The sequence below is a fragment of the Zalophus californianus genome, chromosome 11 (assembly GCF_009762305.2).
Source record: "Zalophus californianus isolate mZalCal1 chromosome 11, mZalCal1.pri.v2, whole genome shotgun sequence".
Classification (NCBI taxonomy): domain Eukaryota; kingdom Metazoa; phylum Chordata; class Mammalia; order Carnivora; family Otariidae; genus Zalophus; species Zalophus californianus.
The window spans coordinates 26,646,197-26,718,285 of NC_045605.1; positions in this window are offsets into that span (position 1 = coordinate 26,646,197).

The window sequence follows — 72,089 nt, forward strand, 5'->3', positions numbered from 1 at the left end:
CAGCTTTGTGGCTGGCCTCCCATCTGGTTGACAGGAGTGTGACGGCTCTGAGTTGGTGCTCCTGGAGGGGAAGCGACTTCAGGGGGAAGGAGAGGGAGAACAGTAGCTCTGGTCACCCAAGGCCTGGGCCTGGACTTGCTCCAACGGGCTTAGAGAAGTAGCATGTCACCGCCAGGGGTGCGGGAAATGTGCAGAAAGCTCCAAAGAAATACAATCAGAGATCCTCGGAAGTGGGGGATTTTGCTAATGGGGCTATCTTTTGGCAGATGTTCCCTATTTCTGGAGGTCGGAGGGATGTTGGCAGCAGGGGATTGCATCCTGGGCTAGAAGCAGCTGGTGAAATGTGATTCTCCTACTGTGGCAGGGATTCCCAGGCCCCGTGCTTTTTGCTGGGACCAACAGTATTTGCTGAATGAAATGGATCCTTAGCTGCTCACCACAGTTTGCACAGTGTTTTCAGGGCCTGCAGCCCAGTGTGGTTGGGAGACACCTCACCTTTCCTTTTCCCCCTTTGCTGGGTGATCAGCGTAAGTGTTCCAGCAGGTGACTCCTGCACGCAGACCTGTGCTAGGGAGCCATTCTTCAGAAGGATGGCTTCGGGGGCCACGGGCCACTCTTTCTTTGGCCCTTTGTGCCTTAGTTTCCTGACTTGCAAAATGGGAAGAAAAATATTGGCTGTACACCATCTTCAGGTACTAAAGGCAGTGAGTGAGTGAGGAGCTGAGATTTGAGATCTCAAGGTCTGTCTGCATCCTCTAGTTTACCCAGATGGAAACGGCCACAGCCCAGGTCTTCCCGTTTCTAGGGAAATTGAGAAGGGTAAAAATGAGGAAAACAGAAAGGAGCCCTTCCCCACAATAATTTAGGGATATAATTGAAAATACGATCTTTTTCTGTATAAGACAGTTTTGAAATTTTATGAGCTGGGGATAAAAATAAAGAGTGGGAATAGAGACGCAGGTTATCCTATTTTACATCCAGGCAAAGATGAGTAGGTATTAGTTCCGGGCACATCCCCAATCCTGGTTAGCAGGCAGCTAACACACTTTTTAGTCTCCAGGGGAACACCTCACATGAGTGCAGGTGCTGACCAGCCTTGGGGAAAAATCTGGATTCTACGCTGACATGCTCTACAGGAAAGCCGAGTGTTACAGTCACCAAACCAGGAGTTAAGCCCTGAGCCCTAGCTTCTTTGGAGCACCGCACTAAGGCTTTGGCATAAGTCAGACTACATTCCCCGCCTTACTATACTCACGTGTTGCTCTAAAAAATTCCTGGGCTTTTCAGCATTTTTAAGATTTCATAGGGCAGGATAGCAAGGAGGGAGAAGTTTGGGCTCAGAGAATATTTTCCAATTTCAAATCCTGATTCCCCACTAATGAATCGTGGGACCGTAAGTTAACTCTCCTCTCTGAGCCTCACTATCTTACCTGAAGGCGGGGATAATAATCCTCACCTACCAGTGTGGTGGGAGGGGTGAGAAAGCCACTGCATGTACTTGCTCAGCACATACCAGGCGCTGAATTAATTGTTTCCTGCGCTCCGTCGCCCTCAGCAGTAATCATCAGATGTCACTGCTTCTGCTAAAGGAGAGAGTGAAAGAAATCAGCAACATAAGCTATTATCTTGTGTTTATTTTGTGTGGGGAGATGGCTGTTTTTAGCCCTACCACCTCCAGTTTGAACCCAAGATAGTGTGTTTGCTGAAAAAGCAAAGAGAGTACATTCGACCTACAAGGTACCCTGGGGTTGGATGGATATTCATGCAAATGGAAATTAACAAAGAATTGGAAGAATCTTCCAGGAGCCGGGAGTCATCCGATATGAAGTCCAGTATAAAAATTATATAAATCAGAAAATTATGTTTGAGTCATTTAACAATATTTTGAAGATTCCCATTGAGATTTTACCTAGGTGAATATATACGATATCTTACCATTTATGTAAAATAAGGGGGAGAGAAAGCATATATGTGTATATATGTATATCTGCTTATATATGATAGACTATTTCTGGAACAATAAATAAGAAATCAGTAACTTGGTGACACTAGGGAGAGGAACCTGTGTGTGGTATGCATCAGGAATTAAAGGAGATGATATCACTAGGTGCCCTGTGTATCTTTAGAATTTTGAACTGTGTTGGGGCTCCTGGGTGGCTCAGTCAGTTAAGCATCTGCCTTCAGCTCAGGTCATGATCCCAGAGTCCTGGGATCGAGCACCATGTCGGGTTCTCTCTGCTCATCAGGGAGCCTGTTTCTCCCTCTCCCCATGCCCCCTATCAAATAAATAAATAAAATCTTAAAAAAAAGAATTTTGAACTATGTGAATGTATTGATTAGCTATTTGAAGTTAAAAAAAAAGCTAAAATACACACTCTATCTAGTGAAAGTCAAAGGGGTTTCTGTTAATTTCTAAGCAATTACTTAAATATTTGTAAAATCATGCCATGGCAAATGTCCTTCAAAAATAAAATGTGGATTTTGGTGAATACCCAGAGAATATCACATTAGTTTAGATCTGTTACTATCTCACCAAAAATTAACTCCCAGAAGTGGATATTACCCATGTTAATTACCGTGTTGTGTGTCTGTAGGCAGTAAGTTCATCTGGTTAAGGCTCAGCCCCCAATGAAGCTGAGGTCTTGTGTTTGACCCACAGATTGCCAATTAACCCATGTATATATTATATATGTTATATATATATATAATATGTGTATATATATAACATATATATAACCCATGTGTGTGTATATATATATATATATATATATATATATATATACACACATATTTTAGAGAGAGGACAGAGGGAGAGAGAGACTTTCGAGCAGATTCCCTGCTGGGCATGGACCCTGAAAGGGGGTTCACTCTCACAACCCTGAGATCACAACCTGAGCCGAAATCAAGAGTTGGACGCTTAACTGACTGAGCCACCCAGGTGCCCCAATTCCACTATATTCTGAGGGCACAGATTATGCCTCTCACCTTGATTAGCTGTTTGTGTATGTGGCCATTGGCCTGACAGTGACAACCCTGCATGAAGTTCTGAAGAACCCCACACAAGTTCATCACTGAGTAGAAGGACAGCTGAGGGGCTGGAGGTGCTGCCATGTAGGGTGGAGGTAAACGGAGAGATTGGCAGGGTCAGAGATGAGGAGAACTCAGGAAATCCAGCAGGACACCTGGACACAATATGCCCCTATGGCAGGAATGGGTTTGTTACAGGCTGACCTAGCAGGTTGCATCCAACCACACTCTCCTTCTGTTTCCTGCACACGGCCCTTTCCTGTTCATAACCTTGATTCTTAGACTTCACGGCCAGAGTTGGTGCAAGTAAGTCGGTATGTTGGGATGGGGATATCTGTGTGGCTAAAATACCTTAAAAGCTTTATTGGAAGTTCAAACTGTAGCTAAACACATTTGGGGGAGTCTTCAGACCTTCGGAGCATGAATTCCTCCCCTGCCTTCTGCCCAAGATCAGCACTCATGATATTTTATGCATGAGAAAGTTTTGTGAGAGTGGCTTGCAGGGGTGTGTGTGTGTGTGTGTGTGTGTGTGTGTGTGTGTGTGTGTGTGTGTGTGTAGGGAGAGATTGCAGCATGAAAGGCCTTTACTTCCCTTCTTAGGACTGAAGGTTTCTAGATACCACTAAGGGTGGGCACAGGGTGGAGGAGGATTCTAATCCCTGTCTGACCATATCTGTCTCTCCTACAGTTTCCCATAGAACATCCCAGTTTCCGTAGTGTCGGCCAGCTTGGAATAATAGTTTTAATAACATACACTTGTGAGATTTTAAATTTCTAACCTTGCTCCCATGTTAATTGTTTCATTCACTAGACAGAACAAGCTCATGAAATAGGCTTATCTCCATTTTACAGATTAAAAAACAAAGAAAAAAACTAGGGATAGCCTCAAGTGTCTTGCTCAACGTCCACATAGAGCTCTCCTGATTCCTGAACATAGCTATTTCTCATACAGAAATAAGATGTCTTAGGATATTTGGTATTTATGCTTCCAGGTTTGATTAAAAAGCCAGGAGGGCATGCTGTTGGTAGGGAGCTTGCTCATAAATTAAATTATATTCTTTAAAGTAAGTTTTCGTTAGAGCCTAGAGTTAGACCCGAGTCTGAGCTAGTTCTCATTTCTCCTGAACTTAGTCCTACCAGCTACCTGTCAGTGCTTATTGGTGCTTACCTAGCGGGAAGTTATTGGTAAATATGTGTTTACCCAGTAATTACATACCCATGCACATTACTCACTAATTACCCTCAGCAGGTGCAAAAATCATTAGCACGACACATCCCTGGCACTGGGGGTAAAGGAGACACACCGTTCTGTATTAATTTAATAATTGCATATTATTTACCATATCTAGCGTTATTTCACCAGAGAATGATAGCTGCATGGCTCACTGCTGTCGCCATTTGCCAGTGTGAGTCAAGGGTGGTACGACTGCTCCCTCCTTGTGTGAACTATGGGGCAGTCAGACTGCGAGGTCTCAGGCCGGCCCCAGTGGCCCGAGAGTTGGGCCTTAACAGCTGAGTTGCCGTTACCCAGGTGTGTCTATCCTAAGCAAATTGAAAATCCTAGGCCAGCCTCCCCAATGCCCAGCATGTTCCTGAGCTGCTGTGTGCTCAGGGAATTAAAACCAATTTTAATATTAGCCCTAAGCAAAGCCTAATTAGAAAGATAAATCTTCAGCAACTCTCTCCTACCCAGACCTCTCCACTGCCACCTCCTACCCTCATCCCACCTCCCTGCCATCATGCATTATGAAGCCAAATATAAATGGCTTTGAGACGATCTGTAACAACACTAAACACATTTGTTCAGCTAACTGAAGGCTGGTTCCGATGTCAGGCAGACACCGGTGGTGTGACACCTGTGAGGGTGGGGCAGTCTCTGCCTCTAGATGTTACGAGGAGGGAACAGCTGGGTGTGGCCCTCCCCCAGGATATGCCTTTAACTGAACACCAGCACATCATTCATTCCCGGAGCAGCCACTTGTTTATCGTGGCCGCAAGAACCTATAAAGCCAAAGGTGAGATATTTCTTGCACCAAATGGTGCTATCTTGGACTTCAAATGCCCATCATCCTCTCCAGAAATAACAGTTCGTCTTCTATAGCTTTTGATGGTCACAGAGAGACCCTCCTTGTATGTCCTTGAGGGGCACAGGCAGGTAAGAAGGCAAGTGTCTGGGATTTAAGGAATGGGGGACTATGATGGCAATAGGATTGATTGGCCTCGAAGGCAGACAGTGTGGTCTGTAACGGTGGTCCGGGGGAAGTGGGCTCTGCTGTCTCCCTGCTTCACACCAGCGAGAGCTGAGCCCCGTGTAGACATTAAGGCAGCTGATCTCTCCACTACTGAGAGCAAAGGAGGTCTAGGATTTAGGAAGATCTTGGCATGCGGATTGGATAACTTAGAACTTTCTGCTTCTTCTGGTGAAAATGAACTGGGCTAGTGGTAACAGGCCATCTTCCTTCAGAAGACAAAACCCTTATTTCTCATGCTCGTTTATCCTTCAAGGACCTACTAAACAACCAGCACGATTTGCCTTCTCATTCACGTGTCTCGATGATTTCACTGAAGGCTTACGGAACGCTTCGTCCTTTTAAAGGTGCTAAGTACTTTTCGGACAGCATCCCCACCATCACAGCCTACAGAGTCCATACTGAAGAGAGAGGTGAAGGAGGTAGGCGTGGGGACAGTAACCAGGCAGCCCCAGGAAAGCTGGGGTCAGCCTTGTCCTCCCTGGGGCATGAAAGGACCAGGCCGAAAACTACAGGGGACTCGGGCCCCCCTTCCTGCAGGTCCCCGAGTCCCTGTGCTGCTCTCCCCCAAGCCCCAGGCCCAGCTATTGTGGTTTTCTTGTGGACCCCTCCTGAGTTACTAACAGCAGAGCAGAATTCTGAGCCTTCTGTTCCTCTCATATTTCCCACACCTTTTTTACCCTACAACTGTCATCTTTGGCTTTCTTTTTAAATTTCTGCTCTTTATAATACAAGGTGTTAAAAACGGGTGGGGGAGCAGATCACAGCTCAATCAGAGAACTGTGGAGTCTGCTGGTTCCCTACTGCCAACACCACCCCCCTCACCACCACTCCAGACGCTGCCCCAAGTTCAAGTTCTAAGCCTGGAGGGTCCCACCAACTCGCTTACTCTGCGGTGTATGCCCCCGAACCTTTCCTCACAGGTCTTCCAGTTAGCCTGATTTCATGGCCTGTGAAGACAGTTGAGGGTGACAGAGGTGTGCGTACATCCCTCCACTTCCCTCCTGCTCCCTGAGCTTCAGGTGCTTCTAGGGAACTTGCAAATGTACCACACACGTGGATTCCTCCATGGCTCTTCTCATGATCCTTCCTCTGCAATTTCTTTTTTGTTCTTTCTTCTTTTTTGTGGGGACTCTCATAGTTACCCCTTTTTTTGATGCTTCCCCAATGACCTCTAGTCTCCTCTGATTCCCTGTTGCCTTCAGGCACAGACAGAGCAATCAGCGGGACGATTCTTTCATTTGCAAACTTCTTTATGAGATCTGGGCTCTATCTCATTCATTTTAACCATCCTTGGTGCCAAGGATGCTCTCAAGACACAAAGCAGGCCCTGAATGAGGCCAGAGCAGGCCTAACTCCCAAGGCAAGCAATACTTTCCTGTGGGAGAGGGTCACCTTGACCTTTGCAAGCACTGGGGAATCTAGTGGACATTGGCAGTATAGTGGCGAGTAGGGCTGCCTTCTTCCAAACAGGAATCTTTGTGAAGGGGACCACATCTCTTAGCGCCTACTACGTGCTAAATGCTTTGATAAATCCATTATATCGGTTACTTCATTTAATTCTCAGAATAAATGAAGTAGGTATTTCCATCCCCTTTAACAGACGCAGGAAAGTTTAGAAAGGTTAAGAGCAGATCTCATAAAAATGTCAGATTCCTCTGTAAATTCCTGTCTCTCTGGACTTTCTTCCCCTGTGCAGCTTCCTTGGGGAGCTGAGCAGGAAAAGGAAGTTCTTCCCTCTTTACCAGGAGCACCTGCTTCTGAAAACTCGGCCTTCTTCCCAGCCTCTTGGGGATTTGTCAATCTTCTTTTGCAGAAGTTGTCTGACCCTGCATGAGGGAGGCCAAGTAACATTCAACTTCTTCATGTGTTATGCCTCCTGATTAAGTGTCTGATTTAACTAAGCAATTTCTGACCAAATTTCAAGCTCTCCCTTATGTACTGTTTTCGATTTTCTGACAGCCTCTGCAATTGGATGCACAGGGAAAGTCAGTCTGTCTCTGGAGCGGTGAAATCGTGAATTCACTTTGAATATGGGGAATTCATAATAGCTGCTTGGAAACAATTGACTTTTCCAAACATACTCCCTCCGAGCTGGCCCACTCACCCCCTCTCTTTTGTTAATAGGCCACTTATTGGGCTTTTCAGCCATATAAAGCTTTTATATGATCTATATAAGCTGACTCAATTGCTGCTGTTTATTTATTATGATTGCATTCAAATTGCCACGGAGATCCAATAGTGACTTGGCAAAGGGCACTCAAAGACAATGTTACAATATTGTTTTCAGGAAGGCAGCGGGCCTGCATTACAAAGTGGAGGCAACCGAAGGGAAGGTACGGTCCTGCTGACCAGAGTGGCTGGAGTATAATGGGGAGCCTACACTGAGTTGCTCAGTTAAGTGTCTATTTAGGGTAAGTGCTCCTAGAGGCAAGCAGCTGAGAATCCTCCTGAGTGTTGTATAGCACTTGTAGGATTGACTTAAGGAAAATATGCTGCATTTCCTATACCAAAATAACACTCCCAACCCATACGCGATGTTTTTTCCAGCAATAGTGATGGTTTTGCTGTGATCTAGCTACATACCCTCTCATCCAATCCCCGTTGGGATCAGTGGCCAAGGACCGCGTGAAATAAAAATGAGCCGCATGGCTGTGCACTGGTCAGCCTCACATTCTAAGCAGCCATCTACAAGCAGGGTCCACCTACACCAAAACCCAATGCTCTGTGAAAGGGCTTTGCTAAGAGTATATGAGCTGGGTCATCATAGTTCATTCATTCAGCAAAGATTTATTGAGCTTATAATATATGCCAGTCCTGGGCTAGGTACGCCCCGCCCTGCCCCCATCCTTAGTGACTGGGGATTAGGAGTGGCTGGTAGTAACTGCAAAGAACTGTAGGATCTAGCCGCTGTCTTCATGGAGCTCAGTCTAGTGGAGTGGGTGAGCGGGGACAGACACACAGAACCGCCCGGAGTAACATCACCTGGCAAGTGAGCAGAGTTGACTGCTCGCTCCTCTGCTCTAGCAAGGTATTACTAAATGGGCCACGTTAACATTTTCAGGTGCAGAACCAACATGTCAGCACGTCCCCTGTCCCCAGAGTCATGTCTTTGTCAGGAGGAAGGAAGGAGGACAGTCAGCTATTTGAGGAAGCAAACACTCCGTTCATTGTTTTAGGGGTAGCTAATATCTTTCCATCAGAGAAGGCAAGGCATCCCAGTTCTTCTCTTGGGCTTTTTGGAGGAAAAGATACTGTAGGGAAGAAGTATTTCTGCCCAGGGGGATGAGAGTACCAACAGAGAGGCTCGGGAGGAGAGTGGGCAGCCCCAGCAGGGAGACGGCAGCCTTCGGGGGGTGACGGCACGGGGGAGAGCCAGGGCACAATCTGCTCCATGGAGAAATGCAGGAAGCGGGCCGTCTGTGTGCAGAGTGGCGGGGAGCCAGGCAGGCGCAGGGAATCTTCAAGGGGATAAATACTAAGAGATTTCCATCCCTTTTGGGACGAGTGCCAGGGAAGGAGGGCAGGATTCCAGGGAACACAGCCAGGACAGGGTTATTATAATCCCTAGGAGGATTCATTTGCCAGCTACTAAAGCGAAAGCAAAGCAGCACCCTGAAATGGAGACTAGCTATTTCGGAGCAATTAGCCATTGGTGCCTGCTGCGGTCTTTGGAGAATCTCCAGAAGCCAGCAGGGTAAGAAGGAGGGCAGGAAGCTGTGGCCTGCTGCCGGAGTGATAGCTCCGTCCTTGGCACCTCTTCTACCTGACGGCTCACTGGGAGGGCAACGCCACACCCGACTGTCCCAGGGGCTCCTGCTCCCACAGGGCCCACATCCTGTCCTCAGGACGACCCCAGGCCATCATCTCCTCCATCCACAGGACACTCCCCACTGCCCCAAAGTGTGACATCCAGGAGGTTGGACTGGGCCGGATGCTCTTGCTCACACCAGGTGTTCTTAGCCTGGGACCCAGGGACACTTGAGGAAATTTGAGGGACAGTGAATCACCAGAATTTTTTTATAAAAAACAGAAAGCCTAAAGAGGACGTTACTCCTCCCATGCTGTCATTAATGTGCTATTGAAGTGCACCTCCCAGCATAGTTTCTTTAAGAAGAATCAGCAAGACCTGGACATGCTGGGGGTAAAGGCAGGATGGGAGTACACTTTGCACTTAAAATCATTAGGTCATTGCTCAGTAAAGGAATAGCCTCTGGTTTCTCTCCCTCCCCACATACTGCCTGTTCTGGAAATTTTCCAGACTCTGGTCTTACTGACTTCTATGCCTTGGGGTTTCTTTTTGGCGTCCTGGGGCTTGGAGCTCCTGGTAACAGCTCTAGCCCATTTCCCTTGGTTGATGCCCCTGCATAATCCTGGGGTACGTCTTGTGTCCACTGCCCTGCTTTTCCCAAGGCCTTCTTCTGGGCTGTGGCCACTCCCTGGAAATAAACCCATTGGCGTAGAAAGAGACTAGGTGCCATTACAGTTGAATAAAACAGGAACAAACTTCCAACTTCATGAAACAAGAGAGGTGGTGTGTGTTTTCTTTAGTCTCAGGACAAACTGATCAGGAGGGAAGTGCTCTACGTGACCGTACAGATGGACACCAAGGAGGGCCGAGATGGGATAAACAGGGTACAGCAATGAACTATCATACTGATGCCAAGTGCAAAGGCAGGAGTCCCCGGCAACTCTTGAAGCAAGGTTCTCTTTTGTGCATTGAAAAATAACTTTTGAACTCTTCATTTGGTGCACTGACCATTCTAGGTTCTGGTCATCTTCCCATGCCACTCACTGTCAGCCACCTCCCCAAAAGAGGCCTGACCATAGCGAGGGTCATGCTCCAAGCTAAGAAGAGATATATTTCACACTGTATTTTTCCAGATATTTTTGTGATAGGATCATTGTGGTAGATTAGGGTCTTACCAGCCTGAAGTCGAATTGGAATCACCTTTTGAGGAATCACATCTCTGTGGATGTCTGTCTGCTGAGGTTACTCTGTTACTTGGAGGTAACAGACAAGAAAGACCAGGATCCCAACAATATTCTGCAGGAAGCAGCCCCAGCAAGCTCTGTGCTGGATGCTCAAGTGGGTAAGAGAGAAGAGATCGCAGAATACCACAGAGGAGATTGGCTGGCTAATCCCCAAAAGCCTTCACCATAGGAGTCTTTGCTCCAACTATTCAAGATGTAACTGATTTCCCTGCAATTCTCCTCTTCCCTGACAGGACAGGTAGAGAGCTGGTGACGTCTGGCACACATAGCTCAGTGGATTCTGGGTGTTTCTCTGTGCTGTCCAGCCTCTCTGAGATTGTATGAGGAGAGAGAAGTGGGGAAGGGAGAGGCGTGACCTTGCTTCACAGGACTCCTACGGACTCACTGTGACATCCACAGGAAGTCGTAACTGACCCCCATTTTTCTGATCCCTGTAGGAAGCAGTAACTCTGCAGGTGACCCAATCTCCCAGTCAAGGGTGTGTGTTTCTTCACCTTCACAATCATGTTTTACAAGGAAACACATTTTAAAAAGTTGGTATTTCTGAAGCACCCACCCTCTGAAAGGCAACCCAGGGAAAGGCAGTTTGAGATTAAACGTGTGTTTTTAAGGCTTGAGGTGGAGGTTTTAAGGCAAAGAGGTTTCAAACGTGTGTTTTTAAGGCTTGAGGTGGAGGTCTTAAGCCTTAAAAACACACATTAAACGTGTGTTTTTAAGGCTTGAGGTGGAGGTCTTAAGGCAAAGAGGTTTCAAAGGAGGACTAGCACCACAGCCTAGGTGCTAGTCCTCCTTTGAAACCTCTTTGCCTTAAGACCAGGTCACTCCCCCACTGTACCTAGACACATCCTACATGTAGCAGTACTCTTTTCTTCTTTCTTTCTTTCTCTTTTTCTTTCTTTCTTTCTTTTCTTTCTTTCTTTCTTTCTTTCTTTCTTTCTTTCTTTCTTTCTTTCTTTCTTTCTTCTTTCTTCTTCCTTCCTTTTCCTTCCTTCCTTCTTCCTTTTCTTTCTTCTTTCTTTCTTTCTTTCTTTCTTTCTTTCTTTCTTTCTTTCTTTCTTTCTTTCTTTTTCTTTTCTTCTTTCTTCTTTCTTTCTTTCTTTCTTTCTTTTCTTTCTTTCTTTCTTTTTTCTTTCTTTCTTTTTTTTCTCTTTTTCTTTCTTTCTTTCTTTCTTTCTCTTCCTTCCTTCCTTCCTTCCTTTCTTTTCTTTCTTTCTTTCCTTTTCTTTCTTTCTTTCTTTCTTTCTTTCTTTCTTTCTCTTTTTCCTTTCCTTCTTTCTTTCTTTCTTTCTTTTTTTTCTTTCTTTCTTTCTCTTCTTCCTTCCTTCCTTCCTTTCTTTCTTTCTTCTTTCTTCTTCTCTTTCTTCTTTTTTCTTTCTTTCTTTCTTTTCTTTCTTCTTCTTCTTCTTTCTTTCCTTCCTTCCTTCCTTCCTTCCTTCCTTTTTTTTTCTTCCTTCCTTCCTTCCTTCTTTCTTTCTTTCTTTCTTTCTTTCTTTCTTTCTTTCTTTCTTTTTAAGATTTATTTATTTTAGAGAGAGATAGAGAGAGAGAGCGAGTGAGTGCACAGGGGTGGGGAGGGGCAGAGGGAGACAGAGAGAGAAGCTCAAGCAGACTCCAGGCTGAGAAGGGAGCCCCACTGGGGACTCAATCTCACCACCCTGAGATCACGATCTGAGCTGAAACCAAGCGTCCAAGGCTTAACAGACCGCGTCACCCAGGTGCTCCAGCAGTACTCTTTCTTGTGCATTGAGCCTTGCATCAACCTTGGGACCCTAGCCTCCTGGGTTCAGAGGCTTTGCCCCCGCAAATGGCCAAGTGCAGGGCCCTGAGGGAGTCAACAGGCTAGCAGGGTGGAAACAGGGGTAAGTAATTCCTTGGTCCTTCTCTCCTCCTCCATATGCTTCCCCTTCTCCCCAAATCCCTAACATTGAAGTATAAGTCAAAAAGATGATAAAGGGATACCACAGGCTATAGGGGAAGGAAAGATGGAAGACCTTCTGGTACACACGTGATCAAGTCTCCCTGTGTTTATGGTAGTATCCGCTGGTTGGCTGGAGGAGTGCTGATCTCCTCCCTGGGTCATTGCCAATTCACCTGTGGTAACTTCTCTGCCAGAGTCATAATCAAAAGATGACTTTGGGCTCAGGAGCCTAAGATCGTGCATCCCCTCCTCAGGCTGCGAGTGAAGCACAGCTGCCGAAAGCCCCTGTGAACATTGGCCTTGCCGCAGGCTGGTCAGGTTAGGGAAAAGGGTCGCAAGGCCCAGCCCCGTGCCAGGGAGGCAGCAGGCTGCGGGATCTGGGGAAGGACCAGAGTGTGGGGCCGCTCCGGGCTCCCGGCCTGCGCTGCAGCCACCGGCCAGCAGGGGGCGTCCGCTAATGAGAGGGAACCTGTTGGCAGGTGCAGCGGAGCCCCAGAGGATCGCGGACAGGCGCTGACAGCGCGCAGGACCCGAGCCAGAGGGTAAAAAGGACTTGGAGAATTCAGAGAGGAGACTGGCGTGCAACAAAGAGGCTTGCGAGGCTGACAGGAAGTTGGTAGCCAACACAGGCGCAATCTGCCGGCCTCAGGGGGGAGATGGGGGTCTGGCTGGCCCGGTGTGTGGCTGCACCATCTGAACATCTTGATTTGCTGCTAATTGAGCAGCCTGACACCAGCGCGAGCACGTGACCCACACGCAGCTGAGACCAGAGACTCTCGCTCCCCTGGCTCACTGGGGAGCAGGGAGAACCAACTGCCGCAGGCTGCCGAGAAAGCTGGCCGTGCCAGGGAGAGCGGGCCGGGCTGGGCCTGCGAGCCAGCCCCGATCCAAGGGGCTTGGCGGCGGTCCCGCGGAAGGCCTGGCTGCCGGGCTCCACTTCGCCACACGAGCCCTCCAGCTGGCAGGACGGGCATCTTCTGAGTCATGATAGTGATAATGGCACCAGCCTGCATTCGGGGCTCGGCGCGTGCAGCCTCAAATGCTGCCTTGCTCCGTGCTCTGGACAACTTCACATGGTGCAGGTTATCCCCATCTTAGGGATGATGAAACCCGGGATTTAGGAGGGTTAGGTAAGTGGGTGACAGCTAACAAGTAGCAAGGCGGGGATGTGACCCCAGGGGTACTCGGCTCCAGAGTTTACGCTTGAGAGCTGCAGATAGCGTAATCTGGAAATTTTTTTCCCCTCCTTCTATCATTTGCTTATTTCATTTACCCATAATGTCCTCCGGTTCATCCAGGTTGTGAATATGCAGGATTTTCTTCTTTTTAAAGACTGTATAATATTCCACTGCGTGTATATGTCACCTGTTCTTTATCCATCCAAACGTTTAGGTCGTTTCTGCATCTTGGCTATGGTCAACATAGAATGTAGATATCTCTTTGAGCTGCTGATTTCAATCGTCTTGGATAAATACCCAGAGGGGAGATTGTAGGATCATTTGGCAGCTCTAGATTCCACTTCTATGAGTATTCTAAAATAGTCAAACTCACAGAAGCACAGAACAGACTGGTGGTTGCCAGTCACTGGGGAAGGGGGCAGAGGGGGAAGTTGCTAATAAGTGGGTACAAAATTTCAGTTATGCAAGAAGAATAAGTTCTAGTGATCTGCTGTACAACACTGCCTATAAATCACAATACTGTATTGTACACCTCAAAATCTGTTAAGAGGGTAGATTTCATGTTAGGTACTCTTGTCACGGTAAAACAAATGTTTTTTTAAAAAGAAGGGAGGAAAGAATTCTTGGTGACCCCATCAGTCATATCATTCATGAATTTCCTGAAAACTTTTTGATTCTAATTATAAGTAAGGAAGATTTGTGTCCCTGGAGTAATAATTATCTTGTACTCATCTGATGCTTTACAGTCTAAACAGTGCCTTTACATCTGTAATCATATTTGGTGTTTGTAACCGTCCCAGGAGGTAGATATTTTCTCAATTTTCAGAGGTGGATCCACTGAGGTCCAGGCGATGAGGAAACCCCCCTGGTAATGGTGCCCACCTTTGGACGCGAACTCAAGTGCCTGCTCACCACTCAAAGCCAGGGGCAGAATCAATGCTGAAGTGCAGCACCAAGCAAGCCCCTGGCCTTAGCTCTGAATCAAACCTCTTGCTGCCCAGCTTTGATTTGGCAAACGCTAAATGAGTCTGTTTTGACCACTGTGCTCATTTCTGTGGTGTCATCCTTCAAATCCATTTGTTCCATTATTTGATTAATCCAGGGATTAGGTTAGAGCGAGGAGGCTTTGATGCAGTGGGCAGGAGTGTTTAAGTACCTCTCTTCCTCTCCCTGTGTATCTAAGTGCTTCTCCCTTCCGTTTTTACCTAACAAGGGAAGGCAGGGCACACACAGGTGAGACGTGTGTAAGAGTGTGCATCCCTGCAGATGAGTAAGGCAGCTGAAATGAAGGGAAAGGTCTGGAGTCTTACATTTTTTTACTGAAAGTAAAAAATCAATCCATGACCTTAAAGAAGTTTATGAATTCCTAGCTTAGGAATCAATGCACATTGATTTTTGTGCCTCTGCATGGGGTGTACATGTACACTGTCAAATGACGAAAGCTGTATTTTGTTGGGCTTGGAACAGGGATAGCAGGTGCCATTTTCTACCAGGTTACCACGAGCAAAAAGGAAAAAAAAAAAGTCAATTCTGCAGCGGTCTCAGTCCAGAGCTTGGAGCCTCTGGCTGTGACGGTTGAGTTCTGACACTGGTCCTGATCAGAGGGTCAACATCACGGATTCTTAAACACGACACCCCAGTGCTTTCCCTCACACCCCTGTCCTCTGCAGCTCCAAGCCTTTTCTACTCACAACCTCCCTTTCCTGAGATGGTTTTCCATGCTTAGCTTCACAGGGTGAGGGATTGCTAAACAAAAGAAAGCTGAGAAGCAGGCAGAGATAAGTAATGTAGAGGTGACTTAATAATTTACATTTGAGCAACATATTCCATTTAAAGAATCATTTTCTAGGCCTTATGTCCTTTGATCACCATAACACCCTTGGGAGTTGGTCAGAGTATGTATCATTGCTCTCATTTTACAAATAAGGTTGCTGATGCTAAGAAAGCTGGTGACCTGTTTACGATCTGCCAACTGTCATCAAACCCCCACCAGCATTTGCACCTGGGCCTCTGAACTGGGATGGCTCCGCTGGTGTCCAGGGGACGGGGCAGCTCTGTCATGATGGAAGCTACAGTGTAAGGGGAGAAGAATAATCTTTACGCATTGGGAAAATGTACAGTAGCCATATGCACACACATTTCAAGAAGGTAACGCAATTGAGTCAGTGTAGAAAGATAAACACAAATGTTTGGCGGACACTGAGGTAGAAGAATCTGGGCAAGAGAGACAACCTGAAGGGGAGGCTTGGGCTCCTGCTGGGCTTGGTAGGTGAAGCCCCTGGTGGGACAGCAGCTTTAGGAATGCTGCCTCCGCTGCTGGGGATGTCGCCTTCATGAATGAGCCCTAGACCTCAGCTGTCCCCCGGTGATCCCTTCCCCCGCCCCCCAATGCCTGCTCCTGCTGTAATTTCTAGCTTTGTTGGTACCATACTGCCATTGGCCTGGTCCAGGAGCCCAGAGCCCCTCTCTCTCCCCTCTACTTGTCATCAGTTTCCAGCTCATATTTATTTTGCTTCTAATGATTTTTTTTTTTTTTTTTTTGAGTTCTCTTCTTTTATTCCTTCTGTCTTACTCCTGGTTCAGGTTCTCATAGTGTCTTATATAACGTCTTGGTGTCCCTTCCTCAGATATGTGTATTTGCTTGATTTTTAAAAAAACCAACTTGGTGGAGTAAGCCACTTTCAGTGTTAACTGGGATGTCTTCCCTTTATGTCTCTTCCCCTCTACACAGACAGGTCATCAGCACTGGCTAGGACCAGGGGTATATGGAAGCAACCCACGTGGAGGGATGGTCTGTCCACTTATCTGGAATGGCTGAAGCATTCCCCAAACCTTGGCACAAAGTATGGGAGGAAAGCACTTCAAAAAGATGAAGGTTCAACTTTTCTAGCAACCTGGTCACATAGGGAACTTGAAAGAGAAATTAAGGTGAGTTATAAAAAGATAGATTTCTTACACACCTAAATATGTGGACCGTGATTCACAGACACTAGCCCCATGTTTTACCCATAAATTTCAAAGACTTTCAAATTCCACGTGAAAACAGAGCAATGTTTCATGTCTCTCCCTACACCCCCCTTCACATGCACACACACAAGCTGCCAGAGTGATCCAGCTGAAAGGTGCATCTGATCATTTCTTTCCAGAATTTAAACCTCTCCGAGCTTCTGCCTGCCTGCGGGATCAAGTCTAAACGTCTTGGCAGGGTCCTCTGTGATCTCTGCCCTCCCCCACCACTCCAGATTGCTTCCTCGCCACCGCCTGCCTCTTGTGTTATATTCCAGTCATGCTAAGTGCTTATAAATCTCAGCGCCTCCCATGTTGTTTCATGCCCTATCACCTTTACTCGTGCTGTTCCCTCAGGCAACATTTCTTCTCCCCTAATTCCCTTGTCACCTGGATAATTTCCACTCAACCTTAAAACTCTTCTCCTCAGATATCCCTTCCTGCACAAAGTCTTCCCTGACTCCCCAGCCTGGCTCCCATGGCACTTTCTGTCACGCGGGGTGGGGGGGAGGAGTTGAATTTGAGGCTCTTCATGGGTTGACTTCCAAAAGCTTTCAGCACTGAAAAATAAATACTGGTGGCATAAAATATTATGTGAAATGACAGATCAAAAAGTGATATTTAACCAAAGTGGCTTCTAGGACGGTCAGTTCTTCAGGAACAAATTTTTTTTTTCTTTTTTTGGTGGGAGGTCTTCTAGGTCCTTCTTTTCACTGAAGCCTGATTAAGCTAAGCTCCTAAAACCAGGGAGAGAGACGGAGAGACAAGTCTCTCCGCACTCCCCATTCTTGCCCACCTCTGTGCCTCCAGGAAGAGAACAAGCTCCAGAGAGAGGAAGGGAAGGAACCCACAGACCTCTACCTGTGACTGGAATTGTCCCTGCACCATCACGCTTGTCCCTTACGCCTTCCCTCAAACTCAGTTACATTGTCACCGGCTGATTCGTTCAGCACATGGACATGGGGGTGGGAGGTTTTCCACTGGCAAATCTTGAGCTGATAATAATTAGGGACCCTGATCAGTGTCCATCACTGCATTTGCTTGATTTTGAGGGCTAGCCTATGAATGGTTGGAAACAGAAGCTGCGCAGCAAACGGCACAGAGGAGAGCTAGAAGGGGGCAGCTGGAGCCGGGGCCCTGGAGGGAGGTGAAATCTGCTCCTTGTGCTCCCAACCTCCAGTACCCCCAGGCAGAACCACTCGCTAATCAGCCCTTGGGGGCCCCTGCAGCCAGAAGCCAGGCTCCCTTTGGCACTGGCATTGTTTCTGAACATCCTGCCCAAAACACCTTTCTTTTTCCTTTTGTACGTGTGTGGGTCTCTGCATCTTTGGATACTGTGTGCTGTACATCCATACATCCGTACATGCATATGTATGGATAACGAGCCGCGAAAAGAAGAGAAGATTGTTTCCTTTCCTCTCTCCACAGGTTTGCATTTATTTGTTCTGGAAGGGAGCATCTCTTGGAGGATGGCTGCTCAGAAAGGTGCAGAGCTGTCTGGTACCAACTGTGTATACAGAGAGGGATAAAGGACAGGGAGGGGCTCAAACGCAATCGGCAAATCCGACTCTTAATCAGAGCAGCCTGCTTTACAAGTTGGTTTATAAATGTGAAAAAATAAAAGTCCCTTAAAGGTCCCTAGGAATATTTGCTGAGAACACACACACCTGCTCCATGGTCAGTAAACAGTCATCTCTGGGCTTGGGGGGAGCAGGCAGTGAGGAAGGGAGGAAGGAAATGACAGGGACGGTGGCTGGGGGAGGACCAAAAGCACAGCGAGGAGAAGGGGCAAGGCCAGCAAGGGGGCAAATAAAATTCACTCAAAATTGTAGTGAAGGGGAACACAGAGCCTGGGGCCCAAATGAGCCGACTTCTCACAAACCAGTCATTCTAATCACCGTAGGGAAGACAACAGGGAGTCTTATCAGGTTAATCTCTCCAGACAGCAGCCAGAGGCTATCCCATGGGGTGGGTATTCCTTTTAGTCTGTCCTCTTGGAGGGGGTGATCTTAGGAGAGTCGAAAGGAGGAGCTAGAAGGAATGTTTACCAAGCTAGATACGAGTTTCTCAACCTTGATCACTACTGACATTCTGGACAGATAATTTTTTCTTGTAGAAGACTGTCCTGTGTGTTTTAGGATGTTTAGCAGCACCTGGTATCTACACACTAGATGCCAGTAGCAACCCCCACCCAACACCAGCTGACAATTGAAAATGTCTCCAGGCATTACCAAAATGTCCTCTGGGGGCAAAACCGCCCCAGGTTAAGGAAACCCTGAGCCAGACTCTGTGCTGGATCCATTACGCATGTGATCTCATCACTACACGCCACAGACAGGCCTTTCTGCATCCATGTGATAGGCAAGAAAGCAGGCAGGGACCAGATCACAGATCTGACTCCAAGACCTAGGGTCTCTCTGGTACACGGTGCTCCCACTGGAACAGAGTCCATTGGACCTTCCCTGGCTGAGAGACAGTCACTCTGCATGGCAAAGCTACGGAGAGTCCTGATAGTGATGCTTTTCTGTGGTCCAGCTTGACCTTGGGTTTCCTCTCCTGTTTCCAGGAGACCTGTTTCCCTCTCCTGTTTCCCTCTCCTCTTCTTAACTTCAACCACAGCAAAGACTCCACGGTGAGAGGGTCCATCTTTAGTTTAAGTTAAATCTTGGTTGGCCTGGGGGAGAGGAGGAAGTGGAAGAGGAAGAAAATAGAAAGAATAATATGTTAAGCCAATCATTTCTCAGTATGAAAAAAATCACAGACCCATATTCATTAGAAAAGAAGTATCTTACTCTACTGGCTCCTAGTTCAAGCAGAATAAGACCAAAATAGGAGACTATAGGCAAAAGCAAAGGAATATCCCTTTCTCCTGATATTAGAAATGTTAGGAAAAAAAAAAGAAAAAGAAAACCTGTACACATTGTTGAGGTTTCCAGATGAGTTCACTATTTTAGTACTTATTACAGTAGTAATTACAGTAGTAATACTGTTATTATGGTAAAATTAGCACCACTAGACCACCGGTGGTATTCTGTATGGTTCATTCTCAATAGAGGAAACCACTCCTAAGAATTGAAATACTTCTAAATTTTCATCATTGATATTTATTGCTGCTTTTTAATTCAGGACCTTATCTATTCTTACCTAAAATTTTCTAGTGGTCCCTAAACATTTCTCTCAGTCTCCATGTCTTCACTCCATCCATTAACCCAGTCTCTGCTCTCTAGTTATGTAAGACTGCTATTTCCATATTATAAATCTATCTGTACCTCTCCCTTTCCAATGCTCCAGTGTCTCCCTCTCAAACCTCAGGATTAAATTTATTTATTTATTTATTTATTTGTTTATTTATTTATTTATTTATTTAAGATTTTATTTATTTGACAGAGAGAGACACAGCAAGAGAGGGAACACAAGCAGGGGGAGTGGGAGAGGGAGAAGCAGGCTTCCCGCGGAGCAGGGATCCCGATGCGGGGCTCGATCCCAGGACCCTGGGATCATGACCTGAGCCGAAGGCAGACGCTTAACGACTGAGCCACCCAGGCACCCTCAGGATTAAATTTAAATCCACTGGCATGACTCCCAAGACTTCTTAATATGAGTTAGACCTGTTCTTTGCCACTCCCACACTGACCTTCTATTTTAGTCCCACAGAGCTGGGGGAAAATGTCCAAATGCTCTTGGTTTCCTCATTCTTCCATAAACCTCTGCACCTGCTATCCACTTTGCTTGGAATTTTCTTCCCATTTTTCTCTACCTGGTTAATGCCTCCTTGTCCTTGAAAACTTATCCTAGGGATCTCTTCTTTCTAGAAATCTTTCTTAACTCCCTCCTCCGTTGTGCACTCCATTTGCCTTCCCCAGTATCCCATGCAGGCCACAATGATACCTTGTGTGATGCCAAAGGAAAGTTACTTGCTTATTGCTCTGACTCCTTCACTAGCCCATGAGCATCTCAAAAGCAGGGAACATATCTTAGTCATCATTTCATCCTCAGTGCCTACCACGATGCCTGCCATAGAGGAGATGGAGGAAATACTCAATAAATGTTTGTGTAAATGGATGGCTGGCTGTATCCATTAATCATTGTTAGTTCAGCCCAATCATTTACCTTCTTTTGACACCCTAACTTAGATAATATTCAAACCTTAGAATCTACCAGAGACACTCTCACTGGATCTTCAGAAATTTGTAAACCATTTGGTGAAGGATCAGCTACTTTTCCAATATTCCTCTGTGCAGTATTAAGTGATTGGACCCTCAGTGTTCAATCTCTTCCCACCATTCGAATGCTCAGAAGAGGGAGTGAAGTTGGAACATGGTAGATGTCAAGATTAAAGCAAATCTACCTTTTCTGGATTTGAAGTCCCCCTCTAAACACATGCTCACTGTTCATTATCCAGAGTGCACTTTACATGTTCAGAATGTTTAAGAAACACTGCTGTGGGATCCGGGTCATTCTATGTGGTTTTCACCTTCCTGGTTTGTTACTTGTCTCTTCATGAACACCACAATATTTCTTTGCATGTGGTAGGCGCTCTATAACTGGATGTACTCCCTGACTGATGTTAGCAGTATGTTCTCCTGCATGAGGGCAGGACAAGAAAAGAAACAGGAATTCCTAAGTTGTTTTATTCCAAGATGGGTCATGGTAAGGTTTCAAGGTGTGCTATGCTGAGCATTCTGCATGGAAACTCTTTATTTATTAATTTATTTAGCCTGCCCACCCACCTTTCTTCACAGCTGCAAATGCCTTTGAATAACAACTGTGGATTATGGAAGGTGTTAGAAATGTGTTAGGAACAGAAGGTTTGGAGTTCTGTTCAGCCGTTAATAACTTGTATAGTGTTAGTGTGGCACCAGCATGAGCTAGTGCTGACTGAGGGGAGGAGCACCATGGGAGCCCTGCCCCTGCAACCTTACCCCCCTTGGCTCTCCTTTCACTGAGGGTATCAGGGGCACTGCCAGCCATCAAGGGGAAGCAACCAATGCGATAGGATCCCGGGAGAAATCACGTGCCTGATGTTATCTGAAAAAGGAAAGAAGTGTTCTTCTTTCTTGGCCACAGCAGAGGTATTTATCAGCCAAATAGGGTACTGATTTGGCAGTCCAAATGGTCAGGGTGTGAAGAGAATTAATGAAATTTTCGTAATTGTAAATGAATCTAATACACACACTATTGGTAATGAGTTAATTTTTTAAAAATATAACTGGATTTAATTTCTCCTTTTGTACCTAACCTCAGTAAAAGAAGGGCAGGGTGATGTTTGCAAAGTTTTGTTGAGGAAGGGGGCATGGGGTTGTCTACAGAGAGGAAGGCATGGATGGTATATATGCGTTGCGTTGCCAAGGTGGAAGTTGTATCAAGGAGAGACCAGCTCTTCAGCGTGCCCCACACGTGAAGGCTGGATTCTACAAGGCAGACTGCAGCGAAGAACATACTCAAGCCTGCCCAAAGCAGAATGCCCAAGAGATGGATGGCAAATAACCAGGACCCGGGCCAGTGCTGGCCAGCAGTATCTGCAGATGGCTGCAGCAATAGGAAGAACCAAGATTGGGCCCCCGCTATGATTCTACCGAGGAAAGGAAGGAGGAGGCCCGAACTGCTGAGACTGGTAGCTGGGAGCTCACAGCAAAGTAAGCCTGATTTTGAGAAATAAAGTAAGGTGACATTTATTGGACTCTGGTAGTATACCAGCTATGTATTCTTAGAGAGTCTAGGAACTGCACAGAAACATATTGATTAAGCTCCATGCTATTTCAGCCACTAGACATAGTGCTGCCTACAAATAACACAGTTTCTGTGCTCGAAGAACTTGCATTCTGAGAAATTCTGATAGGCTATGTTTTTATAGGAGTTTAGAATTGGTTGCCACTCCCTAGCACCTCTCACTAGGAAAGAAGAGAGTAGACAAGGTAGGTTGGGAACCAAGAGATTTTCAGGCCATTTTGGTTTTTTCATGGAAGCCACATTCAAACGTGACTTCTGTTGGACATAAACACATAAGCGTAGAATGCCCTGACTCTGGAGTAAAAGGCAGACCGGGTTGCGATCTCTGCATGATCATAGTGATGCCCCTCAGCTCCCAAGCCTTACCGTGTCTCCACCTGGAAAATGCAATTCGTCACAGTACTTACCTGGCTGCTGAGGATTCAAAATGTTATGGAACTTACATCTTAACAGAGGAGAGAGGCTACCGACAAAGAAGTAAATATATATTCCGGTGGCAAGTAATGAAATGTGCTGTGAAATAGAAGCAGGGCAAGGGGATGGGTTGTTGCCCAGAGGGTGGTGGGTATTTTAGGAGGGTGGTCAGGGAAGGCCCATTCTCCAGAGTTGGCATTTGCACAAAGACTGGATGGGGCGAGGTGGGGGAGTAGCTGGTCGACATAGATCACAGCCTACCATTCAGACCACGCTGACTGTTCTGCCATTGCTTGCTACCCTCTCGTTCAGCCACACGGAAACTGATTCAGGACATGAGCACGGATGTTGCTAGGAGAGACTTTAACTCACTTTCTTATATCAGAGTGTCTGAATCCGCAGGGCTCTGGCAATGACAAAGGACATAGAGTTTTCTACCTTGGAAGATGCTTTAACTATCAAGACACTACCCTTGAAAGATTGGTCAAGTAGATGTAAAGAATGACATATAAAACAAACAAGGCGATGAATGCAGGGTAGGCAAAGAGAATGCACACAGGAGTGTGTGCACATTGGTGTGTGAGATGGGGAGAGAGACAGAAAGAGACAGAGAGACAGAAAGAGACAGAGAGACAGGAAGAAAGCAAAGAGAACAGAAGTGAGAACAGGTGTAGAAATGAAGAAATGTTTTTTAAAGCTTTTTATAAAGGATATATTTTGAGTTAACGGGTTTCAGTGGATTCTCAGTGGGCTTTTGAGCCCCGAGTTTCTTGCAGTGCATTAGCTGGACTGTATAAGGAATCGGCTCTCAGAAAAGCAGTCATTTGTTCTGTGTTCCGTATACTCCCCCTCCTCGCCGCCACCCCCCCCCCCCCGCTCCCACTGCTCTGATGTCAACTTTTGACATTTTCCATCGGGCAATTTATACACTAACACCTGCCAGCCTTCTTCCCATAGTACTTGTGTTTGTTTGATCTCATACAAACTCCCCTCTCCGATCTGTTGATGAAATAATAAATCTGGGGACCTTTGAAGATAGTGCACCATAGGAGAGCACAAAGGAAAATCTTTTCCTGATACTTAAGAATTCTGAAGGCTGAGTCCCCAGTGCTGATGGGGTCTCCATTGTGCTCTTCCTTTTAGACACATTTAGACAAATCCATCAAGCAGGAGTCCCTAAAAGCCCGTAATTTCCCAGGCAATATGGGACATACCACATTGATAATGGAAGATTCTCGTAAAGCAGCATGATCCCGAGCTAAGCTATCAATTTGTTTGATTTAAATTGTTTTAAGCACTTTTGAGTTCCTGATGTGATCAGGAACCTCACATGATTTAACTTAAAAGACATGGACCTGACCCTCAAAAAAACTTCAAGTCCCAGAGAGGATGCTTATTTGGAATATTGAAATTTCTAAAACACTTTTTGGGTATCCCGTATCCCTGTGTGAAAACCTTCAGGGACTCAACTGGTTGCTGATACATTTTAGGCTCTTTAATGTGGAATTCAAATTCCCCAGTTACTCTCTCTAGCCAGGCTCCCACTTCTCTCCCATAAAAACCCTCTGCTCTGACCCACTGCTGGACTCATAGCCCCGAACACTGCTGGGCATTGCAAACACAGTTCCTGTGATTCCAGCCTTAGCCATTCTCGAGAACTTACTTCAAATCTCGCTTCTTCCATGCATTCCCACGTCACTCTTTATTGTAAATTGACTTTACTCTTTAGAGCCATTTTAGGGTCACAGAAAAATTGAGCAAAAAGTATGAAGATCCCCATATATCCCCTGCCCACACACACCCACAGCTCCCCTACTATCGACATTGCCCCAGCAGCATCATATATTTGTCATATTCGATGAACCTACGTCACACATCATTATCACCGCAAATCCATCATTCCATGAGGGTCCGCTCTTGGTGTTCATTCTGTGGGATGTGACAAATATATAATGACATGTATCCACCATTAGAGTGTCATACCGAAGAGTTTCACGCCCTAAAATCCTCTGGGCTCCACCTATTCATCCCTCCACCCCCCCCCCCCCCCCCGCGCCCACAATCCCTGGCAACCCCTGACCTTTTTACTATCTCCAAAGTTTTGCCTTTTCCAGAACATCATATAATTGGAGTTATATAGTCTGTAGTCTCTTCAGATTGGCTTTTTTCACTTAGTAACTTGGCCTTAAGCTTCTTCCATGTCTTTTTGTGGCTTGATGGGTCATTTCTTTTCAGTTCTGAATAATAACTATCCTGTTGTCTGAATGTACCACACCACACTGTTCTTTTTTAAACTCTGGTACTTTTCTTTTTTTGTCACTAATATCTAAGCAGAATTTTATTTTATTTTATTATTTTTTTTGGAGCATTGGGTGTTACATGCAAACAATGAATTATGGAACATTACATCAAAAACTAATGATGTACTATATGGTGACTAATGTAACATAATAAAAAAAATAAACAAAAACTCTGGTACTTCTTAACATAGAGGCCTGTTCTGTCTGGCGCATGAGGCACTAGCCACATAAAACTTAAATAGTATGGCTATTTAAGTCAAAATAATTAAAATTAAGTAAAATTTAAAATTCAGTTTTTGGTTACATTAACCACACTTAAACCGCTCAACAGCCACATGTGGCTGGTGGTTACTGCATTCAATAGCCCAGATATGGAACTTTTCCAATCATAGAAAGTTCTCTTGTGTAGTGCTGCTCTCAACTATAGATTTGGCCACTAGGCATGCTCATTTACTGAGGTTCTACTGTAGTTAGATACCTTGCCAGAATTAATATACATTAACTCATTTAATCCACTAACAGTCCTATGAGGGCGTTGCTCTTATTATTCCCATTTTATGCAGGGAAAAACTGACGATCAGCAAGCTTCCGTGGTACACAGACTCTTGATTCTGGCTTTGAATTGGCACATCTTATTCCAGGCTTTCCTACCACGTCTGGATCCCCGGTCCTGTCTCAGAGTTTGGCATAGAGCAAGCAAATAAGGATCTGTTGAACGTTGTTTAAGGAGTGAGTATTCCTCCAACTGCCCACCACCTTATTCTATAACAGGACCCTCACATCTGCTCCTTGTCCTTCTCAGAAGAAGCCAAATCCTAGTCTAGGAAACCAGGTGAAAGATAATTTTGTCTTGTACAACCTGTCTCAACTCCCTGGGAGAGGAAAGGAGACCGTGGCCTCTGCCCTCTCTATCCCTCACGGGGACAGATGTATGCCACTGTTGCTTACCAAATAAAAATCTGTCTATTCAGCAGCGCCTACTTCAAAGGCTTCCAAGTGCTGATTGCTGCAGGCTAACATAAGTGCTCAGCCGCCCCTGTTCTCTAGAAAACACGCTGGGCAAAGCCTCGCCGAACTGGCCGGGAGGGGGCGGGGGCTTCCAGTTCCCGCTTTGCCCCTAACGTCACCTGGGACCGTGGACACGTTACTCCCATTTGAAATCTCCGTTTTCTGGTCTGTCAAATGAGCATCTTGGGATGGATGACGGGCAGGCCCTTTTCAATGGAGGCATTTTAGGACTGGAACTGAGGGCGAAGCGAAGGCCCGACACGGAGATGTCACAGAGCAAAGGGGAGGAAGTGGTGACTTGCGTACCGGTGGAGTCTCCGAGTCGGGGACACTTGGCTCCGGTCCCAATCCCGCCCCCCGTCCAGTGACTCCGGGGCACCGGCTGGGAGCCTCAGCCAAGCGGTGGCGGGACTGCAGAGAGGAGGTGGAGCAAGACGGCATCTTTTCCAAAGACAGACGGTGCAGCCCACGGAGCGGCCTCCTCGGTGAGTGCCAGGTAAATGCTAAGAGCAAGATCAATTCCTGACGTTTTCTCTGTGTAGGAGAAGCCTCCTGACCTTGGTGGAGGGGCCCCTGGCTACGGGACTGACTGTGGCTTCATGCTGACGCTGGGAATTTACCCGCAGCTCTGCCCTCCCAGCCCCCTCGGAGGGCCGAGGTCCCCTTCAAGTGGATGTGTGAGCTCGGTCTGATTCTCAGTCCTCCCCGGAGAAAAGAAAGCAAGGAAAGAAAAGGGTTGGGAGGATGGGCGTGGAGGGAGGAAGGGGCTGGCTTCAGGTCGTGGGAGGGAGTCGCTGGGTCTCGGCTGTTGGCAGAGGGCCTGGGCTGCCCCACAGCCTGCAGACAGGGCCAAGGCAAGTGGGGAGCACAGCCCTGGCGAGGGGGCTTTCACAAACCCTGTAAGGATTTTGCCCTGGGCTCCTGGAGCCTCCCCGTCGCAGCTCAGGAGAGACTCAGGGACGAGGCCAATGCAGGCTGTGGCTGAGACACAGGCGGACTTGGCTGCGCAGCCCCCACCAGACCTCAGCTCCACCAGCTGCTCACAGCTGCAGTCCTCCACCGGGGTCCCCCGGTGACCTTGCCGTCCCTGGGGATGTGGCAGCAGCTGGCTCCTTGTGCTCCCCCCGGGCCAGGGCCCGGCCATGAGCCCGCTAACCCCTTCTCCTGCCTTCTTTCTTTGGCTGCCCGCTCCTCTGGGGTTGTTTCTGTTTGGGCCTCATTTCCGTGCCTTTTCCTAGCCACCCCCTGACCCCAGGCCCTTATTTCTGAGTACCTGGTGCCAAGTCTGGAGACCGATCTCAAATCGTACTGGCTGAAGCCAAAGGGCGGGGGTGTTTACTGCCTTCTGAATCATCTCCTTCCCTTTACCCTTGCCCTGCTTCCTTCTGTTCTCAGACGCAGGCTGAGCGGAGTGACCCTTTTAAACATCGGTTGCATTATGTCATTGCTTAACTCAAAACTCTCTAATGGCTGCCACTCATTTTGAGAGGAAAGGCTGAGCTCCCTTCCAGGGACAACAAAGCTTTACATGACCTGACCCCTGGCCCATCACTCTCTGCCTTGCTAACTTGGCTCAGGCCACGCTGGCCTTCTTGCTGTTCCTCACACATGGGGAGCACATCCCAGCCAAAGGCTTTGCTCTGCTCTTCCCTCTCTCTAGAGGACTCTTCCCCTGGACACCCACGTTGCTCACTCTGCCTCCATCAGGGTGGACCAGCTGGGCTAGGCAGAGAGCTTGCAAGAAGGTAAGATGAGAAAGACATCCAGTCACCTTGTCAGAGAGGCCGACCCTGACCACCACTCCTCCTTTCTGGTGATCTCTAGCCTCTGCTGTTTGATTTTTCTTTTTCCAGACCACATATCAGCCCTGGCTGAATCCAGGGGTTCAGTCACTTTAGCACTCTCTCTTCCCATCTCTTGGCTCTTCTCTCCTCTGGTTAGATTTTATTCCCCTCTCCCGTGTTGGCAAAATGGCCACCAACCCTTCACGGTTTTAGCCTCCTGTTGACAAACCCAACACAAAGCACATGCTTCATTTCCAATGATTGTGAAAAAATGCAAGGGTGGATTCTCACTGGACCGACTTGAGGCATGGCTCATTTTTAACCACTGTGTGGCCAGGGTTTGGGTCGTGCATTAGTCTCTAGAAAGGGAGTAAGGGGTGGCATCAGCCCCACCCAGAGCACAGAGCTTGAGACTGATGAGAAAAGTTCCCACAGGAACATTCTGGCACAGTTCCCAGGAGAAGGGGAAATGGATACTCGGTAGGTGAAAAGAAACTGTATTCACTGCAAATACTTCCCCACTTGCTTCCCAGCCTCTTCCTTCTGGGCCATCCTGTCTGCATCCTGCAATCATTCTGAGCTCATAAACTATGCCCTAGGATCTGCCACCCTCCTGCTTATAAATCTTTGGTGCTTAGACGTTAAAGTCTGAACTTCTTAGACAAGCATTAAATGCAACCACAAATTGGCTTCACTTCATTTTTCTTCGCAAGCTCTCTACCTAGTCCAGTGGGTCTACTCACTGCTTCCTAATCCTGCTTCCCATGCGTTCCTGTGGGTGTTGCTCTCATCTTCCTTGGTGTAGTAGTTGTTAGCCTAAATTTGACTATCTCTTCACTACCTGGACACGCTTTTCTGAAACCCTGTCGTATTTATCATTCCTGACATTTCCTACATATTGTCTTACAGTGTTAGGTACTCATGAGAGACTTCTCCCATTCCTCCAACTCTATTGTAGGTCACTTGAGGTTGGAGACCATTGGGCATGTTCCTGCATAGCCCAGTCAAGGCCTTCACACACTGTGAGAATCCAGCAAATCAGGATTGATTGTTTAAATGCCACTCTTCCTAAACTCATCCTTGTTCCAAAGATCTTGCTTCTTTCTCACCAAGCCTGCCAGATGGATGTTGAGAATTGGCGTTGTGCTTGACACTAAGGAAGGGTAAGTGGGTCATCTGAAGGAGATAGAAACTTAAAGACTCTTCACCTACTCTACGTCTACCTTCTGTCTCCATCTGTTTCCCCCATCTCCTTCCTCAAAGTTAGAATTTCCCCATGAGAAAGTAATATAATCCCTGAAATTGTTCCCAGTCGCCTTCTGTCTTCTGGTGTCAGGTCCCATGCTTTCATCTAACCTCAAGGGGTCTATGGGTGAGCAAGCCCTGCCTTCTTTATTCTCCACCCCCTCCTCCACTCCTCACCAACCCAGTCTCCTAGAGCTTTGCTTCTCTATTTTCACACTCTCTCTCAGATACTACTGTGCTATAGCGGACCTTACCTTAGAGCCTGGGAATCTAGCTGTGTGACGTCGAGCACATTTGTTCACCTCTCTGAGCCTCAGTTTTCATATTTGTGAAATAAGGATGTAATATGTATTTCACAGTTATGCATACCAAATGGATAAGGCATGAAAATGCTTCCAAGTGTGTCAGATGCATAGTAAACACCCAATAAATTTTAATTGATTATCATCTCTGTCTCTGTTAGCTACTGCCTCTCTTCATTACAGTTGACATGAGGTTGCCACCTAGTGGGCTTGCCATCGACAGCTGGGAGAGGCTAAGCAGGGATGGGTATCCAGGCCAGTCCCAAGGTTCTCCTGAAGTAGGGAGCTGGATGTCAACTCTGGCTCTGGGGTGTAAACATTTGGCTTTCCTGCTTATATGTCGTTCCATAAATAGTCCCCAGACATGGATCTCATGCATCTGCAATGGCTTCCCTTCTAAAGGCAGAGTAAAATTCCTAATATGACCCCCACTTGGCTCATGGTCGCTCTTCCCACCAACTCCTGCTTCATGCTGCAGGTGGCAAGCAGGGCAGGGGGCTACATTTGGTTTAGAGGTTTTTGGTTTTACTGAGTTCAGGATCCTCCTCTTTTAAGCAACTTTCCAGATTATCAGATAGAATGAGCCTGTTGATGGCGACACAAGTAGTGAACCGCTGGATTCAGCCAGGAATGCTCAAGCAGAGCACCTTTGAGTGATGAAGTAGAACTAAGAATAGCTCTTTGAGACTAAAATCCTACCATCAAAGCAAACCTTAGACCAGTCAGAACTCCATTCTGAACCATAATTAAATCAAGAATTTGAGGCCACAGAAGAGGAAGGAATTCACTGACAGGCAGTGCTCACTCACATAGCATAGCATTTCCAAGTGTGCAGATGCCCCTTGGATGTTGACTGTATGGGCAAACCCCTGGGAGAATGTGGCCTATGGTATCCCATCCCCTAGAGCTCTGCCATGCACACTGGCATATCAAAGTACCAAGGGATTTCAGAAGCCCTGAAGGAAAAAAAAAATACATGTGACTTTATTTAGCTGAGTTTTCCCTAAATTAGATTGGTAGGATGATACTTTTATCCTGCATAACAACTATTAACACTGCATAGACTACTGTTTCTCAGAACGTATCATAAAAAAGACAAAGTTACATATAGCTATGTGTTAGATTCTGTGTGAACTGTAGGGGTACATTCACTCATTCATTCAAAAATATATTTAGGCACCTACTGTGCACCAGACCCTTATGCGGCAATGAATACAAAGGCAAAAATCCGTGACCTCATGGAGTTTACCTTCTCCTGGGCAGAGACAGACAGACCATAAGTAAATATGCAAAACCTTTGATACATCAGATGGTGATAAGTATGGGGTACAGTAATCCCTACCTGCTTCTGTGCAGATAGGGATTCCAAGGGCAAGAGTGATGGGTTAACATTTTAAGCAGAGAAACCAGGGGAAGTATTTGAAGGAGATAAGTCAGATGGACATCATCCTAGGCAGATAAAACACCAAGGACCTACCCTAGAGGCTGGAATGTGCCCGCTGGATTTGAAGAACTGTAAGAAATCCAAAGCACTTATCTAGGGCTAGGCATGGAGGAAGTTAAGGGATAGGAGGAAGGAATGGTCAGAGTGGGATGTTGAAATGATATTGTAAGGAGGCTCAGAGAAGGAGTTGGGAGTAGAGGAAGGACTTGAATCAGGTCTGGAGGATGGGTAGATTGTGGATACTCAGCAGAAAGAATTCAGGGTGTTCTACACATGGGAAATGATCATGAGGGAAGGTGGGAAGTTGAGACCATAGCATGTGCTCTGGACTTAAAGCCATAGGATAGGCATTCAGGCTCCACACCTAGACCTTAGTTTGCACAATTATAAAGCAGGAAAGTGGCATGGCCCTCCCCCTGATGTTGCTGGGTTATCTGTGTGTAGCAAGTGCTAAAGAAAAGTAACATTCCCACAGAAACAGATATCCTTTGCAATTTCCCCTTTACCAGAAGTAAGTGTGTGACTTGCTATTTCCCATCAGGGTGTGGGTAGAGGCAGTCTGGCCTCTATGCCACATTGGACACTTTTCTTGCTTCGAACACCTTCTCCCAACCCCCACCCCTCAATGAGATAAGAATAACATCCATCACATTTTAGAGATAGGTAAACTGAATAGTTCGGTGTTTTGTTTGAGGTCTTCCCGAAAGTCACCTCTTGGAAGAGGAGCCAAGATAGGGCTCCATAGTTCTGTCTGTTTTCCTGCTGACTATACTTCAATTTCCCAAAGCTAGCCAAGCAGTCTATAAAAATGTTTAATTGTGGTAACATACACATAACATTACATCTTAACCTTTAAGTGTACAGTTCAGTGGTGTTAAGTACATGCACAATGTTGTACCATCAATCTCCAGAAATCTTTCCATCTTGCAAAACTGAAACTCTGTATCCATGAAACAACAACTCCTCATTCCCCACTCTCCCCAGCCTCTGGTAAGCACTGGTGAACGTTCTGTCTCTATGAATTTGACCACCCTAGGTGCCTCAGTTAAGTGGAATCCTATGGCATTTATGTTTCTGTGACAGACTTTCTTCACTTAGCATAATGTCCCCAAGGTTCATCCGTGTTGTAATATATGCCAGAATTTCTATCTTCTTTAAGGCTGGATAATATTCCATTCTATATACCGATTTTTTAAAATCCATTCATCCACCAGTGGATACCTAAGGTGCTTCCACCTTCTGGCTGTTGTGAATAATGCTGCTTTGAACATGGATGTACAAATATTGAGACCTTGTTTTAAGTTCTTTTCCCAAAGTGGAATTGCAGAATGGCAATATGATAATCCTATTTTTAACTTTTGGAGAAACCATCTTAATGGTTTCTATAGCGGCCACACCATTTTACATTCCCACACACAGGACACAGTGTTCCAATTTCTCCACATCATCATCAACACTCCTATTTTATGGGTTTCTTTTTCCTTTCCTTTCCTTTCCTTCCTTCCTTCCTTCCTTCCTTCCTTCCTTCCTTCCTTCCTTCCTTCCTTCCTTCCTTCCTTCCTTCCTTCCTTCCTTCCTTTCTTCCTTCCTTCCTTCCTTCCTTTTTTGATGGTAGCCATCCTAATGGGTGAGAGGTGTGTCCCATTGTAGTTTTAGTTTGTATGTCCCTAGTGATTAGTGCTGTTGAACATCTTTTCATGTTATTATTTGCTATTTGTGTATCTTCTTTAGAAAAATGTCTATTTAAGTCCTTTGCCCATTTTTAATAGGGTTGTTTGCTAGCCAAACATTTTTAATGATCACCAAGATAAGAAAATAAATATAAAGGAATAGGGCAAGCTGGTCAAACAGTTTATCACTACCCTGCTGATATGATTAGACCTCTGGCTCAGAGTGGTCATGACACTAGTGATGAGAAATCCAACCCCCACCCCCTAAGATGGTGAGAACCAGCATTTGGCTTTAGGGCCTTACCTTTCATCCAAACTAAGGTTAAAGAAGAAATTATTTATGTGTAAAAGAAAAATTCTCATCCTTTTCATTTTCCCTTTTGTAGCCCAATCTGAAAATTACTACCACAACTTCAGCAGCTATTTCCACCAGCACTGCTACTCACACAGATCAAGTGCTCACTGTCTACCACATCTGGCACCCCCATGACCAGAATCCATCAGTATTCAAATCCCATAGGTGAGAAATAGACAGTCATCCGAGTCATCTGATTGGCTAAACATCCTAAGTGTCTGAAAATGAGAAGAAAATGTGGGTGTTTTTTTCTTTCTTTCTTTCTTCCTTTGATTTTTCATCCACACCAGAGAATAATGAAGGCTGTGGTTAGGAATTTTAAGCAGCAGCTTCAGTCAGGCTGGGTGGTTTATAGAGATTAACTTACCCCCTTGGAGTATTCAGCAACCAACCAGAAGGCTCTCCCAAGACAAGCAATTTTATAATTAAGTGGTAATTGTTTTTTGGAGGTTTTTTTTTTTTTTTTTTTCCTGGGTAGCCTAGAGAAAGATAAACAGCTGCAGGAATCAATAAGCATCAAGGTCATAGGCTGAATTATTTACCAATTCTCTGCTATTTATCTCAAACTTTCCTCTCTACAAGGAAAAATTGTGTCTACTTCACAGAATATTTAGAACACACCTGGTTTAGTTTCACAGTTATTACTATCTTTACCTCTTTATGACTGAGCAAAATTGCCACCTCACTAACAGAGTCTAGATAATGGGATCATGAAAGGGTCTGATGACAGGGCTCCTTCGCTGATCCATGTTAGGGTGGATAAAGCCTGGTTGGGACACCATGCTGTAGGAAGTACAGGGCTTGAGGGTGGGCAACAAAAGGTGTGCACTGTGTGTAGCCCCTCCCATAATTGTCCATTTCCATGATGACTACAATATCTCCTTCACAGCCTCTTAGCCCTCCGCCCCTATGGATTCTATATTCTGCAGTCAGCATGATCTTTCCTAAACCCAAATCTGTCAGTTCTCTGTGAGGTTGTCTTCAGGCCCATTCATGATCTCTAAGGATCATCTATATCCAAACACATCCCTTATGAGTTTAGCAGCAGCATTGCCACTGAACATACCTGGCCCCGTATCCTCCTGCTGTCTGCTTTCCTCCCTAAACTCCTGCCATGCTTCTTGGAGTTCCTCAAACATACCCTGCTCTTTCTCCTCAGGTTCATATCAGCTGTTGGTCTTGCTGGAATAATCTCCCAGTTTCCCAAGGCAAGCTCTACTCATCTAAGTTCTGTCAGCCGATCCCAGAACATACCTCCCAACCCCCATGAGAAGTCCTGAATCATTTGAGGCGAAGGACCACGCTTATGCGAGCATGCATTATATCACTAATAATAGTTTAATGTGTAGCCCATACTAGACAGTCAGTAAATATTTGTGTGGTTAATGAAGGATTCTCATAAGTTACCTTGTACCACAGGGAAGGAAAGAGGGCACATGGGCAAGGTTGCCTAGTGGAACGTTGCTGTACACTTCTAACTAAGCCTGTTTGAAAGATACCTTGCTTGCCTTCGACTGAACCTCACATTAGCAGGAAATTATTATGATGGTTTAGAGAGAAAGCAATATATAAACATTAATATTAACAACCTGATATATTGTGAGTTAGTTAGAAGATTGGTATTCTTCTAAGCAAACCTGCCCATTTCCATGTATTTTATTGTTGAATCAATTTGTATACAACCTCCAAAGAATATACCTGTTGTATAAAGCAACAAGGCATCTGCATTAAAATAAACACTTTTTGGTGAGTCACTAGCCCTTTCAATCCATTAGCATATTGGTTAACAGGTACAGGAATAAAAAGAGTTTAGAAGGACAGGACAGCCTAGACAGAATCCTCTACCGATTCTGAATTTAGTTAAAAGCACCTACACCCCAAATCAAATTGACTTATTGTTATTTGATGTCCTTTTCGGGCACAGTTCCAGCTTTTCTTCTTTGGTAGAATAAGGCTGATAAGTAACTTTGAGTTTGCTAAAATACCTCTGTAGATGTATATGGTGCCAAGCATTTGGCTGGAAAGCTATTTGATATTCTGTGAACAAACTATCTGGATAAATAACTGAGACTTTTCCTTTTCTTTTGTAGTTTTGGATGCTTTGTAGGCAAATCTAAAAGCACATGGCTTCCTATTCCCAGGTCCTCTGCCCTCCTCTGAGGACTTGGATGTTGACCTTGACTCTGGGCCGGGGACCAGACGTTCTGGCCCTGCACGCTCAGAGGCCATGAGCAGCTTTTAAGAGCTTCTTGATCTCTGTTAAAGGTGTAGATACCAACGATGAATTCATTTCCCATCTCTCTTTCTCTCTCATCTACCCCGGCAACTATTAATGAACTCAAAATCAATCTGTCTGTTTGCTTGATGAGATTAGAGGACTTTCACTAGTCTTACAACTGCTCATAGGAAACCAGATGCAGCAATCAGTTTATTGTGAACTCTCTCTCTACATCTCTGCTATTGATTAAGTAATGCCACCCTGGGGCTTGTTCCTGATAAAGCAGCTTCACAGAAAGCAAAGTGATGGGTCTCCACACAATCCTGGTTATTATTCTCTATCCATTCACCAGAGCAGAGATAGCTTAACTTAAGTAAGGTAACATGTTGATGCTAAACAGCCCCCCCCCCCTTGAGAATCCTAGTTTTAATCAGAGACAGTGATTATCCTGAAAAGAGATTTTCCAGGGGTTTGGTAGGCCCTAGCGTACATAAGGGCTGGGTGGCTCAACAGCATATACCACAGATTATTTGGAAGGATTCAAATAACTTTATAGCAGGAGCTCGAATTAGCTTTGCTGAGTGTTCCAAAATCCAATTCTTCCCATTATCTTAATTACTCTAATCCTAACATACAAAGACTGGAGGGCAGCAGGGTCTCCATTATGACCACTGAAAGAAAAAAAAAAAAAACCCTGAAAACAAAAGGAAAATTCTGGAAATAGCATCAGCTGAACCTGGGAGACCATAAAGCCTGTGGCCCAGAAAAAGCTGGGTTTGGGGCCAGGCAAATGGTTAGAAACCCTTGGAGAATCAGAGCAGGCTTACTAATTCCCCTTTCATGGATTAGACAACCAACAGAGGTTTAGAAGAATGAAGGGCTCATTCCATGCCACACAAATTAACGCTTGAATCTGTACATGTTCGCTGTTTTCTGTTAACTGCGAAACTACACTTAATATCTATGCCTAGAGGGTCTCCACTTCCTTAAAGACTAGGGTCTTAAAGACCTTAAACACAATAAACTGTTGTGTTTTTAAGTCATAAATTGAATCTGTCATGGGTAAAGTTAGCAAGCATTAAAGTAGGGAGGTAGGCACAAGATTCTTTTTTTAGAGTCCTTATCAGTTAAAAAGTGACAGCAGTTTTCTGATTATTTTCTTTAAATAGGATAACACAGGGATTGCATGAGAAATTTGGCTCGCTATGCAAAGTTACCAATTCTCTTGGGCAAAGAAAATTAAAGAGGTACTATATTAGAATTTACTCTAAGCTGCTATTACAAAGAGACCCACTCAATAGTGTTTAACAAGAATAAAAATCTCAGGCCCTTTATCAAAAGTGATTCTCAGCCAGAAGAAGGAGTACAAAAGCAAGGGGCTCATACATCATTTCTTTTAAAGCACAACCAGGAAGTGGCAGACCTTAGTCACATGGCCACATAGCCCACTGAGGCTGGGAAACCAACCTTCAGCTGGGTACGGATATTCACAGATAAAAGGCAGGAGTTCTGTTATTAAAGGAAGCGGGTTTGCCAAATTATATTGGTGGACAACTTGCAGGCTCTTCCACAGGTGCAAACCTAAAAGAAATGCAAGGCAACATGGAACTCAAATTAGATATTAGTCTACTGCTTGGACTGAAATAGTAATTGGAATAAAACAGAGAAGGAGAAAATGAAACTTGAGGTAGGTAAAGGTAATCATCCCAGACTTACTTAAAGAGGGTCAAACACATATGGGTATATTAGAAGTTGGAACTGGAACAGAAAAGGAGTATGTCATCTATGTTCTTTAAATTTGAGTCCAAACTGGCTTAAATGGTGCTTAACTCTAATCAGTTGGGATGCTTGATAGTGGCAAGCCTATAAGGCAATTCACTTTAATTGGGCTGAATTTGAAGATTTGTAATCCCTTAGCCTTTGATTTTGAAATGCCCCTCTTTATTCCTGGTAATTCACTTGCTCTGAAATGTACTTGATCTGATATTAATATAGCCTCTCCAGCTTTCTTATTGTTAATGTTTGTTATACATATATATGTATGTATCTATACATATGTATTTAAAACATATCTATGTATTTGAATCTCAAGAAGGTTTCTTGTAGTCAACACATAGTTGTATCTTCTGTATTCAGTCTGACAATTTCTGCCTTTTATTAGACCATTTACATTTAATGTAATTATTGATATGATTAGTCTCAAGTTTACCATCTTGCTGTTTGTTCTCTGTTCATCTCATGTGCTTTGTTCTTATTTCATCATTTTCTGCTGCCTTTTGGATTAATTAAGGATTTTCTATTTTTCCATTTTATATCAACTGTTGCCTTGTTAGTTATATCTTTTGTTTTATTTATTTTTTTAGTGGTTGTTCTAGGGGTTATAATATGCATTTAACTTACCATAGACTGCCTTGAAATAACATCGTTTCTTATATAACAGAATACTTCCATTTTCCTGCCTCCCCTTTGTGCTATTATAATCATACATTTTACTTCTACACATATTATAATATTCCATAATGCATTGCTATCTGTTTTGCCTTAAACATTCATTTATCTTGTAAAGAAATTAAAAGATGAGGAAAAAGGCAAATACTGACATTTTAAAGTGCTCTTTATTTCTTTGTGTAGATCCATGTTTTCATGCTGTTACCATTTTCCTTCTGCCCAAAGAACTTTTTTTTCAATATTTCTTGTAGAACTGATTTACTGGTGATAAATTCTTTCAGCTTTTGTCTGAAAAAGGTTTTTCTCTCTTCATTTTTTAGGCTATTTTCACTGAGTATAAAATACTAAGTTGACAAGTTTTTTTTCTTCTTCCAGTTATTTAAAGACTTTGTTCTATTGATTTAAGGGTTGCATAGTTTTCTTCTCTCATTCTTATCTTTATCTGTCCATAAGGTGACTTTTTGTCTCCAGCAGTTTTTAATACTTTGTCTTTATCACCAGGTTCAAGCAGTGTGATTATGATGCACCCAAGTGGGGTTTTCTTTCTGTTTACCCTAGGTGGCATTCATTGGCCTTATTTCATTTGAGTGTATAGGTTTTATCAAATTTGGAAAAACTTGAACCATTATATTTTTCAAATATTTTTATACCTCATTCTCTTCTTCCCTTTCTTTCTGCTATTCCTATTACATGTATGTTAGACTACTTGATATGGTCCCCAATTTCTGAGGCTCTCTTCATTTGATTTTCAGTACTTTTTTCCTGTTGGCTTCATTTTGGGTAGATTCTATTAGTATCATCACAATTACTAATATTTTCTTCTGTAATGTCTAATCTGTCTTTAATTTCATCCAGTGAAAATTTCACTTTCTCATATTTTCACTTCTAGGGCAAAGATTGGCTAGCTTTTTCTATAAACAGCTGAATAAGAAATAGTTCAGGCTTTGCAGGGCATGTGATCTCTTTTGCATGGCCTACTATTCAGGAGAGACTCAAGGGGAGCCCTATGTAGATTTCTAAACATGTTTTTTCTATATAGCTCTCTCCTTTAAGGAACTGTGTCCTCCAGCTTCCAGCTGCCACCAGTTCCTTGAACGGCATTCTTCCTCTCCTTAATTCACCAAGACTGCACTTTGTTAGGGTTCCCCTTTCTGAAAGCATAGTTCAGAAGTTGACTCCAGGTGGAAATCTGGGGAATCTAGAATCACTGGGTTCGCCTAAGTTTTTTCTCTTCTTTCAGGCATTGCTATTTTCTCCAGTCTGTTGTCCAATACCTAAAAACAGTTGGACTCATACATTTTTTGTGGGTGTTTTCTAGTTATTTATTATGGTCACATAAACCCAGTCTTTGTTACCCCTATCATGGCTAAAAGCAAGGTCTTTTTATTTATTTATTTATTTTTTTGGTCTTTTTATTTATTTTTTTTATTCTGTTACATTAGTCACCATACAGTACATCATTAGTTTCTGATGTAGTGTTCCATGATTCATTGTTTGTGCATAACACCCAGTGCTCCATGCAGCACGTGCAGTACGTGCCCTCCTTAATACCCGTCACCAGGCTAACCCATCCCCCTACCCCCCTCCCCTCTGGAACCCTCAGTTTGTTTCTCAGAGTCCACAGTCTCTCATGGTTCATCTCCCCTGTGATTTCCCCCACCTCATTTTTCCCTTCCTTTTCCTAATGTCCTCCATACTATTCCTTATGTTCCACAAGTAAGTGAAACCACATGATAATTGTCTTTCTCTGCTTGACTTATTTCACTTAGCATCATCTCCTCCAGTCCCATCCATGTTGATGTAAAAGTTGGGTATTCATCCTTTCTGATGGCTGAGTCATATTCCATTGTATATATGGACCACATCTTCATAGCCATTTGTCTGTTGAAGGGCATCTCGGCTCCTTCCACAGTTTGGCTGTTGTGGACATTGCTGCTATAAACATTAGGATGGATGTGGCCCTTCTTTTCACTACATCTGTATCTTTGGGGTAAATACCCAGGAGTGCAATTGCTGGGTCATAGGGTAGTTCTATTTTTAACTTTTTGAGGAACCTCCATACTGTTTTCCAAAGTGGCTGTACCAACTTGCATTCCCACCAACAGTGTAAGAGGGTTCCCCTTTCTCCACAACCTCTCCAACGTTTGTTGTTTCTTGCCTTGTCAATTTTTGCAATTCTAACTGGTGTTAAGGTGGTATCTCAGTGTGGTTTTGATTTGATTTCCCTGATGGCTAATGAAGTTGAACATTTTTTCATGTGTGTGTTAGCCATTTGTATGTTTTCTTTTGAGAAGTGTCTGTTCATGTCTTCTGCCCATTTTTTGACTTGATGATTTGTTTTTTGGGTGTTGAGTTTGAGAATTTATAGATCTTGGATATCAGCCCTTTGTCTGTAGTGTCATTTGCAAAAATTTTCTCCCATTCCGTGGGTTGCCTCTTTGTTTTGTTGACTGTTTCCTTTGCTGTGCAGAAACTTTTTATCTTGATGAAGTCCTAAAAGTTCATTTTCATTTTTGTTTCCCTTACCTTTGGAAACTTGTCTTGAAAGAAGCTGCTGTGGCTGATGTTGAAGAGGTTACTGCCTATGTTCTCCTCTAGGATTTTGATGGATTCCTATCTCACATTGAGGTCTTTCATCCATTTAGAGTTTATCTTTGCATACCGTGTAAGAGTTTCATTCTTCTGTACATAGCTTTCCAATTTTCCCAGCACCATTTATTGAAGAGACTCTTTTTTCCATTGGATATTTTTTCCTGCTTTGTCGAAGATTAGTTGACCAAAGAGTTGAGGGTCCATATCTGGGCTCTCTATTCTGTTCTATTGATCTATGTGTCTGTTTTTGTGCCGGTACCATGCTGTCTTGGTGATCACAGCTTTGTAATATAGCTTGAAATTAGGCAACGTGATGCCCCCAGCTTTGTTTTTCTTTTTCAACATTTCCTTGGCGATTTGGGGTCTTTTCTGGTTTCATACAAATTTTAGGAATGTCTATGCTGCCCAGAGCAATCTATACTTTCAACACCATCCCAGTCAAAATACCAATGGCATTTTTTAAAGTGCTGGAACAAACAATCCTAAAATTTGTATGGAGCAAAGTCTTGTCTTTTTAGTCCTTTAAAGATGAGTTGTCACAGGGGTGCAGTCCTACATTTACACATAGCCTTTACATTATATTAGTGTGTCCTTCTATGACAAAATGCCTAACCAATAAATGAACAAAAAATGACAGGATGCTGGTAGGTTTAGTGATCCCTGACTTGTTTCATGCAGTGATGCTACTCTAGGTTCAGTGATATTTGACATTATGAGATTGTACAGAAATAGTAGTTATAATCTAAAGTTTTGGGGTTTTTTATTGAGGGATTGTTAATAATCATTAAAATGGGTTGGTGGTGGGGAGGTGCCTGGGTGGCTCAGTCAGTTAAGCATCTGCCTTCGGCTCAGATTATGATCCCAGGGTCCTGGGATAGAGCCCCACAGCTCCATGTCAGGTTCCCTGCTCCGTGGTGAGTCTGCTTCTCCCTCTCCCTATGCCCCTCCCCCTGCCGCTTGTGTTCTCTTGCTCTGCTCTCTCTCTCTCAAATAAATAAACAAAATCATTAAAAAATAATAAATAAATAAAATGGGTTGGAGAAAACATCCTGCTGCATACCACTGCCTCCTACATGGGAAGAATATTGTTGAACAAAATAATTTTTATTAAAAACTCAAAATAACTGTAGTAAGTATGAATTCACTATCACTCATTTCTCTCCACATTCACACCACTTTACAAACATTCATGGTCTATATCCTGGAGGTCCAACAACTATGAGGTTGTATCTACATTTCTGTAGATACATTTCTGTGTGAGGGCGGTGTGCATATGCAGGGATTCTAACTGAAGCCTGGTAATTGAAGCTTGAAGCATGACTACAGGGATTCCTCCATTGACCAAGATATTGAGCAGCCACTCGAGTTGCAGATGAAAGAATAAATATCTGTTTAACTTTGTCTTTAGTTCCTCAAGGTTAGAAAGCAGAAAGGACTGAAAATTGTCAGGATGTGAAGTTAATACTCATGGGCTTGACGGTGAAGAGAAGGGCAAAATATCAGAGGCATTTTAGAAGGTCTTATTTTGAACAAGCAATCAGCATACTTTGTTGGGCTGTCTCTAAAAGGAGTCACACACTGTGTAAACAGTCATATTAGGACTTCCCTATAAGGCATATCTCAGAATTTTAATAGGTGTGCACTGTATTGACAAGCAGTGCATCAGCAGTTTTATTAAAAGGTCAAAGGCCAGAGTTGTCAAGCAGAAGAGCCAAAATAACATCAGGGTATACAACCTAGAAATATGGTTTCCAAGTTGATCTTGGGAATAATTCAGGGACCTATGTAATTAGTAGCTAATTTTACATTGATCAGGGGGGAAATATTTTACTATTCTTTTTGGAAATATCTTGGACTACCTAGAAATTGAGTAACCCTTAGTATTGAATACAGGAGAATTTAAGAGTTGAATAGACTTTGTTTGGATACAGTCCTAAAATGATAATTTGGGTTGGCACATATATACTCCAATGCTTTCTTGCTCAACCAGAGTAGGAGGCTCTCTGTACCTCAGAAGATGCTGCTACTAGAAATCATGTTAGCAGCCATAAGCCGAGGCCAAAGGAAAAAATCCTCTTCATTAGTTTAGGTAAGACCACAGTCACAGGGAGGTAGCCCTGACTCAGAGCAGGAATTGGAGGAATCCCACCATGATGGATTGTCCTCATCATTCCAGCAGATAGTTATCTATCAAGAATCAGCAGAGTTTAACTTTATCTGTTCAATTTTAAGATTGCCTTTATCTAGCTGTACTTTCCATGAAACCTTGTTTTTTATTTATAGTTTTTTTCTTATCCTGGAAAAATAGGTGCTCCTGTTCTGAGTTCATTGGAGTTTGAATTCAGAAGAAAATGGTCTTGTGCTGCTTTTCTTTGGCATTAGAATGCAGAATTTGACAATGTGTTGGCTTTGAACTTTCAGGCTGGGTAGTAGGACCGGTACTGAAATGGCTTTGCATTCATTCATCCAAGGAATACATGGAATGAACCAGGGATACTGCAAGGTGATGAAGACACAAAGAAGATCAAAGTGCACATGGTCCCTGCCTTGCTGGAGCTCACGATCTCATGAGAGAGAATAAGTATTAAAGAGGAATCACCCACATAATTATTTGAGTCCAGTTGTGATCATGTCTGTGGGGGAGAATACATCTAAAGTGCTCAGAACTAATGGTAAGGGTTTACTTTAGTCTGGAAATTGAACGCTGAGGAATACAAGATGAGCAGCTAGGTGACAAGGGGCAAGGGTGGGAGTGGATGTGCAGATGGAGAAGTGGGGGGGAGCTTGACAAGTTTGAGGGAAGAGAAAAGGCCAGTGTGAAGGGGCTGAAGTGGGAAGGAGGGAGATCAAATGAGGTGCTGATTAGGGGCTTACCCAAGCTGGACCACAGGGACCATGCTGAAGACTTGGAACTTGATTCTAAGATCAATGAGAAACCACTGAATTCTTTTAAAACATGATCGTGACATGATCAGATCCGCCTATCTGAGGGAGAATGGACTGGAAAGAGGTAGGGATGGATGCAGAAAAATTGCAGAAGGGTGAAGGTGAGCTAAGATGTCAATAATTTACCAATGGTCTCTCCCATTCTCTGGTCCTTCTGTATGCTCCAACCAAATTAAATACTCTTTGGTAAGACTTAGGGGACAGATGCTCATTTATTATGAGAGTGGACAAAGAGGAAAAGAGAAAATGGCAAAAATTACCTGCTCCTCCACTGTCATTATGCCAAATGTCTGACAGACTCTCCCTCGGGTGTGCGTGACTTATGATGCTCAGAGAGTTCCCGGTTTCTCTGGAGCATGGCCCCACCTTTCCCATCCTGGAGAGAGCCCAGGGGAGTAGATGTGGATATCAGGTATCATTGTAATGAATCTGGATAGTATACCAACCTCAGCAGCCCTGGTCTGTGGCCAGATCTTTTGTAATTCCTTTTCCACTTCTGCCTTTTTGAACAAAACTAGTTTTTCGCTAGATCCCCCATCCTGAGCTTTCTAAGAGGCAGTGACCTGTCTCCTAGGACTTACTTCCCCCAAATTCAGGAAAAGGTTGGGTGGGGAATGCCAGAGTCCAATTCTCTTTGGCTCAACATGTCTCTCTTACTTAGAGAGACAAGCTGAAGAAGTAACAGCTAAAGAACAACAAAGCACCCAAACAAACAAAAAACCAGACAAATAAACCAATCTACCAGAGGCATATTAACCAGTAATAAATTCTTTTTTGGTTCACATGGTTTAGAATCACACATATTGAATATCTGCTCTTCAGGACTAATGTGGCCATGTTCTTGCTTATTTTGTTTCACTTATTTGCTTCAGTTTTAGGGATAAAGAAAGAAATCAGTAGAGGAAAATTCCCGTATAGAGGCTGAAGCGTGCTTTATAATGTTTCTTCCCATCATCCAGTGTTAGATAACCACAAAAACCCTCTTTTATAGCACTTAGGGTAAAAGATATTTTAAAAATATCCTCTTCAGGAGAACTTCTCTGTGATAAGATTGTTTGAGACCAAAATTATCTTTGCTATACTCAAGCCTGGTTTCCATTTCTTGTCTCAGAAGATCTTACAGAATTGAAGTAATGCTACTTGGGTGTGGTCTGAGGATCGGTGCTAGGCCATGACACATTTGTCATTGGTCTGTGATTAGAAGCCTATACAAACTGACGATAAGCATTTAAATTTTCATTAAAGTTCCTAGAGTTTTATGTCTGCTTTATTAAATCTAATAAAGATTTTGTGTAGTATTTTATACATCTCATAATTTTTTTTCATTTTCCTGTTAATTCATTTCTGTTGTATTTTATATTAAAAAATTTAATCTACAACAGATTGGGGGGGAAACCCAAACCCTAAAACCTAGCTCTCTGTGTACTATTCTATTTTTTATAACTTCTTTTGAATCTATAATTCTTTCAAATAAAAACAAAACAAAAAAATGTGAAAATATGGAGCTGGCCCTTCACCAGAGAAAGTTAGAGAAGCATCAAATCAGATGCATATGGGAAGAGTAACTAAAAAAAAAATCCTAAGTTCATGGTCAGTAGTTATGGCTAGACTCATCAGGATGTAATTTGTTGCTACCCTTTAAATCCATTATCTATTACAAGAATAATGCTGTGTAAGAAAACCAAAGACACACAGGACAGTGGTACAAACCAATGAACATTCATCTAGCTCACTGGCAGCTCTTCTGAGCTGGACTCATCAGTGTCTGCAGTCAGCAGGCTGCTCGGCTGGGAAATGGCTAGTCCTCGCTGGCCTCAGGTGGCTGGCTCTGGCCCGCACAGTCTCCCAGTCTCCAGCAGACCAGCTCAGGCTTGTTCCCGTGACAGACACAGGTTCCAAGAGAGCACACACGGGACTGCAAGACCTCTTCAGGACTAGACTCGGAACCAGCACGTTCTCATTGTCACCGCATTTTACAGGCAGGTCACAAGGTCAGAACAGATTCCGGGGAGGAAGGATAGATTCCACTTGATAGGATACTGGATTAAAAAAAGAAGAAGAAGAAGGGGAAACAACTGGGGCACTTTTTCACCAGCTTACCAGGTCTGGGCTAATTGTATGAGCTTCCACATTTTCCAGATTATCAGGGTGATCTCAGGTTTCAGATGGTAGTGCCTGATTTCCTGGCCCTAAGGGCTATTGACAAAAAACTGCCCCTCTTCCTCAAGTGATCAAAATAGACACCATTAATTGATTGCTATACTCTGCTGATTAACTTGGGAGTGACTTTTGAATCTTTCAGAATTGGGTTTACAAATTAAAATCTGTCACTCAGCGCTCCAATTATGGGCGGTTGGGAGTAGCTCAGGGTCCAAAGCCTCTCAGAGGACAGGGGGGCATGTTCCTTGCGGTTAATAACAGGCAACTCTTCCCTCAGGTATCAATCTTGACACCCTCGTGGTTAATTGTAGCCCAATTACAAGGCCCGGGAACATTTATCTGCCAATGGAAAGGCAAAGGTACAGTCAGGTCTTTGTCAAGGAAAGCTTATGTTCTTTCACATAGGTTAAGTAACCTCAGGCAGCATATGGGCTTCCCAGAGCTTCTCTGCATTAAGATATTAACATTTTTGTTAGTTGTGGGATTATCAAGGATGATAAACGTGATTATAACACTAGAAATCCTCAAGAATGGCACAAATAAAGCCTGAACACATTAGGTAACACGCTAGGTCTGAATTCAGGCCATGGGTAAAATATTTTGGATGTTCTCTTCGAGCACTAGAAGATAGGATAAGGTAGAGGGAACTGGGAGCTGCACGGGAAGATGAGAATTTCTCGGCTGCAAGAATGATGTGCTTAGCTAGGGGGCCCTAAGAGTGGCCAGCAGGTTCAGGGAGCATGGCTGAATCTAGCACTGGCGAGCCACAGAGAATTGCTAGAATTCTTAACAAAGTAAGAGGTCTCCTTGGCTTGGCATTAGCTGAAGTCTGTCTCTGTAATGATGATAAAGCTCCCAAAGAACAATTATGGAGCCCTGGGGACTTAAGAAAAGCAGAAACTATTCATCAGCTTTTTTTTTTTTTTATCAGTATCTCTGTGCCAGACACTATGATAAAAATCTCACATAACCATATTGAACCTTTACACCAACTCTGTAAGATTTAACCCCAAGATTCCATGGGGAATCAGTTATACAGTCAATATTCAACTCAGACATGTGACATTAAGTCCTACATCCTGACCACTGTACTCTATAACCTCTCAAGAATTTTAAACCTTTGATAAAAGGGGTCATCCTGGTTTGTTTCAGGGATAAGGATAAGCTTCAATGGTGGAGAAGCAAAAAACAGCCACAGTCAGGTCATGGGCAGACCATGGATCTGAACCGCTTTCCTCTGCAGTCTCTCAAAGACACACAGACTTCCAGGGGCCTTCCCTGTGTGCTTTGGCCAGCCAAATAGGACTCGGGTCCCAGTAGCAGGCAGACTGGGAAAGATATCAAGCTTTGGGGCTTAGATGCATGACAAACCTTAAGGTGTGGGATTTGGACATGTACAGTCTCCTTAGGACTTGACAGAAGTGAAGAGCTACCCATCCCACAAGTCTAGTAAGAGGGAGCTCGTGTGCACCAGAGCACGAAGGGGAGGAAGGAATGACAGAGGAGGTGTAAACAGGTAATAGAAGTCCACTTGGACGGTCAGCATGGAGCGAGTAGACAGGCATGAGCAGGCCCTGCCATGGAGTGGGGACACAATGGCAGAGCTCAAGTCTTGCAGAACAGGTGAGTCCAGCAACAGTAGGGCAGAGAGAACATTAGCCCCGCAGAGACTAAAGTACAAGTGGGGGCCGATTGCAAGGTGCACCCACTCCTCAGCCTCAGTTACCAGACCCAAGACAGACCCTCAAAGGGACAGCTGAGAACAAGTCAACTGGAAAGACTCTTCAGCTGCCCCTCTGTGGAGGACGGTAGTGGTCCCACCCCACACATGCAGGCCTGAATTCACAAACTTAGAATGATAAATTGTCGCTGTGCCAGAAGATGGTTTTTAATTGTTGGCAAAGGGAAGAGATTTCTTCATCCTTGACTGTCTTTCCTGCCCGTGCCTGTTCATGTCAGGCCCTGCTTTCATACAGGTCCAAGATTTCAGCAACAGAGCCTGGTGGACGCCATTTAAATTTCTTTCTTTGATGCTGTAGCATTTTGAATCAGTACATTGTCACAGTTTCTTACTGGGTTGGTCCACAAGAACATGAAATTGGCTGGAATTATAGGGGAGGTTTGAGTTAGACATGTTAGAGGACTTCCTGGTCTGAACAACCCTGGCAGGAGAGAATGAAGTTACTTCTGTCCTGGTCATACTTGCTCTTTTTTCTCTGCCCTTTTCCCTCTCTCTTTGGAGCATTTATTTTTTTTTCCCCCTCCTTCTGCATTTCGCTAATTGATTTTAGCCAGAGCTCGCAGAGATCTTCCTTATTGGGGGCTCACCCATGGCTGTGGAGAGCTGGAATGAGCGCCGTCGTCCTGTGCGCTGGGAGAGAGTGTGGGCGTGACAACCTTATGGTAAATTTATGTGTTCGCATTTTTGTTGAGTATGACTATATTTCTGTACATTTTATTTCACCCTTTAAACATTTATGTTCCTGTGTTATGATTAATTAAGTGTAGTAAAATGAAGTCTTTGTAAAGTATTAAAAAACCCTCACTTCTCTGGAGTCTTTGTAGTTCACATTCTTTTTACTCTTGCCAATCCTTATTTCTCTTTGCTCTTTTCTTCTGTTTGTCACCTTTCATTATTTCTCCCTTTTGTTCCTCTGGGACAGTCCTCCAATCCCCACTCCATTAAAGGATTTGCTGATGTGGAATGCTTTCAAGACAATAGGGGTTTATTCTCACTAGAGAGTCAACTCCTTTCTCTCTTCGTCCCCTTCTCTGCCCTCCCTTCCACTTCCCTTCCTCTCTTGTCTGGTTTCTTTCCTTCCCTTCCCTTCCCTCCTCTCTCTCTCTCTCTCTCTCTTTCTCTCTTTTTTTCCCCACCCATTTCATCTCTTTCCATTTCTCAATCTCAGTCAATCCCTCCCATAGTAATAGTTTTATCGAGAAGATGGCAGTGACTAGTAGAGTTGTTCTATAATCTCACTAGCTGAGGGAAATTCACTGGCAGTGCTGGGTGGGGGTCTCTTGGCCCATGTGCTCCATCAGACAAGGAGATGAGTTATGGATAGGAGAAGAACATTCTGGGCCCACTGTCCCTTACTTGCAGCCAAATACTCTTCATAAAGGGTCTACAAGTAAACTTATGGTCCAAGTTGATTTGTCTAACCCTTCTGATACTCAATTCTCAATCAGTCTGAAGAAAGGCTTTGTAGAGTGCTACTTTAGAGATGCATCAATGCATGGTTTAATTGATTTACTAGGGGCTCTCAGAGAAGACTTAAAGGTCACCACTGGACAAATAATCCTTTGTCTAAGTCAGTGGTTCTCAAAGTTCGAAGCACACAAGCCTCACTGGGTGGGCTTATTAAAATGCAGATGCTTGGACCTTATCTCTAAAGAGTTTGGTTCAGGGTGTCTCGGAAGGGGCCCAAGAAGCTGCATTTTAAAGAAGGTCCTTGGGTGATTCTGAAGCAGATCACTCATGGACAACACTCTGAGAAACGCTGCTTCCATGAGCAAAGGTTGTCGTTATCCTTGAAATGAGGGTGAGGGGAAAAATTGTGAGTACTCCTTGATATTATGCAAGAATTTGAGTCCTCTCTGTATGAAAAGCTCTCTGCCAGGCACTGAGTGGGAGGCAAGGAAAGAGAAGCCCGGGTCTGTGTCAGCAGTCCTTCACCTGTCTTTAATTTTTCCTCCAAGTTTGGAACTGGGATAATTTATCCGTGTCACAATATACTCGGGTACGCACTTTTGCATTCGCTTCCCTAGGCCTCCTATATGGGCTGTCTGACTACTGTGTAAACACACAAATGAGTCATGAAAATAAGGTAATAACTATATTATTAGCAGTAATGGTAATAGCTGAATGAAAGTCTACAAGAATGTCTTATAGTTTACATGGACATGGTGCTAAGCACATCATAGCATGGACTTTCTTCTATAGTTCTTTGAAAGTAGGAAAGACAATCATACCTCACTCTTGCCTTTGATCAGAATGGCATTTGTATGCCTGCCATGCTGCTTCTGCCCATAGCCAGGATCCCAGGACTGCGTTCCAGAAGGTTGGGTATAAACCCTAATGTCCCGGCAAAGCTCCCCGTGGGAGTGTTGCCTTCTTCTGCTTTAAAATTCTGCAGCAGTCACTCTGATTGCCTAAATTCTGTTTCTTGCCTTTCTCTCTTAATTATGATCTGGTAGTCAGGGATTAGTGGAGTCATCCCTACTGCATGTTTTGGGGCAAAATATTTTCCTTCTCTTCGCTCCACCTGCAAGCCATGAACAACCAGCCTAGAGCAGGGCCAGGGCTGGTGAGATGCTTTGAAAGGCCTGCATGATCCTGGGAGGCAGGATGCTGCAGAAACACAGTTTTCAGTTCTCTGGTTCTCTGTAATAAGCAGCTGCTATGGGGAGCATTAAGACTGGAACAGCGGGTGTGTGTGTGTGAAATCTGCATGTAGGTTCCTGCAGTAGACCTCTACTTTGAAAAGAGTAATTTCCGAAGGGGATTCTTCAAATCAGCTTTTTAAAATTTTATAAAAGGAGTATTGAAAAATTCTTGATGTAATAATCAACTTGGGAATTTTACACATTTTAAATTGGTGTGCCATCAATATTCTATTTGGTATAAGCCAATTTATCTTAATTTTTTTTTTTGAGGAGGAGGATCACAAATCACCCCTATCCTTGCCCCAGTGAAAGCTATGAATGTAATTCCCAAGAAAACTTACATAAACTGAATGCGGTATTTTAAATTTCAAAGGATTGTGGACCCTGAAAAGTCCATCCACACAGTCTGGGTTAAGACATTCTTGTTGAAATGGGTAAGAAATGCCTTCGCATTTCTTGCATACAACCTGGAGACAAGACCCAGAAGAGGTGGCCATCAGAAAGGCTGTCAACTCTTGGGGCGCCTGGGTGGCTCCGTTGGTTGAGCGTCTAACTCTTGGTTTAGGCTCAGGTCATGGTTTCAGGGTCATGAGATGGAGCCCCGCACAGAACCAGCACTGCGCTCCCCGCTCAGTCGGCTTCTGTCCTTCTCCCTCCGCCCCTCCCCCCACTCGCATACTCTCTCTCTCTCTCCCAAACAAATAGATAAATCTTAAAAAAAAAATAAATAAATGAAAGGAAAACTTGGCAACCCAATGTGGATCACAGAGTTGATTTGGAACACCTTAATCCAAAAGTCCTGCAGAACCTGGGAGTTCTTTTACATGACATTTTAGTGGTTTTCCTTCTGGTCTGACTAGGATTGAAATGTGCATGAGAAAAAAATAATAGTTATTAAAAAAGGGCAGGCATAATATTTAATTTTGCATCTATTCAAATATATATTATACACCTACATTTTTTTTGAGTGCCTGCTAGCTGTATTGCTTGGTATTAGGGTGGAGGAAGGAACTAAGATTTATCAATCTGATATATGTTGGGTGTTTTCATTGATTTTTTTTTCACAATGATGCTATGCTGTGTTTATTTTTATCCCCATTTTGCAATGAAGAAATAAAAACTCAGAGAGGTTAAATTACTTACCCATCGTCACACAGCTAGTGATAGAGGACTGGCCTTGGCTTCAGATCTTTCTGACAGTGTTCTCTACCCTCTGGCCTCGGCCCTGGTGCCACCATCATGGAGCTGAACACGAAATCAGCCACAGAGAGACCTTGCCTGATCCTCATGACCATTAGCCTGAAGGGCAGAATGAATCTAAATTATCATCCCATTGTGTAAATGAAGGGACGACAGCTTAGAGAAATGACATGAGATTCTCTGGTTGGTGCCAGAGAGTGATAGACTCCAGGCTGTCATGTGACCACTCTTGCTCCATCACCACCACCATTTCATATTCCTATTGTGGATTTTTCTTCATCAGCACCTAGTCCGCCCTTCAGACACACTGTGTGTCCCCTGCGCAAGCAGCCTTCTTCGCTAGAGCCAACAGAACTGAGCCAGGGCCTCCTCTGCCCTCCACAAAGCCCACAGCCCCAGGTCTCCTTGGTGTCTCTTAGGACTGGCGTCCACGAGGCCTCCCAGACTTGAGGTGATGTCCAAGGAGGTAACGCTCTCCTCACCACTTATCACACAACACAAAACTCTTCGGGAAAAAATAAATTAAATCCAGACCAAAAAAAAAAAAAAAAAAAGCAATCCTTTCCTCCAAGTTAATTAATTTGAGCACTATTTTCAGGAAAAGCGTTTCTTAAATCCCTATCGCTGAAGGCAATTTTCTTGCCACAATCACTCAGTGTTCCTGACAGAAAGGAGCATAATCACTCCTTGACAGAAGGTGACTGGCAGAAAGAAGGCTGGGGGGAAAGCAGATTTCTACAGCCACTGAAGGGGCTGCAGATGCCTCAGGGGACCCCCCCCCACCCCTGCAACCCCAGGGAAGCGCCAGTGCCGGATAAACATGGTTCTCTCAGCAGAAATCCTGACTGCTGTGGGGTGCATGGTATGGGGCTGTGTGTGTGCCTTTGTGTGCATGTTTGTGCATGTGTTTCTGTGTGCACCTATATGCACATGTTTGGTGTCATGCATACACATATGTATGTCATGTGCACGTGAGTGCTGTGTACACGTGTGTGTGCCTGTGCTGGGGGTTGGACGGAATGGCAGGATCTGTGTATCCAAGGGGACCCTGGGCACATGGTCATTGACCTCATCCAGGCTGGTTTGCCTGGATCATGCATAAGGACATGCACATTCCTGAAGCACTGGGGGCCTCTTGTTTTAGGTCATCTCCGTCCCTACCTGTGTGCCTTAGCATCCTCTCAAGCCCAGGGGCAGCTGGGCTTTCTCTGGGGGATGGAACTGACCATTATTGATGGGAAAACTATGGTGGAGCTTTTCCCACTCCTGGAAATAGGGGTAAAATATGGGGTCAGTGTCCCAGTTCCCTTAGCCATTAAGAGTAATAATAGCTTCCATTTATCAAGCAATCAGGCACTAGGCACTTTGCATATCTTATTTCTTATAATCCTTTTAACACTCTGGGAAAGTTGCTATTTTAATCAGTGTCTTACAGATGAAGAAACTGAGGCCCAGAGGCCACATGACTCAATCAGTTCACTGACTTGAACATCAGTCTGCTTGATGTCAAAGCCTTGCTCTGAACACATTGCTGTCATGCAGCCTGTTATCCAGGTACTGGGCACACCTCATACTGTGCTCCCAGGACAGCCCTTGACTGGGAAGACTGTCAGAACAAAGGGCTTCTGCTTTCCTCTAGAACCTGAGATTCTCCATGCACTTCCCCAGCTGGAGGACAGAATCCACTCCGTCTCTGATGGGTGAGGGCAATGCTGAAGAGACATGGTCTTGAGAGTGCTTGTGTTCACCAGGGCACCAGGTGAAGAGTAGCAGGCTTCAGAGCTAGACAGGGCAGTGACAATCCCCTTGGTGCTTCTACTCCTTACCAGCAGTGGTCTCGCTTACATCATCATCTTTGAGCCTGTAATGATTCAAGAGTCCGTTGCGGATAAAATATTTGCCTCTCAGGGTCTTCTGAGCATTAAATGAGAGAATATATTTAAATGGCTTAACACAGTGCCAGGCTAAAAGAATTGCTCAGGAAACAGTATTATTATTAATCATTTTCTCCTCCAAGTGGCAGGGAGCAAACCTTCATTTCATGCTGCACATCGGTACCCATAATCATCGGGAGTTTGAGCCAGGCATGTCTAGATACCATCTGGGTCTGATCCTTGTCAGTCATGTGACACCAGGCATAATATTTATCCTCTCTGTGACTCATGTTCCTCATTGGCAAGATGGGGAAGTTCATAAGGTAGTGTATAAGGAAAGAGGAACACGAGGGTCCAGCTAAAGTATGCTGCACGGTTATGGCACAGAAGAGGTGCTCAGAAATGGTAGATATTGTTGTTGATCAACATCATCATCATACCATCATCATCATCATCATTGCATTGCCAGTTCATCAAATCATGTAGGAATTGTCCCAACTCTTGTGGAAACTCAGGCTGCAAAAGAGTATTTTCTTTGGAGATTAGTATATCAGTACAATTCATAGTTCATTAGAAGAGGCTGTGTGCTGCTAAATGAGTCCCCTAGGAGTTGAGGACATTTCTAAAAATTGTTTTAAGTTAATCTGTGGAGTATAAAGCAAGGACAGAGAACGGTCTTTTCCTCGGGCCTCCTTTGTGCTCACTTTGCGCCAAGCACACCCTGTATCTGAGAGGACATCTCTCTTCTTTCTTTTCTAAATCACATGGATGAAAGCATGGCTCTGGGTATGGGCGTGTCACCTGAGAAAGCATTCTGCTAATGACAACAGAGGATGTGTTCCCCTTGCACCGGGCATCAGGACTTTGTCTAGATCCTCCAGCTTTTGTCCATCGGACCAGGCCAGATGTAAGTGCTCTCATGTCTTTAGTCTTTCCGCTCCTGTCTCCCAAATTTATTTACTTGGATTTTATGTCCCTCTCTAGTTCTAACATGTTTCTCTTCAATCTATTCATCTATAAATGTTTGTCTAATTTGGTGGATCTCGATCTGGTTATGTTAGAATCACCTGGGGAACTTTAAAAAATATCAGCCCATAGAGGCTGAGGGGTGGGGGGAAAGAGGAGATGTCAGTCAAAGGATACAAACTTCCAGTTAGAAGGTTGAATACCTTCTGGAGACCTAATGCACAGCATGGTGACTATTGTTAATAATAATGTGTTGTATACTTGAAATTCGTTAAGAGGATAGATTTCAGGTGTTCTTACTACTCACCCACACAAAAGGTAACTGTGTGAGGTGATGGATCTCTGAATTAGCTTGATTATGATAATCATTTCACAATGTATACATATATCACAATCTCATCTTTGTACGCCTTAAATATATACAATTTTTTATTGGTCCAAAACCAAACAACAAAAGAGCTAGTTGGAAAGCTCTACGTAGGGAATGGGGAAGGAAGGAATATCTGAGTGTGGGATGCTTGGGGTAGGGTGTGCCTGTAAGGGTGGCTATCAAGGGGATTTAGAGGAAAATGGGAGTACAGAGCACACGAAGGATATGGAAATGGGAGGCACAGAGGGATTTTAGTAAGTTGAAGATAAATATGGGTTGTTTTAAAGCAAGACTGGCCAATGATGGCCCCTGGGCCAAATCCAGCCTTCTGTCTGTTTTATTTCTACAGCTAAAGCTGTTTCTACATTTTTAAATGGTTGGGAAAAAAATCAGAAGAAAAAATAATACTTGCGACACATGAAAATGATATAAAATTCAAATTTTAGTGTCTATTAATTTTTATTGTACCACACATACAAAAATAAATACTAGCACCTGAGTCCCATCTCAGACCACTAAAAAGGGATCTGGATTGGGCGTGGGAGGAGGGGTCTTGGGTAGTAGTAGCTTTTTAGAAGCTTCCCAGGGAACAATGTGGCCCAAGTTGAGGATTAGTAATCCACTTCTCACTCTATGTTGGGAAGAATCCCAACCTTGCAAGGTTGATGAGGAAATTCAAAATGTGATCATGTCTGTGGAAGTTCTTTGTAAACTAGGCAGTAGCATGCGTACAAATGCTTCTTGTCGCCTTTGGCTTTTAGACCCAGATCCCCGAGTTGGAGTCCAGATGCGGGTGCTGTCAGTGAGCAGTGAGCATGTTCTCTCCATGCAGTCCTAACCTCCTCCCCACTGGCATGCTTTCACGCTCTTTTCTCTCCAGCTCTCCCCGGGCAGCCGGTGTTGACCTGCACCTGCCTCAGGGTGTCTCCCGAGCTTGCCTGACTTCAGAGGTAGCTTCGTGCCACAGATCCGTGTGGCAGGACAGAACTCACAAATTCAAACCAATCTGACTTGCCACCGGCTAGGAGACGAAATGGTCCCTGACAGGGACTAAGGTGACCTTCTGAGTCCTATCTTGTCCACCTAGGGCACCGCTTCATGGAAGCAGGCCCTCGGCCAGGTGTGCCGGGCAATTAGCGCCTGCACAGAGAATCAGCTCCTTGCAGCTGGGTTCATCAAGTCAGACAGCGCCTGTGTCAAATCCATTGTTGCACACTGTTACCGTGGCCCTGATTCCGTATGTGAAATCAATTACCACACATTAGGGCATGTTTAACACTTTAACGGAGCATTTTTCTGTACTATTGTTTGCATGGGGGTGCAGGAAGAATCATTATCAAGGGATTGGAAATGGATTCTATATCAGCACAAAGGGACAACAGGCAGGAGCTAAGTTAAGTGAATTCAGAGTGTCCGACGGCACTCCGTGGAGCCCCAGTGCCAGCCTCCCAGTGACTGGAGGGTTCTCAGAGGAGCTGGGTGAGGATACACCAGGCAATTGTGAAAACACTTGTTCAAACCTGGTGGATGAGAATAATTTCTTCTGAGTCTTGTAGGTGGACAGCTTGACTCCAGAGTGCTGGCTTTCGTCCATGGTGCCCTCCGCCCCCCGCACCGCATATTCCCTACCCAAGGAGGTACAGACACCTGCTTGAAAGCACGGGCTTGAAATCAGGCCACCTTGATATGAGCCCCAATCCACCCCGTTCATTGCTGTGAGGCTTTGGGCAAGGCACCCAACCTCTCTAAACCTCAGTTTCTTTATCTGTAAAATGGTGGTCATAACAGCACCTACCCAATAGAACTGTCAGGAGGAGTGTGAAACATTCAGTCCTGTGCCTGGTACTATTTTGTAAATATTAATGTCATAGTCCATTTGGGCTACTATAACAGAAAACTGTGCTGGCTTATAAACAACAGACATTATTTCTCACAGTTCCAGAGGTTGGGAAACCCAAGAGCAAGTGCTTGCCATTTTGGTGTCTAGCGAAATGACCAGGTTCCTCGTTCATTATTGTTGTGTCCTCACCGGTGGGAGGAATGAGGGAACACTTGGGGGCCTCTTTAATCAGGGCGCTAACCCCACTCATGACCCAAAGCCCCCATGACCTAATCACTTCCCAAAGGCCCCACCTCCCAACACCATCTCACTGGTGATTAGGTTTCACCTAATTTGGGAATTTGGGAGTGACACATTCAGTCCATAGTACTAAATAACTGTTTTAAAACACAGGGATTTTCTCCCCCTCCTCCTTGATCACGGAACTCCTTGTCCTTCAATCATGCTAAACACCTTCCCAGCAACACCATATTCTGAAGTCGCTTTTCCTCTTTCTCCCCGTCCTGTGTGCATGTCAATGAAGGGGCTGGTCTTGCTTATCTCTGAAACTGTTCCCACCTCCAGACTCCTAAGTGTGGCCGGTGAATTCAAATAAACACCTACACACACACACACACCCTCCCTTGCATGCACAAAGACAAAGAAAACGGAGGAAGGTTAATTTTTTTGGCCCCTTCTCGTAATGACTCATCCATAACGATTTCTACTGGTTGTATTTTCTTCTGTGACAGAAACAATTTACTGCATTCCTGCAAAGCCCATTTTCTCAGCATGATCTAGTTGTGTGGTGGTTTGGGAAGTAATTTACCGATATTTTGCTTCAAAATAGCTTACAAAGACAAAGGGGTTCTGTTGACACCAAGGTGCATTCCTTATGGGCTGGAAAAATAGGATAAAACAATTTAAAAAGTAAAAACATGGTATTATCATCACTTTGAACTTCAGCTGTAAATCACACACCTCTAGTTGAGACTGGCCTCTCCTCCCCTTCATTTGTGCATCTAGCTCTGAGTGCTCTGCAGTGGACTGTTTGCAGGAGCAAATTTGTGGTACATCTTGTTGGAAGCAAGTTTCTCTGTTTGATCATGAGCCCCATCCTCAGGACGCTGATGCATGTTTTTCTTCCATTTCTTGCCTTTCATACCTATGAAAAGCAGGTGGCAATTGCAAGACCCGTAACTAAGGAGTATTGCCCTCACCTCCCTGGATGCTGTCCTCCGTCTCAGCTCTCTCTCTCTCTCCCTCCTTCCCCCTCTGGACTTTCCTCAGCCTGGGAGTGTTGATTCTAGTTTCCCTAATCCTTCTCTGTTCAAACTGCAGACTAGAGGACTATCAGGCTGATCTTTGTCAGTCCCCTGACTTTGGGCAGGAAGACTGAGCCTGTCCTCCCCATCCTTGAGCTCTCCAGGGAGGGAGAATCCTCAGTCTTGCTCGATAATCCGCTCTAGCCTGAGCTCTCCAAATTAGACAGGATTTAGGCCTCGTATTGGTCTTAGAGTTGGCATACATTTGTTATTAGTTTTGCCCAAGGTTTTATACTCCTTTTAAAATTAATAATGATTTTAGGATTTTATAATGGGCAAGGTTTATGATCATCAGTCTAATCCTATAAGCCTAAATCCTAAACCAACATGAATTATGCTCAGGACAGCCTAAGCAGCAGCACAGATCTTTGATTTCCTGAGCAGCTGACATGAGTAAGGGGAGAGAAACTGCCATTGTTAGCTCCACACTGGGTTCTCACCAACCCAGGGGAGCCTTTGGAAATTTTACTTCTAAGGAAGAGGGCTTCAAGGACCTAATCTAGATTACCTTTTGGTAAAAATGTATTTGTTTAAGTTGCATTTATAAAAGTAGAATATCTCAGCCATCAGGAAGGATGAATACCTACCATTTACGTCAATGTGGTTGGAACTGGAGGGTATTATGCTAAGTGAAATAAGTCAATCAGAGAAAGACAATTATCACATGGTTTCACTCATATGTGGACTATAAGAAATAGCACAGAGGATCACAGGGGAAGAGAGAGAAAACTGAATGGGAAGAAATCAGAGAGGGAGACAAACCATGAGAGACTCTTGACTCCAGGAAAGAAACGGAAGGAGGGTGGGGGGATGGGGTAACTGGGTGACGGGCATTAAGGAGGGCACGTGATGTGATGAGCACTGGGTGTGATATGCAACTGGTGAATCATTGAACACTACACCTGAAACTAATGATGTACTACATGTTGGCTAATTGAATTTAAATTAAAAAAAACAAAAAACAAAAAAATTAAAAAAAATAAAAGTAGAATGTGATCCTCTCCATTTTTTAAAGAAATGTTGAGTTCCTATACTACATTTCTGGGCACTTTATAATTTACTCTTTATTATTTGCTCATTCACAAATATCTGTTGAAGACCTACTATCTGTTAGCCATTGTGGTAGAGACTTCAAAAAAAAAAAAAGATTTAAAAGTGATCTTGGCTTTGGAGGAGTTCCCAGTTTAGTGGATTATGTCAACGTTCTCAAAAATTTGAGGAAGACCCTTTTCTTTCTGTATTTGTTTTTGTTCGTTTAGCTGGCTAGTTGGAGCTGAAGAGTGACAGGGTCTCCCAAGAAGCACTGCTGACTTAGTATGGATAATGTTTCCACCCACATTCATTTCTGCCTCCTGTCATCTTGACTCTTCCTTCTTTCTGTTCCTGCCAGCATAAGAAGATATATGTTTACTTATAAACAAGAGTACCATGACCCATGAGTCATGAAAAGATCCTAGAAAAGGTCAAGTTTCAAAAAGTAATCTAGAATCCTGCCTGTCTCATTTTCATCTGTCCTGATTTCTGTTGCTTCCTGGGCATGTGCTAATTCATACTGCATTATCATAATGACAACTTCTGTTCCAAGGACAGAAGTTAATTCTCTGTTTCTCAAGTCTCCAGAGCTATGCAATCAGGTAAAAAGTCCAGTGGGTCTCCAAATAGGATATTTAAAGCCTCTACTCCACATTCATGGCCAGCACCAGGGCCCTTGAGGAAGCTGGGAGGGACAGCACCAAGAAGAGTCCAACCGTGATCACACTGGGCCTCTTCTGGGCCACTTGGCCACATTAAGGGCATTCCTTGTCCTTGTCCTTCTTCCTTGTCCTTCCCTTGTGGAGGTGGCTGAGCACAGCTAAGTGGTCTTGGAACCCTGTGGAGGAGGCTGACAGTCCTCTTGATCTGCCAGGAAGCCCAGGAGAGACACATCTGGTTAATAATAGAATCAGCTACTTGACAAGGCTCTTTTAATTTATTAGAGGGACCCTTGAGGTGGCAGGTGGTTGGAACCAGGAAGGAAAAAAGTGGGCAAATAGTGTTTCTCTTTGCCTGTGGCATCAGCTTCTGAAATGACTCCCACTTCCAATCTCTTTGACACTTTGGGGGCTCAGCTGATCACCTCCAATAGGAGAAGACTTTGCCATAATGCCCCTTCCCCTCCTCTGAGGCCAATGAGTTTTATTTAATTGACATCACCCTATGGTAACTGGACATCTAGAATTTGTCCTAATAGCCTTCCTTAGGCCCCAGGGAGGACTCTTGAGGCCAACCCAGAAAGGCAGCTTTGGCCATTGAACAGGCTACTTCATTAATTGGGGATGAACTGAGTGTCAGTAGATTGAGTTTCAAGGGCAGCCCAGGAAACCTGTCAATTTGAAGCAGTCTGCTGTGTGTCCAAAGGATCCTCAGTAGCTGGATTTTGGAGGCTTGTTTACGTTGGTTTATGTAACAGCCACAATCCCCCAGGTAGATTAAATAATTTCTTCATTTAGAACATCCAAAATTGCATGACATTTGAGAGATTTCCTCAGCCTTGGCAAGGGCAAATGCTCACTTTATTGCTTTCCCTGATTCTTTACTTAAAGACAATAGACTGCGTTCTCCCTTATGGCCACTGCAGGAGCAGAGGTGAGTGGAAATTACTTACAGATGTTTTATGATGCTCAAGCCCTTGCAGTTGTGCTCCCCAAACTGGCTAATAGCTTCTCTCCTGTGTTTTCCCCTACTGTCTCCTGTAAGTTTTCCTCCCATTTTCTTTCCAAGTCAGGATCTTTCCCTTTTACATGAAGCATAATAAGACTTAGCATTTATGCAACATTTGGTATTTTTAAGACCCCAAAAGATCATTAATTAGCTAATCCACACAAGATAATGCTTGTACAGCCAGCCAGCTGTTATCCCATTGCACAGATGGGAAAACCGAGGCCCCGGTGGACCGACTCACAACACAAAGCCAGATAATCCTCCTCCCACATCAGAGGCTCTGGCTTCAAGAGGAGGCTTCCTCCACACTTGGCTCCCAGAAGTAAAGTCAAGAGAGAAAGAGGAAAAGATCAGAAGTGGTTTTCCCTATATACTTTCTTTATTAAAATCTAACCTGTTCCCGTTTTCAACTATTTCCTCAGTAATTTGTCTGAGCCATAGAGAATTCTAGGCCTGATCAACAGGGAGTGCCTGCACAGCACTTTGGGGCTACTCATGATTTAATAAGCTCATCCATACTCCTATCCTCCACATCATCAATGGAAATTGGAACTACTTCAGGACTCAACCAGTTCCTATCAAACACCTCTTCTGTGGCTTCCTTGAGTGTACCCACCTTCTAGCATAGTCACCCAGGCTATGTTTTATTAGCTTATTTATGAGCATATCACAGAGAGCAGAACCTTGCTATAGTAAAGATATATTTATTTATTAACTCACCGTTTCTACACGGTCCATCTTGCTCTTGGGATAAAAGTAAACTGGGTTGGTCAGACTTGATGTATTCCTTTCAAAGCCATGTTGGTTGTCACCCAACACCCAATGATCTTCTCTCAATCAATTCTCTCTTCATTTGTCTTGAAGTTGTTTTTCATAGGCAAGTTAGGCATTATTACCAATATCTACTTTTCTGAGCCCTAATCTTTCTGACGTTTTGAAAACCATTGCATTGGTCTCTTTCTAGTCTTTGGGAACTTTATCCAGTCAGTCATGAGTTCTCAAAAATTAGATTTGTTGAAACTAAAATTCTATCAGTCAATGTTTAATGACAGTGCCCCCTAAGTTATAAGACTCCGAATGGCAGAGGCAATATTTTATTTTATTCTTTTAATTTTTTAAAATTCCCCCTGGTGATGAGCACGGTGCCCTGGCAGATTAACAGGTGCTTAAAACCTGTGTGAAATGCACCCAGCCTTCTGGGAAATACTGCAGAATATATTCTCTTGTCCAACCTTCTAGGAATTTTCAGTTTAGGTGGACAAGCAAGTTTTATATCCATGAAACTTTTAGAAAATAGTAAATGACAATATGATCAAGGGCCAGAACAGACCGTAAAGACCATGTGTGTAATGCTCCATCAAGTAAGATAATTAAGAATGGGGTCTTACAGGGGACACGCCTGGCTGTGTTCTGAGTACGTCTGGAAGCAGTGGCAGGGTGGAGTTCCATTTGAGCTTTGGAGTCAGACAGATTTGGGTTAAAACTCAAGCCTTCTGCCCTCGACTATCTGTGTGTGATTTGTACAAATTGCTTGAACTTTGCAAGCCTTGGTTAACTCATCTGTAGTATAGGAATAATAATATTTCTAAGAATGCAGAGGAAAGAGAATGTTGTCTCTTTTGTTCACTCCCATACCCTCATAGTAAGAGATCAATAAACACTTGCAGAAACAATCCACATCATGTTTTCATTAGTTTAAGTAATACATTTATGTTAGAAATTTAACACAGTATTCAGCATAGTAAGTGCCAAATAAAGATTTTTTTTTTTTTAAATCATTATCATCATTTCCCCTGGGCTTAGGAGTACTAAGCCTTCTGGCCATGTCAGCCTTGAGTGTTATTTTTCCTGTAGCAATGACACAACAGCCTTTCTAAAAGATATCAAGTCTGTCAAAAGCTGTACACACATTCTGACCTGTTTTATGAATTCTTCACTAACTTCACCTAGCTACTTTGTCATTGGTTGATTCCAGTCTTTCTAGATCTTTGATTTCTTTGTTATTTACCCCAGATTATATGATTCACTTGTGGCACCTCTTTTCTTTTTTTGCAGCCTTCATCTCAGCTTGATGGTTGGAGGTGATTTTCTTATGAATGACCAACGTCCAGTGTGAATCCATAAGATAGTCAGAAGTCCTACCAGCTCCTGGATAACTAGCTTATAGTTCTTGGGAAGGAAGGTCCTCAGAACTTCTCCGGAACTGGAAGAACTCCCTAGCAGACAGGAAGCACTTCTCATTCTCCCTGAATTATTTGAAATTCAGAACAGGACTAATCTACATAAGAGGTATTACTTTTGTAAAGGGAGCACAGACTTGGGATCTTGGCTCTACCACTTCTTAGCTGTACAATTTTAGAGAGACCCACCCCTGATTTTCTATTTCTTCTTCAATAAATTGTGGTTAAAAAATACCAAATAAGGTTGTGATCAGTACTAAGAAAAATGATGTATATAAAGCACTTTATATCCTGCCTGGCATATAAGTTAATTTTATTTTTCTGTTTCTTATTTCCAGAAACCATGTCCAACCATTCAGAAGTTCTCCAAGAGAGATCCATTGGTCCAGAAGTTACTTTTCCCACATGAAGAGAATGATGCTCCAGGAATTGACTTCTCACAACCAACTCTGAGTGTTGCCTGTACTTTCAGACACTGCAGGATGCTGGGTGCTGCAAAGAATACCAAAGACTATGAAATCCCCAGTCTAAATAATACTCTAGACTCACACTAATACATAAGACCACAGTGAGCAGCACAAGGTAGCCTTTACTGAGTTAAATCAGGTAGTGTAAAATCTCAGTGCTGTGGTCATTCAGAAGAGAGGAAGGGCAATGAGAGCTGAGTGGTTAGAAAGAGCTCCACTGAAGATGGCCTGGAAGCTTCACTGGCCCTTGAAGAATGAAGATGAAAGGAGGAGATAGGGAGAGACTTTTGCTGTCAGCATATTGTAGGAAAAAAAAGAGATTTCCTTGTACTAGACTTACCAGATGCCTTACAGGTAGTACGAAGATGAAGAAGTTATATATACTACCTAGTTGTCAGGAGACTCCCCCCCCGCCGCCCCGCCCCAGTCCAGGAAAAGGCCATACAAGAGCAGATGAAGACTGAGCATTGACCTCCACAGTGGTCAAGACCCACAGGAGACCTGGGACTCAGTGCTCTTTTCCCTTCTCCTTCCCTTTCTTTCCCCTTTCCTTCTTCCTTCCCTTGGCAAAGGCAAAAAGTATAACATGCCTGTAAGGAGCTCCGGGTGTGAGCACCACCCTCCACTAGAGGGGGGGAAAAAGACATTGAGCGGACAGCTGAAGACACATCTGGAACTTGTCTGACTTGTCTGTCACACTCTTGTCTCTCACTTTCTCTATTTTATTTCTGGTACTACCTTTGATTCCTGACTCAGTTCTTCTCCATAGATTTGGTATATGAAGTTTTTTTTAATCTTAAAACTTGTTTTAACTGTGAGATACGGTATGAACTATATTTTATGTCCTTAACCCAGCACACATGCACAGATACACAGGTACACACACATAAAGCAAACAAAGCCATTGCTGAACCATATTTAATCTTACCATGAGTGACATTTTCTATTCTATTCTGTTCTCTTCTGTCCCATCACATCCATTCAATTTCATTTAAAAATAATTCACTGGGTCATAAGCCACTAGATTCATTTCCTAAATAATGAATGGATCATAGTTGGTGGTTTGAAAAACTATTTCCGATGATTACTGACTTCTGAATTAGTCCCATCTCTGTGTGGTCTTTTGGTCTCTTGTTTCAACCTGATTCCAGAATATTCCTAATTGGATTATCTCCTCAAAATCCTGGCCAAAAATGATGAGATGCATAATATGTATTAAAGAGCATGTAAAACAGTTTGAAATGATTTTGTGGAAGCAAACACATGGAATTAGTTTAAAACTCGCTATCTCATGTGTTATTCAATATATAAGACGTTTTCTTTTTTTCTATTCTATTATAATCCCTACCTGCATTTGGATGTGGATGCTGGCAGGCCCATGACTCGTTTGCTTCCTATGAAGCAGATGTGCACACTGGCCAATCAGGATGGACGTTGGCAGTAGGCAATCCTTATGAGTGTGCTGAGGCTGGCTGGTTCCCTATCAGATTGGTTCTTAAGTAACCAATCATCTATTTAAGTCACAAATACAATCTGAGTTAGGAAATTAGAATACGCAGCCTAAGATTTTCATCAGGATTTGGAACTTGATTTAATCAAATCAACACTCTGCCAGAAAGACAGTAGCCTTCTCCTCTCCCCACTCCAGCTTGCAGATAGCCTCTGCTGGGGATGGGCAGTGGGGCTGAGGAGAGATAAGTGGTCATAGGACCTGAGCCAGGCTTCTCATGGCGGGGATTAGGACGTGCCAGCTGAGGAAAAGGTGCATGCCCACATCAACAGAATGAGTGTGAGGTCCCAAGTGGGGATTGTCATGGACCCTTGCCCTTGTGTCTCTTCACCCTCTGGAAGGAGCCCTCTTAGGCAAAATTCAAACTGGCTCTGGCAGACTTTTCCTTCTTTGGCATGGCGCATGTCTGGCTATAGGTAGCTGGGAGTGCAGGCTGATCTGATTTTTCCTTTTCCTGTGAGTTGGTTACAAGTCTGCTCTCCTTCACACTGACCACCAAAAACCTGGCCAGGAATCTTGGTTAAAGAAGAAAGCATACTCCTTCCCCACAGGGCTTGGGTGTTGGAGCATGGTGACGGCTTCTTCCAAAGAAACACTCTTCAAATCTTCCCTTGACTCTTTTATGTCTTGAAAGCATGTGAAATGCTTAGAGCTGTGCGATGGGTTTTCATTAATTTCCTTTCGTAATCTACATTGCTTTGACCACTCACTTTGAAATTTCCTACCTACTGTATTGTGGCACCTTGGCAAAAACTTAAATCTTTATATCCTGGCACTTTATGAAAAATATTTAAAATGACATGAGGTTAGGGGCGCCTGGGTGGCTCAGTCGTTAAGCGTCTGCCTTCGGCTCAGGTCATGATCCCAGGGTCCTGGGATCGAGCCCCACATCGGGCTCCCTGCTCGGCAGAAAGCCTGCTTCTCCCTCTCCCACTCCCCTTGCCTGTGTTCCTGCTCTTGCTATCTCTCTGTGAGATAAATAAATAAAATCTTAAAAAGAAAATGACATGAGGTTAAAAAAATAAATGACATAAAGAAAAAGTAACAGTATTTTTTATATTGTAACTGTATTATTTTAAGTCAGGTCAATCAATTTCAAATTAAATTGTCAGTTGCATTATACTTAATTTTTGTCTTGCTTTACAATTGATTTTTTAAAAATTCATGTAATCTCACTTTCTGAACAATCCTCTCATATAGGATTCACTACCAAAATAACAACAAAATCCGTAATCCACTCTTCTCTGTTGTCACAAATGCAATCTTAAAGCAGGTATTCCAAAAAACCAAAACCAAAACCAAAAGACTTGGTCAGTTACCATATCAATTATATCATCAGTTCTGCTCAGTGACCACAACAGGACTTGGAGAGTGAAGAAAGTTCAAGGTAAAACTCCTCACCCCCTCATACCTACCCCCACCCTACCAAACTCTGAGTGGAGGACTAGGAAAGAAAGTCAAGTTCAACCACCAATGCCAGGAATTAAGTCAGGAAAATCAGGCATGCACCATGGTTCAGGGGCTCAAACTGGAGAGAATAGGGCTGTGGGGAGGGAGGTCCAGAGAGCTCTAAAAGGGACCCAAGACCTTCAGTGTTCTAGGCTAGTGCTGGTGTGGTCAGGCTCCCAGGCCAGTTCAGTCTGGCTTCTGGCTAACTCTGCCTTTCTGGGTCTCTCTCCGCTTCCTGCTTGTTCCTTCTTCCCCCCTGGGTTTTACAGCCAGTAATGGGAAGATAATTGTCATTGGCTTTGATCCAGCCTTCCAAGTGGCAATATTTTCCTATTTTTACTTCTTTTGGTGGCGATTAAATATTTTTTTACTATTCAACAGCTCCTACCCAAATAATGAGAGTTTAGTTTGGAGGATGGAGTTTGCCAGGTAGGGATTATACGAAAACTCTTTGCGGATTGTAAAGAAGCACATATAATAAGTGTAACCTGAGGGGAAAAGATTGCTATTTAAAAAAATAAATGACTTCATCCACTTGTGCATTATAAGGGCGTGCAGGTTTTATCTCAGGGAAGATGGTCCTTTTGTTTAGAAAAGCCAATTAATAGGCCTTTGGGTTAGGCTCCAAAGCCTTGTCTGCAGTGAAGGATTGAGACAAAAGAGAATTAAATCTCTCCGCATAATAAAGCCAAAGCCTTGACCCACGTGATCCGAGAGCTGCACACTTTTAAAGCCCCACAGTTCAAACTGGATTTCCGGGTTTGCGTCTCTTGAGTCTGTCTTTGCCCGGAGTCTAAGAACTCAGCCCTTAGTTCCTGAGCACTCGGGGACCCTGGGAAGCCTCCAGGTTCCCTTCTTGTAAAAGCTTCTTCTTTCATCCAAGCCATTCCATCCCCTCTATCCTGCCACCCTCTTTACCTCATTGCTCCCTCCCTGCCACCTGCAGGATTTACTACTCAAGGGTCAAGCCTTTCTCCAGCTTCCTCCCTCCCTCCCCCTCTCTTCCCTTCTTTCCCCTCCCTCACTTTCTTCCTCTCCCCTCCCTCTCTCCCTCCTCCTCTTTTTTTTCTTTTAAGATTTATTTATTTCAGAAGGAGAGAGAGAGAGAGAGAGGGCGCCCCCCCCTCCGCCCCCGCGTGTGGTGGGGAGGGGCACAGAGAGAGGGAGAGAATCTCCAGCACAGTCCCCCCTGAGTGCGGAGGAGCCAACGTGGGGCGGGATCTCAAGACCCTGGGATCAGAGCTGAAACCAAGAGTGGGAGGCTTAACCAACTGTGCCACCCAGGTGCCCCTCCTCCCCTTCTTTTGACCCATTCATTGGACACCTGAAGGCACTCTTTGACTCACAGGTTTTCTTTAAACTCCCAATTTATACTCTTCGTGTTTTAACTTTGGCTTTCTTGTAAAGTCGAGAAAATTCCTTCCCCCTTCCCTCCCTCTAGACTCTCTCCTTTTCTTCCCTCCTTCTCCTCTCAGTTTCCCTTGCTCTCTTTTCAACTGGTGAGGAAAATAAAAAAAACCTGACTCTAATTATGGAGGATGAGTACAAGTAGCACTAGCTATATACGTGTATCAAGCAGGAGGCAAGTCGTAAGGTTTGAAGTGAAATGAGACATAGTAAAGAGCCTGTGCCATCAACCTCAACAGCCCTTGAGGTAACCCCAAAGCCTCCTTCAAGAGCACCACACAGTCTCCATTTAACTGCTTATCCTTCTCCAATTAATCTGACTTTCTTCACGAATGAGCTTCCATGGAAGAAGAAAAAAAGACATTGCATTTTATTGTTCCACTGTTTGGTTTAATTACTGGTATGGCACAGTTATTGTTTTCCACAAAGTTTCCTTGCAACTCTATAATACTGGAACCACATTAAGGATTAGATAATCATTTGTGGGCTAGGCTTGAGCTCTATTTATAACATCGTTTCTATGGGAAAGTTTATTCCAGGTTCCAAGCAACTAACTTAAAAAATGAACTTTTTGATTATGACTTGGAACAAAGCATATATATTGGGAACGGCTTGCTCATGAATATGTAGGGCAGGTTTGTGATGGCTGCGTTAGGGCACGGTTCAGTCAGCACGCGTGGTTTTCCTTAAGGTTCTCTCACCTGTTCTCAGCAAAAACAGGGCTGCTGGCCAGGCTCTGGGCAATTTGCTAACTACAGCCCAGAATCACTCACAAAAAGGCAGATGGATCACTACTTCACATAAGCAGTTCCCACTCATGTATATGGTGCTAGGACTCTGCTCTGCATGTAGAAGGTGATTTCCAGGAAAACATTGTTTATTTGTATGGTACATAATCCATGCCTGTGCTCAAAACTCAATTGCTTTCCTGGCAGACCTGGCGGGGGGGGGGGGGGGTGGCAGTGTTTATGGTAGAAAACACACAAGTGCTCTTTCAATGGCTTCTGTGGGTCACCTTGAGCCAATCAACTTAACTTTTCAGACCCCTTCACAAGAGTTATTTTGGGGGAAAATGCAATAAGCATGATACACCACACACACACACACACACACACACACACACACACACACACTACATACAACCTTTCATTTTCTAATCCCTTGTGATTTGTTGGTTGTACTAAGAGTGGCCAATGGAGGATATTTTCTGAACCTAACTGGAATTTGCTTCATGGATTGGGGACTTTAATCTTCCAAGCATTTACCTCCAGTGATGATCATCTGGGGAAAAAGAGGTTGCCAGGGCAGTGCTGCCCCAGGCCCTGTGCTCTCAGAATGAGTCCCCTGTGGAGAGTCATTTACACTTAGGAAGAAATGTGATCACCTCATGCTTACTAGGGTGTTTGGGGCGATTTGAATTGCAATGTGCTGTATCCAATCCACAGAGTAAAGGAAAATGAAACAGTATCATTAAAGCTTGAAGTGTTGAAATAAGTGGCCTGTGCCTGGCTTCCATGGGGATAAAAGATTCATCTGATAGCATCAGAATAAAAGCCCTGCTAAAAATTGGGTGCACAGGCATCTTCTTTGTGTGGACTGTCTATGTAGACACACAAGCACACATATGTATATGTATATGTATATGTATATGTATGTGTATATGTATATATTTTTTTTCTTCTGGTCACTGCTTTTTCTCTCTGAGATGCATGATTTTTTGGAAGGCACTTCTCTATTGGGAGAGGAACTTGCTTGTTTCTTCTGGAGAGCAGGGATATTTGCAAATTCCTTTAAATTCTCTCCCAAGTCCCCCTAAAAGATAAGGAGCTGATTTGCCTGGGGCTATTATTGCGAGAGGGTTGTGTCCACATAGCATCAGAAGCTCCTGATATATGGGCACCTCTGAAGCCACTGGAAGCACCGCCCTTAATAACACTCTTCTTTACAAAGTGCTTGTTGTTAAATATTTATGAGGCTTTGCAAGATGGGCCCCCATCACTGCCTGGGAATATATAAACGCTCTCCAGCAAGGTTATATTGCAAAAGGCGCTGTGCAGAGTCTTTCCAGTCCCTTTTCTAATGCTGCTAAAACTGAGCAGCTCTGAGCCGGTGAAATCGCCACTTCAGTGGAGGGATGCTGCAGGGGTGTTGGCTATAGAGCCAAAATCTAAAGGGAGGGGGAAGAGGAGAAGGAGGCCGGGAGAAGGAGGAGTGGGGAGGGAGAAGCAGGAGGGGAACGGGGGGGCTGAGGGATATGACTGTTCCCAAGTAAAAGCCAGGGTGGGCTCCCACCATCACAATCTTTTAAATATTAATAGGTTCCAAAAATATGTTCATAACAAATGAACAAAACTAAAGGAAAAGGAAAAGCGATAGACCGGGGGAACGGTTGCAGTAAAGAAGACAAATTAAAGGTTAGTTTCTCTTCCTTAGCCCCATGCCCTGCAGGTAGCAGGTGTTGGGCAGGCAGAGCACAGCCACTGATTTCCTGAACCCGCCCAGACAGGTGACCCTGAACCTGACTGTGTTGACACATCACCTGCGGATCTTGTAGTCTGACGCTTCCAGGGCAGTAGGGCTGGGGCAGGGCCTGAGAGGCTGCATTTCTCACAAGCTCCCCCATGAAGCTGCTGCTGCTACTGCTGGTCCACCTTGAGAAGCAGGGGTCTAGCCGCCGTCCAAAGAGAACTTTCTGTGATGACAGACTCCTTCTATATCTGTGATGCCCCATACCGTAGCCACTAGCCACATGTGGATACTAGCCCTTGAAGTGTAGCTGGTGTCACTGGGGAACTGATGTTTTAATTTTATTCCGCTTTAATTAATTTAAATGTCAATAGTCCTATGTGACTAGAGGCTGCCTGTTGGAGAACTAAGGAAGAGGTTTCCATCAGTTGGCTTCATAGCCAGTGCTTATCAGCGGAAGGCAAGGTCTAAAACTTGTCGGCAGCTTAAATCTGAGACTCCTCCTGGGCTGTTGCCATCCTCCCTGGTTTGCCCTTCTGCTCTTCCACCGAATGGCACCTGCTTTGAGATGGCACCTTCTCGACTGAGCTCTGATAACCTACCTCTTTACTGTACACCCTTGTCCTTAAGGCCTAGATCCTGTGCTGCATGACCTCAGATGCTGCTGGGGGGCCCTGCCTCAGGTCACATGTCCTTGTGTCAGGAGTTCAATTAAAGTTGGACAGTTAGGTAGTCAGGGCCAGCGTCCCCAACAAGAAAATATGGAGTCAGGACAGCTAAGATAAAACAGTGCTGACATCCTGTTTTGCAGCCTAGACAGGACCACACTAACATTCTGCTTTGCAGCCTTTGCAGAAATGGCTTCTGCAAAACATCCTAAAATAAGACAATTAGCCACAAAAGCATTTGTCAATATCATAGGCAAGGGGCAGTTAAGACCTAAGCCCCCAAATGTCAGCAAAAAACAAAAACAAAAACAAAAACAAAACACCTTCAGCACGTGGACATTAACCTAATAGGTAGACAGATACGTGACCAAAGCCCTGATTGGCACGAGTCAGCACACCCTGATTGCTCAAGATAGTTCTGCACAAGAACTCATAAAAACCCCTAAACTTAGAAACTCTGGGGCAAACAACTTAGGCCTCTCCTCCCTCTCCGGGAGCTTTATACTATTGCTTAATAAACTTTGTTTTGCTGCCCACCAGTGTTCATCTGGTCTACTTCTTTATTTGAAGCCACGTGACCAAGAACCAGGGCGCTAAGGAGACGCAAATCCTGTAACACCCGAAGTATCACAACAGAATCACCACAGAGCCTCTGTCTGCAGACATCTGACCGCCTGGGCTAGTACCCCATGTCAGCCCCATGGGCCCAAGTGAACCCTTCCTCCCTAGACTCTGCTTTAGGCTGTTGATGAGGCCCTCAAGTGAGCGGTGGGAGGCAACAGAAAGTGGAGAGAAAAAACTCAGGATCTGAGTTCAGACAAACATAGATTCAACCCCTGACTTGCTTCTTCCTACCTGTGTAGTTTTGGGCAATTGCAACTTTTCCATCACCTAAAAAATGGAGCTATCATAGTTTCTACCTTTCAATAATGTTACATAGACTAGAGATAATATTTACAAAGTGTGTCCGATAACATGGTGTCTGCTGGTGTGCTAATAGAAATAGCAGCAGGAATAATATAACAACAATAATAAAATCCTGTGCTTTATTTTTTCAGCGGAGCCCACTGGCCCCACCTCCACTTATTCCTAGTTTATTCTCTTCTTTTCATGAGTCCTTGAAAACAAAAACATGTGGGGACAGTACATAAATTCCTTCGAGGGATCACCAGGTTCACTTTACTAAGGGGAGCACGCATGAAAGGAAATACAAATAATAAAAGAAAAATCTTGGCATTCTTTTTAGCCCTGCTAATCGTTAAATAAATGAAAGGAAAACCACTGCTCAAACTATTAAAGAGTCGGTTAGAGCGATATAATTCTGTGCTGGTGACCTTGTAAATTGGTGTAATAATTCTGGAAAGTAATCTGGCAAAAGCCATTCATTCAGTGGACATATGTTGAATGCCTACCAAATTCCAGATATTTTGTTAGGCTCCTGGGATACAGAAATGAATAAGGCCAGATCCTTGTCCACAAAAGTTTATAAAATGGCAGGCATTATGTAAGATGTGTCCTTACAAAAATCCATCCTACTTCTTGACTCAGTAACCCCAAATAAATCATTTTTAAAAATATTTCCTTTTAATGATGTGCTTTGCTATGCCATCTGTAATAGTGAAAGACTAGCTACCATCCAAATAACCAACAATTAAGAAATGTCTAAAATTACAACTTATCAATAGAGTAAAATTTAGTATTGACATTAAAATGACAAATGCAATAACTATGGAGACGCTTAAAATGATGTCAAATGAAAAGAACACAAAACATTATGCACAAAATAATTTACGTATGAAAAATTATGGATGACTAAATTAAGAATAAGATATCGGTAAGTTTCATAAATGAGGTTTTATGTTTTGAATGGAGCAGTATATTGGGATAGCCATTGGGGCTGCTGAAGCATCCTACCTCTTGCAAATCCTGCACCCCAACCTCCCTACTTCCCTGATAACGGTTTCATGGCAAGATGGCAAGTCCCTGACCTCTGGGAAATTAGGCAGGGTCTTGAGATTTGCTTTGGCCAATGACATACATGTGGAAGTGCCACTCACCCCTTCTTGGTGGGAGATTTAAGAGCTGGTCCTCTTAGGATGGACAATTCATCACATGCCCTTCCCCTGCCAGTGCAACCAGCAACACTTCAAATGCTAGATGCTGGATTAGCCAGGATCCTGGAGTGAAGAGCTAGGCAGCAGAGCCCCAGACAACATGAAATGTCCATTTACCATGTGTGAAAAAATAAATCTTTGTTCTTTTTACCCCTGAAGATTTTTTTTTAACCAATATCCTGATCAATAGATAGGTATT